The 72089-nt window shown below is 44.4% G+C and overlaps 2 protein-coding genes across 3 annotated transcripts in view; one reads left to right on the forward strand and one right to left on the reverse strand.

The window, feature by feature from the left end:
• The window catches only part of LOC133110341 (protein phosphatase 1 regulatory subunit 1A-like), a 29358-nt gene extending 24411 nt beyond the window's left edge, over positions 1 to 4947 (forward strand). Inside the window, exons 6-7 of one of the 2 annotated variants that reach the window (XM_061220358.1) lie at positions 1763 to 1897; positions 4236 to 4947. In XM_061220358.1, coding sequence (XP_061076342.1) covers positions 1763 to 1897; positions 4236 to 4288 — 188 coding nt within the window. In that variant the 3' untranslated portion in view covers positions 4289 to 4947. The remainder of the gene's footprint in view (positions 1 to 1762; positions 1898 to 4235) is intronic. The other variant, XM_061220359.1, reaches the window with a different exon arrangement.
• Positions 4948 to 22225: 17278 nt separating this feature from the next.
• Positions 22226 to 59800, reverse strand: LOC133109927 (dual specificity calcium/calmodulin-dependent 3',5'-cyclic nucleotide phosphodiesterase 1B-like). The gene is made up of 14 exons (XM_061219684.1): positions 59579 to 59800; positions 51960 to 52073; positions 50167 to 50349; positions 48793 to 48859; positions 47445 to 47561; positions 45087 to 45227; positions 39437 to 39537; positions 36097 to 36222; positions 32215 to 32316; positions 30662 to 30782; positions 27067 to 27148; positions 26041 to 26158; positions 25479 to 25615; positions 22226 to 22611 (listed from the first exon to the last, which is right to left on the reverse strand). The coding sequence occupies exons 1-14, from the start codon at positions 59629 to 59631 to the stop codon at positions 22508 to 22510; spliced, it is 1566 nt and encodes a 521-aa protein (XP_061075668.1). The 5' UTR covers positions 59632 to 59800; the 3' UTR covers positions 22226 to 22507.
• Between the last annotated feature and the right edge of the window lie 12289 nt (positions 59801 to 72089).

Genomic DNA, 72089 nt, shown 5'->3' on the forward strand with positions numbered 1-72089 from the left:
CCAGCATACATCGCAGGCCACACACACCATTCACTCACACACTCATACCTATGGGCAATTTAGACTCTCAAATCAGCCTAACCTGTATGTCTTTGGACTGTGGGAGGAAATCGGAGTACCCGGAGGAAATCCACGAGAACACGGGGAGAACATGCAAACTCCGCACAGAGAGGCCCCGGCCGACTGGGATTCAAACCCAGGATCGCCTTGCTGTGAGGTGGTAGTGCTACCCGCTACCCACTGCACCATCCATGCCGCCTCAGTGACGGAATCTGAGAGATAATAGTTTCACTCGCCGTGCAAATCATACGATTAGTGAACAGGGAATCTGATAGCTGATAGCTTCACTAACCATGCAAATCATACGATTAGTGAACAAGAAATCTCAGAGCTTATAGTTTCACTAAGCATACAAAACTATGTGACCACCTGCCTCTCTGCCAAGGCCCGTATCCAGATCCATGCAGATGAGGTGTGTGGCAGGAAGAAGGTAATATATAGGAGGTAATGAGCAGGACGTCAGGAAGTACGTGACACTCTGCATGATTATGCAGCATAGCTGCAGCCGAGCTGTGAGCACGGCAGGCTTATTATCGGCCCACTGTTTCTCACATTCTTATTTCCGCTCCTGCAATTCATCGGGATGCTGGGAAAGGAAAGCATCCCTGGGGAATTGTGTGGCAGAGTGGGGATTAAATCTTCCTGCTTGAGAAAGAGAGAGAAGAAACAATACAAAACCAAAACCCTGCCATAACCAGTGACTGACAGATCGGTCTCCATTTTACCATTGTCTTATTTAAAGTTCAGCTTCTGTTCCCCGATGATTTGTCTCCTGGACAAAGGTTCTGCCCACACAGTAATCGCAGGCAGATGAATGCCAGGATGGAGTGATTGACAGCTGAGGTGCAGCCCCCCCCCCCCCCCCCACTCTTCCTAGATTCAATGAAAAGAGAAAAAAGGAGTGGCGGGTGTCATTTGAATGGGGTGTACAGTAGTCTGCTTTACTGAATAGAGCTGAATAGTGACCCACAACAATGCCACAGTTTCTCATTTTAATGCGTTTTACATTTGTACCCGTTTTTACAGCTGAATACATACAGAACCAAATCAGGATAACTAGTATTATCCAGGTTCAGCAAGGAAAAGTAAAAAAAAATGCTCCAATCACCTGGATTTGCAAATTGGCACAATTCTTCAGCCAGGAGGTAGAAATAATGAGTGAAATCAGCTGGGTTAATGGGTAGAAGAAACACATGGCAGGACTTTTACTTTCTAACCCCTGGACCTTCCACTGCTGACCTGCACAAGGCTACTTGAACCTGATACCTTTAGGTAATTTCCCTCACAGTTATACTACACTGGCCCATTCCTCTATAGTCTCATGACTGCAGTAGCCAATTTGTGAGCTGAAAGACAGTGTGCCTGCAGTGTTGGCATGGGAATGGCTGCTTGTCTCTCTCGCCTTTTGAAGAGTTTTCCAGACAGAGCGGCCATTTTGTGAGCTGAAAGACATTACCGTGCATTGTTGGCATGATAATGCCTGCTTGTCTTTTTCACGTTTTGAAGAGTTTTACATAGAGAACGGCCATTTTGTGAGCTGAAAGACAGGCTATACCTGCAGGGTTGACATGGGAATGGCTGCTTGTCCTTCTCCCTTTTTGAAGAGTTTTCCAGACAGAGGGGCCATTTTGTGAGCTGAAAGACAGGGTGTACCTGCAGTGTTGGCATGGTAATGACTGTTTGTCCTTCTCCCTTTTTGAAGAGTTTTCCAGAGAGAGCTTATTAGAGGCAACTGGCGGAACGGAATGCCCCTCTCCGAAGGAGGAAGTGAGTGCCACCGCTGTTGCCGAGGCGATGCCGACGCAACACACAGAAGCAGATAAAGAAGACTCAGCAAGTAGGAACTCTATCCTCATTACACAATTAACTGAACTGAAACGATCCTCATTTAATTTACAGCATTTAATTCTCAGCAGTCATTTGCCATACAGCTTACATATATTCCTGATCTGAACTTCTGGAGAAATATTACCTGAGCTTAACAAAAATAATCTTTAACACTGTGGTTTTCGATTGCTGAAAGCTTTCTTTTCACAGACAGCTAAATTAGGTACATGACCCTAGTGGCTAAGGTACATGACCCTAATGGCTAAGGTACATGACCCTAGTTGCTGAAGTACATGACCCTAATGGCTAAAATACATGACCCTAGTGGCTAAAGTACATGACCCTAGTGGCTAAGGTACCATAACAAATTACAAATTATAATTATAGGATGTGAAGAGGAGATGCAAGGATGAGATAGGATGATGACGGAATCTAGTAGGCAACATGTATTAGGCAAATGGAACATCCTTGCCAGTCATGCATCAGTTTGAAGCAATGGCAGTTATGATGTGGAGAGCTGGGTCCACGGGGGGATCATTTATAGATTAGGTTCTGAGAAAAACCACTTCCACAAACAGTCCTTACTGAAGCGTCCTCAAAGGGCCTCCTCACACATCGATGTCCAGGTCACACGAGGATCAGGGAGATGAGGATGGATAAAATCATTCACTGGAATGAGTGACCCATAATCAGATTAATGACACAACCCAGAGGCCTAGCTGTATCACTCTCTTCATTTTCATATTTATCCACTGGACATGCGTTTGCTAACGTTCTGGTCTATAATCTAACAGGCACTATTATCAGTTGCTCAGATCCCCCATTGACCTCCCAATGACTCTTTAGCCTAACTTTTATAGGCAACATTAAACGGGTAACAGCGAGCCAACCAGCCAAACTGACCTACCCCTCAGGATTACCATCCTACTCAAACTGACCTACATACTCAAAATTACCCTCCTACTCAAACTGACCTACCTACTCAGAATTACCCTCTGACTGAAACTGACCTACCCCTCAGAATTACCCTCATACTCTAACTGACCTACCTACTCAGGATTACCATCCTACTCAAATTGACCTACCTACTCAGAATTACCCTTTGACTGAAACTGACCTACCCCTCAGGATTATTCTCCTACTCAAACTGACCTACCTACTCAGAATTACCTTCATACTCTAACTGACCTACCTACTCAAAATTACCCTCATACTCTAACTGACCTACCTACTCAGAATTACCTTCATACTCTAACCGACCTACCCCTCAGGATTACCATCCTACTCAAACTGACCTACCTACTCAAAATTACCCTCCTACTCAAACTGACCTACCTACTCAGGATTACCCTCATACTCTAACTGACCTACCTACTCAGGATTACCATCCTACTCAGCCTGCCCTGCCCCTCAGAATTACCCACCTAATCAAACTGCCCTGCCCAAACTGCCCTACCCTAGGAGGGTAATCCTGTGGGGTAGGCCAGTAGGAGGGTAATTGTTGAGGGGTAGGGCAGTAGGAGGTTAATCCTGTGGGGTAGGGTAGTAGGAGGGTAATCCTGTAGGTTAGGGCAGTAGGAGGGTAATCCTGTGGGTTAGGGCAGTAGGAGGGTAATCCTGTAGGTTAGGGCAGTAGGAGGGTAATCCTGTGGGTTAGGGCAGTAGGAGGGTAATCCTGTAGGTTAGGGCAGTAGGAGGGTAATCCTGTGGGTTAGGGCAGTCTCGTCTTCATACCTTGGTTCCTCCAGTGATTCTTTCTTTAAAGCAAGGTTTTTTACTCTGCTGTTTTTATTGGTAGTTTGAGACAGTTAATTCCCCCAATTCATCTGTTTCTTGGTTTGTGTGTGTTTGTGACAGCCCCCCTGTAAAAGAGCCGCACTGATAAAATGTAATTGCCTGTTAGAGAGAGCGAAGAACAGAGTGCTAACCTTTATTGCCCCCGATAGACAATGCGGTCTGCAGCACGTCACATAAAAATGAACACAGACATAGTGGAAAAAGGATTTACAAATCACATGCAGTAAAAACATCAGGATGAAACATGAAACATCAGTAACTGCTGAATAATAAATCAAGATGTAAATGACTCTACTTGTCACAACAGGTGCAGCACCTACACGGATATTTGCAATTAGCAATGTGCTACAAACTGTTGTTAAACTGCACGATGGACAATGAGAAAATCGAATTGGTTAAAAGGACACAACAAAGGTGGTATATATTTTTCTAGTGTCCCCAAACAGAGCCGTTCCTGTTCCCAGTGCCACATCACGGTTGGGCCATGCTGAAACAGACCCCATCCCCCTTTTTTTCCTGACCCCCCCCCCACCCCCTCTTGTTTTCCACAGCAGTATCCAGAGCAGCCCCCACTGAAAGCCCGTTGGCCGAGAAGAAGAACTGAGACCAACAGAGAGAGAAGAGATAGTGACGGTGTCCACAGACCACCCTTTCTTTTACATTCTCGGTTGATGGCAGTGACGTTTCGTGGATCATATATGCTCTCATTCCCCCACATTCTCAAAACTTGGGCACTCCATATCTCTCTGACCCAAAGGCATGCATCCCAGGTCCTGGAGGCCTAGAGGTGTTCCTGGATGTTGCATCGCACATGTATCACCATAGTTTGATGGATTTTTAACCCTTTAAAGAGTACTTTTTCTTATGTTTCAAATTCTGTTAGTCTTATAGAACTCTACTTCTTTCAGTCACCATTAGTGATTGTTACATCAGCAGTAGAATGTCCAGTTAAGAACAATCATATCTCACTCCTTAAAGAATACCTATGTATTCAGAGTCGTGTGCAGCTCCAACACAAGGTCATCTTTGTTTATTAAGCCTAATAATTAATACATTTATGCAGTTTTGGGTTTGGATGGAGCAGAAGCTAGGACCTGCCTACCCCTGCTCTGTGGAGAGGGCCACTGGCACCTCATTCATCACTCAGTTAATCTCCAGATAAAACACAACCTTTCATTTGATTCCAGGAGTACATTCTCACATTAACTGTCATTTTCCAACCTTGTACAGAAATGCCATTAAAGTGTAGCGTTGCAAGGTGAAGGTTGATTCTTTTTGTTTTTATCCGTTTTGGTCTTCACGGGCACAGTGTTAAACATTTAAACGGTGCACAGATACACAAATCAGAGCCAGCCTGAGGGTTCTGGTGGCCCTAAACAAGAACCTTGCCGTTGTTCTCCAACATCAGTCACACGCACCCGACTGCAGCCTGCATGGTGTGGCCCAGGGTTGGTTGTGGCCCTGAAGGATGGAGAGTTCATGCCTGCCCTCGGCTCTGAGGCAAATAGAGTACTTATGAGGCTCAAAGAAAAGATCCCACCTTCTAGAGAATTCCACACAATTCTGCTCCCTCAGGATTACCCTCCTACTTAAACTGCCCTACCCCTTAGCATTACCCTCCTACTCAAACTGCCCTACCCCTTAGCATTACTCTCCTACTCAAACTGCCCTACCCCTTAGCATTACCCTCCTACTCAAACTGCCCTACCCCTCAGCATTACCCTCCTACTCAAACTGCCCTACCCCTTAGCATTACCCTCCTACTCAAACCGCCCTACCCCTTAGCATTACCCTCCTACTCAAAATGCCCTACACCTTAGCATTACCCTCCTACTCAAACCGCCCTACCCCTTAGCATTAGCTACCTACTCAAACCGCCCCACCTAACAAACTGCCCTTCCCCTTGGTATTACCCTTCTGCTCTACCTACCCCCTATCTTTCTATATCCTTCTTCCCTATATTTACTGTATATGACAGAGCTCTTTAATTTCTCAATTGTCTAGAAAATGGACAAAAACAAACTAGCTGAATTTAATACAAAACTAGTCTTCTGATCTATCTATCTATCTATGTATCTATCTATCTATATATATATATATAGATGTCATGGATACAGTACATTGACCTTTAGCCATATTTGCGTTACCTTTTTTTCACTGTTGTTTACATTTAGCTTGTTTTTAAACAAAACTGTCAATATCCTGCCTTGCACATTTTCCCCAACAGGAACAATCTGGGGGGTAGTGTAGTTTCTGATGGCGTGAGCAGTGATAAGGACACCCTGACGGTTTAGAGTGTAGTTTCTGATGGCGTGAGCAGTGATAAGGACACCCTGACCGTTTAGATCAGAATACCAGGCCAAGCAATGACTCCTCTCTACAACAGATGAGTTTCACTGAAGTTAAGACCAATGCACCCACTGAGAATTCTTGCTTTATACTTGTTATTTTTGACGTTGTTGTTGCTGTTGTGTTATATACAAGTGAGGTCAGGCTTTATTACAATGCTTTGAGTTTCTTTTGAAGGTGCCTTTGTCTTTGAATGAGTAATGGCACCCAGTTTCTGTCCTTTTTTCTTCAATCTCTGCTGTGTTGTAAATGCTATCGGCTGCAGTGATGGCCGCACTATATAGGAGACCATCTTAAGATCCTCACTTTTACAAGGACTGTAAAAAGGCAAGAGTTGGCTCCTTTTTCTATCTGGAAAAAAAACAGAACTCACAAGTCTCATTTTGTAACACTGATCTTTCGTAGTAGACTAGCTGCATTTTAGTTGAAAAGAGACAGGGTCTTAGAATAGGGGATTTCTCATAGCACATTGTACAGGCAGATTGTTGTACCGATTTAGCTAGTGAACCATGACTGCATGATGCTGTTGGCGAAGACAAGTCACCCATACCCCGCTCCCACCACACCCACCCCTACCCACCCAGCTAAACCCTGCTCCTAAATGCAAGTAGGGGTGTTGGATACTCCTGCAGTGGTCCCTGTCAAAGGAAGACGATTGAACACTGTGTCCAGTCAGCAGGGCAGAGTCTCCAGGCTGTTCTCTCTTACATCCCTCTCTTAATCTTTCACTTTTAAGTCTTTTACATTCTTTTTCAGTCAGGGTTGGCTGCCCGCCGTTAAAATAGACTTGCAGCAGATAAACCGCATGCTAAGCTGTCTGCATGGGTAGTGTACACAACACTGGACCCTGTTATTTCTGCTTTTACCATAAACTGGGGAGTAGCCATACGTTCAAACTGGGAAATATACATACGTTTAAACTTGGAAATATCCATACATTTTGAACTGGGAAATATTCATACGTTTAAACTGGGAAATATCCATACATTTTAAACTGGGAAATATTCATACGTTTAAACTGGGAAATATCCTTACATTTAAACTGGGGGATATGCATATGTTTAAACTGGGGGATATGCATATGTTTAAACATCTTCTCATTGTACGTGTTTAGCGCTAGAGGACAAATAGACTCATCATTCTCCTGAAGGAGCTGTACTGTATGATTCTGGTAGAAATTTGTGAAATATACATTTGTATACACTGCTGTAAATGTACGATTGCAAAATGTATAGAATAATGTTTATATGACATCGCTTAAATAAAAAAAAGGAAGAAAAAGAGTGTCATCTGAGCCTTTCAATTTTAGCTCAGTCTTAGTTCATTTTACAGGAATCGACTGAAGTATTCAAAGCCCTGTAAATCCCTTTGGAGGTTACACATAGAGGTTAAAGGCAAGTGTGGGTATTACATTAGGTACTGTACATACAGTAGGGTTGGGGAAAAGTCCATTTCTAGCCGGCAAGCCCCTATAGGACCGCTGGACTTCCTCAGCCATTCTACACTGGACCTGAACTCACTCAGCCATTCTACACTGGATCTGAACTCACTCAGCCATTCTACACCGGATCTGAACTCCCTCAGCCATTCTACACTGGATATGAACTCATCAGCCATTCTACACTGGATATGAACTCACTCAGCCATTCTACACCGGATATGAACTCACTCAACCATTCTACACTGGATGTGAACTCACTCAAGCATTCTACACTGGATGTGAACTCAGCCATTCTACACTGGATATGAACTCATCAGCCATTCTACACCGGATCTGAACTCCCTCAGCCATTCTACACTGGATATGAACTCATCAGCTCGCTAGCAGACCACTGTAGTGGTATTAGTGAAACACTGGCTAGCAGACTACTGTAGAGGTATTAGTGAAACACTGGCTAGCAGACCACTGTAGTGGTATTAGTGAAACACTGGCTAGCAGACCACTGTAGAGGTATTAGTGAAACACTGGCTAGCAGACCACTGTAGAGGTATTAGTGAAACACTGGCTAGCAGACCTCTGTAGGGGAATTCGCACGGGACTCCAAATTATGTAGGGTCCTCGCACAGGCCGCCAAATAACACAGGGATTTTACTCTCTACGAAACCGGGGCGCTAGTTAAACGTTGTGTAGCAGTATAACTGCAAAAAGTAAACAGTCTCATAAAATTACTATTATCAGAAATATCTAACCACAAATTTAGTATTTTAATTAATAATTAAAATAACCAATATTAATGATTAAACATACCGATAACCTGAAGGTTGGAAGTTCTTCGAAAGACTGCTTTAACTCGGCTCTCATGTCTATGCGATTCCAAAACGGACACCGGGGTTTAATAAAATATATTTATTAAACAAACATACAAACACATAACAGATAAACTAACGGAAATTTAGTTGGGTAAATTAGTAGGTTAAGTTAGGGCGTGTATGTGTGTGTATGTGTGCGTGTGGGTACGCGCGAGCGCGCGTGTCGCTTGAACAAAGGAAAGGTGGGAGTAGCTACCTTGAGTAAGCTAGAGTCCTGGATATGGTAATGAGTTAGAGTTAGCTGTGAGATGGGACTACTTGAGTAGCTTTACTCTAAATATGCGCAAAAGACGGCAAATCAATTCACGTACATATATATGTAGCTAACCAAACACATTACAATAGTAGGATGGTAAATATTGAAACACAGATTCACAAAAACAGTTAAGACTAAACTAAACACTGGCTATGCCTGAATGTTTGTTCTCTTACTGAGTCCATATGCATTGGATCGAAAAGACGTGCTGTCCTTATAGGAGCCGCGATGGTGCTGTGAATGCGTGTCCTGGAGAGATGCGCAGGCTGGGGCGTCTTAGCCGCGCGCTGTCGTCTGGTCCACTCGGTTGCTGGAAGGATGTTCGCTTGTCCTTTTTCCGGTTGGAAAAGTTTGTTGCTGTTGTTCGATGGTGAGCTTTGCTGGAGTAAACTGATGTAGCGTTCCGCGTACACCAGTTTCCACTCGCTATAGGCCACGAAGTTACCGCGAGGTAACTGGGTGTGTCCGTAGGCCTGGTAGTGCGCTGTGCAGCATTCAGCCTCTGTCCGAGTCTTGGAGCAGATGGCCAAAAGGGTGTGTCGAAGAGAAGAAGCAGAAGAGGCAGAAAAAGCAGAAGAGAGAGATCCCAAGAACGTGTCTTGCTCTTATACAGGACCGTTTATTGCTCCCGCCATTACGGGATTGGCTGAACCAAGTTAGACGTCATTCGTGGTGGACGTCGCAGAATTTTCCTGTGGGAATGTGGAAGTTGTAGTCCCTACATCCCCCCTGTGGTCTCAGGATGCGGCTGAAGCCAGTTGAGAGCATAAAAGTCAGTTCACAGTCCACAGGTCAAGTACATTGGGTCGGTAACACAGTTCACAATTGACTGACAAACATCCAGGCATTTATCAACAATTAACTAAACTGGTCTAAAACACATGATACAAACAATGTGAAACACTAAGGTCGAACAGTGAATACATTGTCACAAAACATAAGAAACCTTGGTGAAAGGGTTAGTCGTTTTGTTAGTTCAGGTGTTTTGTTAGTTATTGGATGGTGTCCAGAAGGTGGAGCACCAACAGGAATGACCCAGCCATGAAAATGTTCAGATGATAAGGGGTCTAGGATGGAGAGGCTGTAGCCTTTTTGGAAGTCTTGTTCAGATTGACCAATTGTTCTAGTCCCTACAGTCAGGTTGCTGACGAGGGTTGTCATCTGAAATATGTGGAGGCATTTCCAAATTACGGCAGCTTTCTGTATCCAAGCTTAACCTTATGGCTGTGTCATCAGGAAGGAAATGGAGAGGTGGTCTCATTTCTAAATGATGTGGTAAGCTCACAAGTGGTCTTGTCTTGCTTGGGGAAGAGGTGGAGTAAGGCACACTGGGGTGTGGCAATATACTTGTAAAGATTACACTGTAGTTTCTACATGCAATACTTTACGATGGTTCAGTAGGTGTAGAAAGGAGCAATGAACGTTTACGAGTTATAGCAAGTGTCGGATTTAACTCTACAGTACCTACTTACGATCTGTGTTTGCTGCTGCTACATGCAAATCTAAGTGGCTGCTATAAATTACCAGTTTATTTTGCCTCCCCCCTTTGGTAGGAAAGGTGTGCAAAAGAAAGTGGTCAAAGCTTCAGCTGGGAGTCTGCCTGTGAGGAGACCACGGCTATAGATCAGTCTTATTCAACGTCTTTTGATGGAGGTTGAACAAGACCAGATAGCTCTTTGAAGTGGTTACTCAAGGCATACACACTACTGAACAAAGGTTAGAGGCTTTAGTTGTCCTCAGAGGAACTGAAGAAGCTCTCTTCAGACAAGGTATCTTCCCTATCAGAGTCATGCTGGAGACTCTGAGGCTTGGGCCTACCGGGTCGGTCTTCTCTCCAATTCCGGCTGGAATCAGAGTGTGAGAAGCGACCACGGTGGCTCTTAACCGGGAACTTACTCACATGCCGTTGTTTTGAGCCATTAGACTTTAATGGGGCAACTTGGGAAGTGCCGGCGGGCTTGGTTGGAACAACGTGCTTAGCTGTTTCCAATACCTTGTTCCTGGGCACAATCCTTAAAGTGTCCCAGACCATTTGGGCTTCATTTCTTAATTCAAGGGCTGAGTGTTGGCCCCTTGAAAACAGTGAAACATGAGTTCGGACACAGGGGTGCAGGTTGTGCACAAAAAGGGATTTGAAGGCTTGATCTTCATCTAAGCCTGGTCCGTTTCTGCCCTGGAAAAAAGCATGTTTAAGTCGTTGGTAAAAGTCTTTTAGTCATTCTGTACGGCTATATTTAACCTCCACAGATTTGATCATGGCTGTGGCCTGATCAAACCGTGGCAGGTACTCAGCTACCAACGCTTCACAAACCTTGGGATAGCTGGAACGAACCTGTGGTGGAAGTTGTTCCATAAATGTATGGATCTCTCTGGTAGAGGTTTTCCATACAAGTCGTACCTTTTCTCGATCGGTTGCCCTGGGCAGATCCGAGAGACAGTAGTCAACTTCTCTCAAGTAACTCTGAATGTTAAATTCGGAGTCCTTGGGGTCAAATGTGTGGACATACTTCGCCATGGCCTCTAGCTCCTCAAAGCGAAGACCATGTGAAGTTGCACTAGTCTGCCTGTTTGGAGAAGGAGAGACTGAAATCACATTTGAATGTGAATGCGTTTCATGCGGAGCTCGACGTCCTCGGTTTGGTTTAGGGGGCAGAGCTACAAAACAGTCATTCTCACAATGGTTGGCAGAAGATGATTTGTCGCTGTCAGAGTACTGTACAGAGCTGTCACCTATCCTCTCAGTTATAAAGGGAAAGCTAGCGGGATTAGCGTTGCTTTTTGTGTGCCCAATTAATAACGCAGAATCTCCTCTACCGTGTCCACGGGAGGGTTCCCTGACCTCCTCACGAGAGGGGTGGGCATGGAAGGTGCAGTCCTGTACTTGCCTGACTGTTTCTCCCTTGCGGAGATGGACCACCGTTGGGATGGCCCTTTCCCTCTCCAGGGAAGAGATGGGCAAACCATTGCATGGGTGGTCAACAGCACTGCAATCTGAGGAGACTGACGAGTCTCCATCAGAGCAAGCTGTGGAACCGGGATCTGACAAACCCGAATCAATTTGTGACCCCCCTTCCCCTGCCTTGTGGTGTAAGGAGGAAGCAGGAGAAGCTGGAGTTGGGCAAGCCTGAGAAAGCAGGCTTACAGAAGAGAGTGGATGTGGTAGCTTGTGGCATCCACTCTTCAACTGAAATAATTCCTCTCTGTAGGAACAAAGATCTGATTCGGCTGAATGCAGATCATGCAAGTATTGTACTGCTTTCTTGCCAACAGTTTGAAGCTCAAGTAAAACACTAATGTGTTGTCCTTTGAGGTATGCCATCTCTGATTCCAGGTTTCTGTTGCTCTGAAGAGCAAGACTAATCTGTCTGGCAAAGTTCGAGACCAGACAACTGAGAATTGGGTCTTTTGACTGGGTGGGGGAGTGACCTTTCTCGTTAATAAGTGAGAACATTTCTTTCCTACAATCAGTGAGGTTCATCTGATTCAGGAAAGCTATGTAGCCAGGTGCTAAACCATGGGCTAAAAAGGAAAGGTACTCATCAATAGATATGGGTTCCATATCTCAAGCCAAATAAAGCTAAAAGCTGAATCAGTAACTGAAGAGGGTACTCTTGAAGTTAAAAATTTGACAAGGGCCTTGAGCTCCTAACAGTTGGCAATGAATTGTTTCCCAATATCACAATCCAACATACAAGTTGTGATGAAGGATAAAGAATTTAAAACGCTCTTTGAATATTCTCTATAACTATAGTACAAGGTAGCTATAGCATCACACAGGGACTCAAGTTGCACTAGCGGTACTGCAATGCAACAACAGCAAAATGACCGAACATATTTAGACCGTAATATAGGAACTGTGATGCTCATCACATTAATCCTAAATACCAGAAATTGAAATTACAATGAAATTACAATTTAAAAGTAACATTCAATTCATTATTAAAATTACTTTGATAGAGTAATTATAATGAATAAAGTACGGCTAATAATACTATTATTGATAATACGTATTATACCGGAAAATAAATGCAAATCAACAAACTACCTTGTAAGAATGTAATGCCACAATGTTACACGAGGGGGCAGTGTATTGAGAAAGTGGCTCATGCAGGCTTTCAAAAATGATACAAGGGTGACATCTAGTGGTCTTTTCAGAAAATTGCACTTGTGGCTATTTAGCTGAGAAAGCCAAAGAATGCCGAGAATTCGTTCTGGAGTCACGTGACATGATATGAGCCAAAGCTCGTCTTTCTCATGCAGAGCTCCAAATTAGGATGGAGAATTCGTTATGAAGTCACAAGACATGAAATTTGAGCCAAAGCTAGTCTTCCTCACACGGGGCACCAAAATATGTAGGGGAATTCGCACAGGACTCCAAATTATGTAGGGTCCTCACACGGGCTGCCAAATAACGCAGGGATTTTACTCTCTACGAAACCGGGGCGCTAGTTAAACGTTGTGTAGCAGTATAACTGCAAAAAGTAAACAGTCTCATAAAATTACTATTATCAGAAATATCTAACCACAAATGGTTAAAAACGGAAATTTAGTTGGGTAAATTAGTAGGTTAAGTTAGGGCGTGTATGTGTGTGTGTGGGCGCGCGCAAGCGCGCGTGTCGCTTGAACAAAGGAAAGGTGGGAGTAGCTACCTTGAGTAAGCTAGAGTCCTGGGTATGGTAATGAGTTAGAGTTAGCTGTGAGATGGGACTACTTGAGTAGTTTTACTCTATATATGCGCAAAAGACGGCAAATCAATTCACGTACATATATATGTAGCTAACCAAACACATTACAATAGTAGGATGGTAAATATTGAAACACAGATTCACAAAAACAGTTAAGACTAAACTAAACACTGGCTATGCCTGAATGTTTGTTCTCTTACTGAGTCCATATGCATTGGATCCAAAAGACGTGCTGTCCTTATAGGAGCCGCGATGGTGCTGTGAATGCGTGTCCTGGCGAGATGCGCAGGCTGGGGCGTCTTAGCCGCGCGCTGTCGTCTGGTCCACTCGGTTGCTGGAAGGATGTTCGCTTGTCCTTTTTCCGGGTGGAAAAGTTTGTTGCTGTTGTTCAATGGTGAGCTTTGCAGGAGTAAACTGATGTAGCGTTCCACGTACACCAGTTTCCACTCGCTATAGGCCACGAAGTTACCGCAAGGTAACTGGGTGTGTCCGTAGGCCTGGTAGTGCACTGTGCAGCATTCAGCCTCTGTCCGAGTCTCGGAGCAGATGAGCTGAAGCGAATGGCCAAAAAGGGTGCGTTGAAGAGAAGAAGCAGAAGAGGCAGAAAAAGCAGAAGAGAGAGATCCCAAGAACGTGTCTTGCTCTTATACGGGACCGTTTATTGCTCCCGCCATTACGGGATTGGCTGAACCAAGTTAGACGTCATTCGTGGTGGACGTCGCGGAATTTTCCTGTGGGAATGTGGAAGTTGTAGTCCCTACACCTCTGTAGTGGTATTAGTGAAACACTGACTAGCAGACCACTGTAGAGGTATTAGTGAAACACTGGCTAGCAGACCACTGTAGAGGTATTAGTGAAACACTGGCTAGCAGACCTCTGTAGTGGTATTAGTGAAACACTGGCTAGCAGACCACTGTAGAGGTATTAGTGAAACACTGGCTAGCAGACCACTGTAGAGGTATTAGTGAAACACTGGCTAGCAGACCACTGTAGTGGTATTAGTGAAACACTCGCTAGCAGACCACTGTAGTGGTATTAGTGAAACACTCGCTAGCAGACCACTGTAGTGGTATTAGTGAAACACTCGCTAGCAGACCACTGTAGTGGTATTAGTGAAACACTCGCTAGCAGACCACTGTAGTGGTATTAGTGAAACACTCGCTAGCAGACCACTGTAGTGGTATTAGTGAAACACTCGCTAGCAGACCACTGTAGTGGTATTAGTGAAACACTCGCTAGCAGACCACTGTAGTGGTATTAGTGAAACACTCGCTAGCAGACCACTGTAGTGGTATTAGTGAAACACTCGCTAGCAGACCACTGTAGTGGTATTAGTGAAACACTCGCTAGCAGACCACTGTAGTGGTATTAGTGAAACACTCGCTAGCAGACCACTGTAGTGGTATTAGTGAAACACTCGCTAGCAGACCACTGTAGTGGTATTAGTGAAACACTGGCTAGCAGACCACTGTAGAGGTATTAGTGAAACACTGGCTAGCAGACCACTGTAGAGGTATTAGTGAAACACTCGCTAGCAGACCACTGTAGTGGTATTAGTGAAACACTCGCTAGCAGACCACTGTAGAGGTATTAGTGAAACACTCGCTAGCAGACCACTGTAGTGGTATTAGTGAAACACTCGCTAGCAGACCACTGTAGTGGTATTAGTGAAACACTCACTAGCAGACCTCTGTAGTGGTATTAGTGAAACACTCGCTAGCAGACCACTGTAGTGGTATTAGTGAAGCACTGGCTAGCAGACCACTGTAGAGGTATTAGTGAAACACTCGCTAGCAGACCACTGTAGTGGTATTAGTGAAACACTGGTGGGCTGACAGCTGTGTCGATGCCAGCCCCATTAGAGCCACGGATAGCTCACTGGCACTGTTTCATTCCAGTCAATGCCATCTCTTAATTACAGTTGAGTAAATGAACTGTGAAATGCTCTATGAGGGTTCCGCTTCATTTCCTTAGCTGATGTGGACATAAATGAAGCTGGTGCTGTATAAATCCAAACCGTAGTGGGGAGTCTGTGGATGGGTGGCCGATGCAGACTCTGACATCACTCAACAAATGGAAAAGGGGAAAATGTAGTGATGAAGTCGACTTAACCCACAGCTTAACCCACACCCACACCCACACCCACAGCTTAACCTACACCCACAGCTTAACCCACACCCACAGCAGCGTTAGATGTTGGCGTTTTGATTGTTATATGCACACACATCCATATTTGTGGAATACGGACAGCTGCTTTTTTAATAAATTCTCTGAGGCAAGTTCTGGAATTTGCAGCCATGTGACTGTAAGTGAAGACTATAAGCAGACCAATGTAAAGTTCTATCTTTTATTGTACAGCTGTAATAGTGGTGTTGGTAAGCAAAGTAAATATTTATAAATGCTCCTGATTGTGTATGGGTTTATTCAACAGGGAAACATTTCCCATTCCATTCTTACACCCTATACTCCCCAGCCCTGGAGTACCATGGCCACACTACACACCCCAGCCCTGGAGTACCATGGCCACACTATACTCCCCAGCCCTGGAGTACCATGGCCACACTATACACCCCAGCCCTGGAGTACCATGGTCACACTACACACCCCAGCCCTGGAGTACCATGGCCACACTACACACCCCAGCCCTGGGGTACCATGGTCACACTACACACCCCAGCCCTGGAGTACCATGGCCACACTACACTCCCCAGCCCTGGGGTACCATGGCCACACTATACACCCCAGCCCTGGAGTACCATGGCCACACTACACACCCCAGCCCTGGAGTACCATGGCCACACTACACTCCCCAGCCCTGGGGTACCATGGTCACACTACACACCCCAGCCCTGGAGTACCATGGCCACACTACTGGTGCTGTGTACTCCCAGGCATACTGACAGGTCTGCTAAAAATAGAAAAGGGATATTAATTATGTAACAGACAATGAGCAGTGAGCATAATATAACATCATCTTCATCAATATTTCAAAACCCTGTGGGTCTACAGTCTTGGTTTGAAGTTACACTCAGTGCCTAAGGGCACCATGAAAAATATGATTTATTTGCGCCATAGTCGGGTAAATTCAGTCGACTTAACACGGAAACGACAAAAGACTTTACAAGAGGCTCCTGGACACTGGAGAGGAAAGTGAATCTATTCAACATGGTGGCATGGTTCATGTTTTCAGATCCCCAGCAAAAAGAAAACATGTCCAAAAGACATGTCCCTGCTGTAAAATCCAGCTATGCCAGCTTGACCACCTTGAAAATTCAGCAGGTCAAGCTGGTCAAAAGGTGGTCTAGCTGGGTATGAGCTGGGCAACCAGCATGGCCATGCTGGTCATAAAGTTGACCTAGGGTATGGTCAACCAGCTACCAGCTGCTTCAAAACCCAGCTTGTTTTTCTCAGCAGGAGCGGAACATTTTTACTGTATTTCACCTTATTATTTATGCGATTATCTAAACAGCCAATTGTGTGGCAGCAGTGCAATGCATACAGTCATGTAGATACGGGTCAGGGGCTTCAGTTGATGTTCACATTGACCTTACCGTGGAATGATTGGTGGTGGCAGACAAACTAGTTTCAGTATCTCAGAACCTGCTGATCTGCTGGGATTTTCACACACACTACTCTCTGAGGTTTGCATAAAATGGTGCAAAAAACTAAAAATCCAGTGAGCAGCAGTTCTGCAGACAGAAACGCTTTGTTAACAAGAGACGTCAGAGAGAGATGGCCAGACTGGTCAAAGCTGACAGGAAGGTCACAGTAAAGCAAATAACCATACATACCAACAGTGGTATGCAGAAGAGAACACACAACACATCACCAAGTGGATAGGCCACAGCAGTAGAAGTGCAAAAAAAAAGTCTAATAAATACCTAATAAAGTGCTTGTGACCGTAAGCCCGATTCGCTGTGCTGTAATTAGCTTTGTTTTATTTTACCTGTGGAAAGCTAGAGCAGGGACCTCAGTGGTTTGTTAGAGCAGTAGCTGATTTGGCCTCCCCAGGCTGGAGACTGACGTCACTGACCTCGGGCAGGCAGCAGTGATGAAGCCACGGAGCATAGTCTCTGTGGACTGAGCGGTATGGGATGGGAAGTCTGGCTCAATGAATTTTTAACCTAGCAATCCCCTAGCTTCCCTGTCTCACAGAGGGGAAAGGGCATTTATTTTCCAGTGTGATGCGGAGTGACTTCAGGGATCTGAAAACCTTCCATTCGACCTGAACCCTGGGATCAAACCTGCGCTCTACTGCCTCCTGCTGGGTGAGAACAGAAACACAACATCTGTGTAATGCACACACAGATGCATGTACCCGCCCTCCTGGCCTATGGCTCAATACAAACATCCAGGCCATCCGCAGGCCCAGATCAGGGCAGGGAAGCCCTGGAAGGCTATTGGAATGGGGTCTCACATGCATGGTGTAGATTCAGCTACATGCAATAATTATTTTGTTATTAATTTTGTTCATCTATGCAAAAGGAAATTTTCTGAGCTGGAAGCAAGTACTACTACTACTACTACTACAACTACTAATAATAATAATAATAATAATAATAATAATAATAATAATTGTCTCATGAAATTTATGTATTTAAAGTTGAACAGATGCCAATAATGTATAACATGTGCATTAGCTGAATATTACGATAAATCTTGACTGTAAATGTAAAATAATTTTGAAGAATGCTGCTATGGTAACCCTAGGTATGTGGTCATGGGGGGAAAAAAATGCCTAGTTACATATACAGTGTTCTATGTTCCTGCTATACTTAAATAAAACCTTCTCGTTGTTAAGCACTTTTGAGACCATGACTCACCTTAAATGTGCAGAGTTCAGGGTACAGTCTGCATCCCTTCCTGTGGTTGGTTAAATCACTTCATTACCCCTTCCTTAACAACAGCACACTGATGCACACAGGAGAGGCAGGGTGCCGTTCAGTGATTTATGGGAAGGGAGGCTGGAGGAGTGTGATATCAGCAAACCGGGACTAGGACAGAAATGCGGCAATGACAGAAACATCTGCCGGCTATAGATTACAGCAATACTTCAGCTGGAAAAGCAAGACAAGTTGCTGGGCTTTAGCACTGAATCAGCAAAGTCCATTAAGCCCCCCAGACCTGCCACACGTTTAGCTAATATCTAGAATCGGTTTCAGCAAGGTCAGGCTACATAATGAGTTCCTAATGTTGTAGCAGTGTTCTGTGGCTTTTTTCCAATGGTATTTCATCCACACATGCTTGTTACAACTATAGATCTGAATAACAGCTATTAGCAAGAAAGTACTGTATGCATTCACTGGTATCACGTTGTTAAATTAAATAAGCATATGTTTTCATGCTTTGGTCGTAAGCAAACAACTTCATTCAGATATCTATTCTCCATTTCCCAGCTTGCACTCTGATTTGTTTTTTCATTTGAACCAACTTTATTAGCTCCTCAGTTCTGAAACTCAGCCTGAGCATAGAGCTATATGAGAACTTTCAATATGTGTTAAATAAAACAAAATACAACAACAACAAAAACCAAAAAAACATTCTTCAATGTGCAAGATTATGACAATATCAGAATAGAAAATACTTCTGACCCATCAATAGTTATAGTCATAACTACAGTACAGTTTCACGCCAAAATACAAAACAAAACAACTGCATCCATTACATACTTTATTCTCGTAGTATTGCATAACAAGGTATAAAATAACATTTCTCAATTAATTCCATTATTTGCACTTATTTAAGCATTATTAAATTATTATTAGTAAATTAAATTACAGTAAAAGGTTTAGACAGTAGAGGAGCGTTTACAGACAGTTTAAAAAACCCACTGTTCCACTGTGGCTCTAGCTCCCATTTGGAAGATTTCTAACCCATACAAGCAGAAGGCAGTTTTTCTGTTTCATATTGCTTTTTTTCTTAAGAAGGCACAGCTGCTTTGACTGCAGAAAGAAATGAAAAGGAAATCACTTGTTACATACAGTATTTCATTTCTTCTTTTACATAATGTGCATAGAAGCCAAGGCCTCTGCACAGGCCGGAGGCCAGCCGTCAGTGAGTGTGCGTGTGAGGCTGACACTCTGAAGACTTTCAGTACAGTATGACATTCATCAGGTAGTGGGGCTGTACCAACAGAGGACACGTGTGCAGCTCTGAGAGATAATGGACCCTGTGCAGCATTTCAGTTTGGACGCACTTAAAAAACAACCTTCAAATACCAAGTATCAAGTCTAGCTAGCTTGAATTGAATCTGGAATATAACATATCCTACATGTGAGGGGAAACGGCAACACAGAGGCTGAAATACATTGAAGTGCGGTTATCCTAATCAGATCCAAACTGAGCATTCCACAGACCTTTATAATATCCTTTCAAAAATGTCTGAATTAGAATATTAGGATTGTTATCATATTGTATACATAATGCATTTGCCCGAGATTTAAAACGACACGATGTTCAATTCTCTCATGACCTGTCATACTCAGTTAATCGTAGGAACAAATAAAAAACAGTGTCTATCCAAAAAATAAGATGGCACACGGCGGATTACCTTTGTTACTCAATAATAAACCGCAAATTCTGATCAGAAGTGGGTCCTACCCAGAAGTTGCAATAAACGTACAGAGTAACATGCCAGCATGTTCAGTCATTTCAAATATCATTCACCATTAAGACTTGGCGAAAGCTAAATCAGTAACCTACATTAGTGCTTGTGTGCTTTCAAAGGCCTGTCAGAAAAATCACTCCGCTTTTGATCTTGACCTGCGATTCTCTCACGAGGCGATAAAATCAAAGCCAATCCCACTCAATCCCGGGACTGAGGGTGCCCTGTGAGGAGTTTGTGACCCAGGGAAAACTGTCTGAAGTTTGGGGAGCAGAGTTAGCATTGCACTAGGGGAGGTTACCCCCCTCTCACAGCCCTGCTTCAACTGGGAGCATCCTCAGGCTTCTGAGGGGTTCAGCCATTTCAATTTGTGATGGAGGAGTTCTAGCCAGGAGATTACCACCTCTCTCTCTCTCTCACTCGGAGGTGCTGGGTGGCTCAGGGCCCTGTCCCGGTCGCCCCTGGGGCAGGAACCCCCTTCACCCCCTGTAGGGTGATGCATAATAGGGTCGCCCCTGGGGCAGGAACCCCCTTCACCCCCTGTAGGGTGATGCATAATAGGGTCGCCCCTGGGGCAGGAACCCCCTTCACCCCCTGTAGGGTGATGCATAATAGGGTCGCCCCTGGGGCAGGAACCCCCTTCACCCCCTGTAGGGTGATGCATAATAGGGTCGCCCCTGGGGCAGGAACCCCCTTCACCCCCTGTAGGGTGATGCATAATAGGGTCGCCCCTGGGGCAGGAACCCCCTTCACCCCCTGTAGGGTGATGCATAATAGGGTCGCCCCTGGGGCAGGAACCCCCTTCACCCCCTGTAGGGTGATGCATAATAGGGTCGCCCCTGGGGCAGGAACCCCCTTCAGCCCCCTCACTGAGCATGATGAGTCCTCCTCTGGCTCGTGTCTGTGCAGCGGTGGAAAACATACACCTGTATATGCTCTCCCCCCATTGGCTGAGGTTGCAGCAGTGTACACGGCTGAAGAATAAGATATAGGGCCGGTTTCACAGATACAGATTAAAGGTACAATAGCTAAGATTTTTGTGTTAAAACATTGTTACAAGACCATTGTAAATCCCTTCCTATCATTGACGTTGACTCAGCCTGTGTTTGCCTGTGTTTACGGTCCTTAAATTCGGCTTTCAATGCATACAGTTGACGCACCGACACTCTGTACCAAAACATTGTACAGCTGGACAATAATTCAAGCTCACTGGTTGAAAATTGGTCCTAATTGCCACAGCCAATGGCGTTTCAACATCATCGTGTTCACAGAGAAAGGGGGAGGGATAAACAGTGTTTGAAGGTGTTTGTTGCTGCTATTCCTCTCTTGACCGTTAGAAGTCCAAAATTACCTATTGTACCTTTAAGCTTAGTCCTGGACTAAATTGAGTTTGGCATGAAAACAAAATTAAGTCCAGGATTAAGCTCAATCTGTGTCTGTGACTCAGGCCCATAGTGTGCTGAATTTGAAGAAAGACAAAATAAAGTGTGAGACAGGACACAGGCTCTGAGGGGTGCAGTTTACGGAGGCTACGTTCGGGCATTAGGGGTCTTCATGCAGCTGCAGTGCGGTGAGTGGGGTTCGGGCATTAGAGGTCTTCATGCAGCTGCAGTGCGGTGTGTGGGGTTCGGGCATTAGGGGTCTTCATGCAGCTGCAGTGCGGTGAGTGGGGTTCGGGCATTAGAGGTCTTCATGCAGCTGCAGTGCGGTGTGTGGGGTTCGGGCATTAGGGGTCTTCATGCAGCTGCAGTGCGGTGTGTGGGGTTCGGGCATTAGGGGTCTTCATGCAGCTGCAGTGCGGTGAGTGGGGTTCGGGCATTAGGGGTCTTCATGCAGCTGCAGTGCGGTGAGTGGGGTTCGGGCATTAGGGGTCTTCATGCAGCTGCAGTGCGGTGTGTGGGGTTCGGGCGTTAGGGGTCTTCATGCAGCTGCAGTGCGGTGAGTGGGGTTCGGGCATTAGGGGTCTTCATGCAGCTGCAGTGCGGTGTGTGGGGTTCGGGCATTAGGGGTCTTCATGCAGCTGCAGTGCGGTGTGTGGGGTTCGGGCATTAGGGGTCTTCATGCAGCTGCAGTGCGGTGTGTGGGGTTCGGGCATTAGAGGTCTTCATGCAGCTGCAGTGCGGTGTGTGGGGTTCGGGCATTAGGGGTCTTCATGCAGCTGCAGTGCGGTGAGTGGGGTTCGGGCATTAGGGGTCTTCATGCAGCTGCAGTGCGGTGTGTGGGGTTCGGGCATTAGGGGTCTTCATGCAGCTGCAGTGCGGTGTGTGGGGTTCGGGCATTAGGGGTCTTCATGCAGCTGCAGTGCGGTGTGTGGGGTTCGGGCATTAGGGGTCTTCATGCAGCTGCAGTGCGGTGTGTGGGGTTCGGGCATTAGGGGTCTTCATGCAGCTGCAGTGCGGTGTGTGGGGTTCGGGCATTAGAGGTCTTCATGCAGCTGCAGTGCGGTGTGTGGGGTTCGGGCATTAGGGGTCTTCATGCAGCTGCAGTGCGGTGTGTGGGGTTCGGGCATTAGGGGTCTTCATGCAGCTGCAGTGCGGTGTGTGGGGTTCGGGCATTAGGGGTCTTCATGCAGCTGCAGTGCGGTGTGTGGGGTTCAGCCCCCATCCCGTCTGTCAGCCATCACTGCTGCTGAGTGCTCCCTTCCGGAAACTTCTGTGGGAGCTCCTCCGAGCCAGCGTCAGGGCTGGATGACAGCTCCGCTGTGGAGCTCTGATCCACCGAACCTTCCAGGAACAAACAGGCGGGAAGTTTACTGCTATATTCAGTTATTCAGCTCTCTTAACCAGAGCAACTTCAAACAAAATCACAAACATGAAGGTTGAGCCCAGGGATTCAAGACCCTGTCTGAGCCAAAGACCCCAGGGGCTTATATTTACAAAAGGTTTTTATATTTTTGATTAAAATTGATTAAAAGTAAGAAAATAAAAATAGGCCCACAGTCAAATTTAAACAAAGGGCTTATCTTTGTGGCTGCTGCTACTGTCCCTGTGCTATGGAATGTCATCTGGCTCCTGACATTACCCACACGCAATAATGTTGCTGAACGTAACAGTCCGTTTCGAACTTAGCATCATTCATGTTAGCATTATGCCTTGCCATGTTACGTCTATGACCAGTTCATTGTCAAAATACAGAATTTTGAGGTCTAATTCAAATTTACAGCAAAATAACTGCCTCCCGGTTGTATGCCTCCACCAACCAGTCAAGCTGCAGTTTACATCCCTGCTTGTCCAGCAACAACTAACTTCTAAACTTGATGAATCCACAACAGGTAGAGCTTAATGTACTATTTTTTTTCTATGCTGATTATTCGTCATAGGTGTTACCTATAATGTAAACTACATTAAATGTTGAATACAATACATTTTCTCCTTACAAACTGAATATTTAGTTAAAGGCAGAGAAGTGCAATGATAAGACCAAGAAAAATATTTGATTATTTACATTTTCTTCAAAAAAATTGCATGTTTAAACATTGTATTAATTTATTTGATTTGCACCATAATTTTGCCTACTGAACATCAAACCAACTATTGAAGAACATTGAAACAAAAAGTGTTTTGATACTCACTCTAAAATATCAACTAATCAACCAATCAACAAACAAAATAACCAAAGATCGTTTTCTCAGCTGCATTCGATATAAAATGTCATCACTTCATCATTTTATCCAATTAGACATTTGTGTGAAATTTTTTCATAATTAGCGCATGACTTCTCGCGTTATGTCCAAAAACGTATTTTCGGACGTCACAACGACCTTGACCTTTGACCACCACATTATAATTGGTTCATCCTTCTGTCCAAGTGGACATATCTTCCACATTTGAAGAAATTCCATGAATAAGTCCCTGAGATATTGTGCTCATTAAAATTGGACGGACACACAACAAACCGAAAGCATAATGCTTCTGGCGCGGGAGCGTAATAAGTTTTAGCACATGCTTGGTGACTTTTATCAAAATCCGTTTCCTACTTCCAGCTGCCTGGCTAATTAGCTCTTACAAACATAGCAGGTACTGTATACCGCAAAATATAATTGGTTTCTGATCAATTCAGTATAATTTTATTCTTGTGAATGAAAGACCAAGTATCACACTGTCACATTTTTTTAGTTGAGCTTATTTGGATTAAATGCTTAAAGGTACAACAGGTAATTTTGGATTTCTAACAGTCAAGAGAGGAATAGCAGCAACAAACACCTTCAAACCACAACACTGTTTATCCCACCCCCTTCTCTGTAAACGCGCTGATGTTGAAACACCAATGGCTGTGGCAATTAGAACCAATTTTAAACCAATAACCTTGAATTATTGTACAGTTGTACAATGTTTTGGTACAGAGTGTCGGGTCGTCAACTGTATTTTTTGAAACCCGAATTTAAGGACTATAAACACAGGCAGAGGGCGAGTCAACATGTCAGTCAGCCTTTTGCAATGATAGGAATAATGGTCTTGTAACAATGTTTTAAAACAAAAATCTTACCTTACCGTTTAATTATGTTTGTAGGCATTTGTAAAATCACTGTTTCCTAAATATGGGGCAAAACTTGTGTTTCTCAGAAAGTTACAGGCGCTCAAACTCATGAATGCAGAGACTGGTTTATGGACGGCTACCCATCCAGGCGATCACATGACACTCCCAGGAAAATACGGTATCGTTAGCATACAAATATCACGGAACCTACCTTGGCTAGCCTGAGCGATATGATGGACAGCTATGACTTCACCGAGATAGAAAAGCTTTTTGATTTTGAAAAACTTTCTTTTGAACCAGAATTTACAGAGGAAGAATTGCGTGAGTGAGAAAAGAAGGGCTTCATTTCTCGATGGTTGACGCGCACGTTCATTCCCATATAGTAAATTGATTTTAAAGAGAAATTTCGTCATTTTGCTTGTCTTTTCTTATTTAACTGTAATTTAACTAGCTATCTAGCTAGGTAGCTAGCCCTGGTCTCTCATAATAATTATTAGAGACTAGGGCTAGCTAGCTAGCTAGCTAAATTAGCTGGTTACAACTGAACCAGATCATCGTTGCTTAATCTAATGAGTGAAAACATCATAGCTGTCGACATCCAATGTAAAGTGAGCTAGAAAAACACAACAGTAGGCTACCGGATTTATTGATGATAGCAATGGAGCTGGTAGAATATCAAAATGATGGCTGATTGCTGGTGTGGATGAGGAGCAGTGCCGTAACCTGGCGAAGTCAGCGCTGTCCTCATATGGCTCAGGCTAGCCAAGGTAAGTGCCGATATCTGTATGCTAACGTTACCGTATTTTCACTGGAATGTCATGTGACCACCTGGATGGGTGGCCAAGGGTGGAGTTTGAGATATATCTCGATGAATTTGAGTGCCCGTTACCTTCTGGGTAACACAGCCTGAAGACTCAAGCCAAACACGTTTAGTGACGTCACTCGACATGTTTGCTTTGAGAAGCTTTGCCCCATATTTAGGACATGGCTATAATGATTGTGATTTTAAAAATGCCTACATGCATAATTTAATTTAGCATTTAATCCAAATAAGCTGAACAGTGCTGCTTTAACAGCGAAGGCTGGTGTTGACGCTGGTACGGGCCATACGCACCGTTAACCGCTCGCTCCTTCCATTTGAACTTGTTGTCCTCGGTGTGACGGGTCCACGCAGACCTGAAGCTGACCAGCTCGGCCGTCATGTGGGCGAGACTCCACTGCAGACCCCTTGAGCTCTCTTTCCACAGCAAACTGGAGGGGAAAGGTGAGAAAGAAACATGAAAAAAAAACCATTTACTTAATTTAGAAACCAGTAGGTTTCTGTTACTGCAGATGTTTGTTTGCTCAGATTCGGCAATAAATCGGTGTGCGTAAAATAGTTTTAATATTTTATTTGAAAATGTAGCCTAGGCATATATTGCACAAGTTCAGGCAAGAGATTCATTCATTTAATTGATTTAGCAGCTCTTATCCATAGTGACAGTGTGGAATAACAAACACAAGTACATTCTCCTTACTTGGACCCCTATCTACAAGAGCAATATGCCAGACCCGTGACTGTCACTACAGTACTAATGCAAATGTACTCTGCTCATCAAGGTACAAATCCTGAATAGATCGACATATAACAAGCCCTAAGAAAATAAAATTAAATCCACAAAGTGTTCTCAGGACACCTGTTTCGATTGCCGGGGTCCGGTGGGTTTGGATTCTCCTGAACCAGAGGGATGACGATCCTCTCAGCCATGTCCGTCAGCAGGGAGAAGGTAGGGTCCACAATGAAATCAATGAAGCCTGCAGAGGCAAAATGCCTTGTCATTTAGTGATGGGAGAGTGAGAATTAATACATGGGTGAAGTTACAGTCAGCTGTCAATCATTCAGTTGTTTGTACCAATTCAGAAGATAACTTGGCAGAACACAATGAATACATCAGATAAGTCACTGAGACGTGGTAGCTCTGGTCGCGTGGTAGACGTTTTTCACTTATTGAAGTTTCCCGTTAGTGCTGTTATTCAGTAACATGCTCTCATGTGCCTTTGTTAAATAGTGATTTACTGATGCCAAACATATGTGCATGCCTAAATCTGAAACTTAATTTCAGGTTAATTACAGTCATGAATATAATTACATTTTGCCACTCAAAACATTGATGCGGATCGTTGGGAGTCTGGGAGTCACTGTTTTTTTTTTTTTTTGGCTTCACTCCTTTTTCAGACAAAGGCCTGAAATAAGATTAAAGACGTAAAAATCTTTAATCTGAAACTCTGGTGTCATAGCCTACTGAACATTTACAGTACAATACAGTGGCTATGCGGTATATCAGCCTACTGAACATTTGCAGTAGAATACAGTCGTGATGTGGTGTGTCATAGCCTACAGAACATTTACAGTACAATACAGTAGTTATGTGGTATTATAGCATCCTGAACATTTACAGTACAATACAGTAGTTATGTGGTATTATAGCATACTGAACATTTACAGTACAATACAGTAGTTATGTGGTATTATAGCATACTGAACATTTACGGTACAATACAGTAGTTATGTGGTATTATAGCATACTGAACATTTACAGTACAATACAGTAGTTATGTGGTATTATAGCATACTGAACATTTACAGTACAATACAGTAGTTATGTGGTATTATAGCATACTGAACATTTACGGTAGAATACAGTAGCAATGTGCTGCATTACCTATCTGGGATTGGGCCACTAAGGTGTTATTTCGGTCGCACAGGGGAGAGAATGGGAGTCCCAGCTCTGCCTCTCTATCCCCCTGAAAAAATAAGAGAATCCATTTAACTTCATTGTGGGGTCCATTAGCCTGCTCATGTAGATCTGCAGACAGGGAGTCCTAGCCTACGTCACCTTTTACATTAATGGCAGAGCAACATACAGTTGATTTTAGACTAAGCAGGAGACAATCCTCCCCTGGAGCAATGCAGGGTTAAGGGATCTTATTGTGGCTACACCGGGGATTGAACCAGCAACCTTGCGGGTCCCAATCATGTACCTTAACCACTACGCTACAGGCCGCCCCACATACTGTGCCCTCCATAAAGTTTGGGACAAAGGCCCATTATGTATTTGCCTCTGATTTGCCACGATTTTAGATTTGGAATCACAAGTCACATGTGGTTAAAGTGCACATTCTCAGATTTTATTAAATGGTATTTTCATATATTAACGTTAGCTAGCTAGCTAGCTTGCTTTCATAAGGTGATGTTATCAATAACGTTAGCTAGCTAGTTTGCTTACATAAGGACGTTATATATTTACTTGGCTAGCTAGCTAGCAAAACATATTATTGGATAAGTCAGCATCCTTACCTTAGCTATCGATAGTTGATATAAGTTAGCTAGCTTGTGAAAAGTTTCCCAAGATGATCGTGTGTCATAGTGGTAGCTATGGTAACAAACAACCATGGAGAAAGTGGAGGCATGGTCTTACAATTCTCAATACATACAAAGAAAATTATGCACATTTGTTTTATTGTTGCCTAAAGACAACTGGCAAATATCACATTCAACCACCATGCAGATATAAGCTCTCAGCACCTCGTCTTTCCTGCAGTGTTTCCATCACCTTTGGAACACCATTGCTGTTTATCAACAATGTTGTGCCAATGAAAGTCAAAGTAAAAGAATAAGACTGAGAAAGTATACAATATTTAAAGACATCAGCCAAACCTTACCAAAATCAACACTTTGGAACATAATTAAGAAAAAAGAGAGCGCTGGTGATCGCAAAGGGACTAATCGCATGACCTGGGCATGTATGGCTGCCGAAGGCACTGCCTCACTTATCTTCATTGAAGATGTAACTGCTGATGGTAGCAGCAAAATGAATTATAAAGTGTGTAGACAAAATCTGCTCAAGCGAATGACTCAGAACTCATGGGCCGGTGGTTCATTCTACACCACAACAATGATCCCAAATCCACTGCTAATGCAACAAAGGAGTTTTTCGAAGCTAAAGAAGTGGTCAATCTTGAGTGGCCGAGTTAATCACCCATTCTGAACGTAATTCAGCATGCCTTTTATATGCTGGGGAGAAAACTTAAGGGGACGAGCCCCAGAAACAACCATGAGCTAAAGATGGCTGCAATACAGGCCTGGCAGAGCATCACCAGAGAAGACACCCAGCAACTGAGTGATGTCCATGAACCGCAGACTTCAAGCAATTGCATACAAAATGGTTTACATGACTACTTTAATTTACATAACATTATGGTACCCTGAAATTGGGGGACTATGTATAAACACTGCTGTAATTTCTACACAGTGAAACCAAAATGTAATTAAATCTCAAATCGTGGAGTACAGAGGCAAATGAATAAATGATGGGTATTTGTCCCCAACATTATAAAGGGTGCTGCAGATTAGGCACATCTGAGACTGACTAACCTATAGGAACTGGATGATCAAAGTGATCTTCACTTTAAAAATGACAGACAGTGTAACAATTTATTCACACAATAACTGTTTAATGAAGTCTCACAATCTGTTTAAATATTTTCTGTACTCACCCATCCAATAAAAGTAAGGACAGATAAAAACAGCATTATGCCTTAAGTACAAAATTGCCATAGATCTAGCTTAGAAGACTGTACATAAGCTACTGAAAAGATGTTGAATGAGAACATGAACAACACCAATTTCAGCAGTAACCAAACATGCTGCTTTTTTTTTTTTAACAAAACCAGTGATTGTCTTTTTTCTTTCAGGCATGATGGAACTGTAAAAAGTGCAGATATAACAGGGAAAATTAGGAGGTAGGCACATTTGATTCCTTAATGCATTTCTCTTTGGGTCTACTACCAGTATATTGCCAATATTTATGCAAACATTATTTTGAATGATAGCCAACTAAAGCAGTACCGCAACCTGGATTATTTCCCTCATGCGTACACACATTTTCTGCTGCCAGCACATAGCCCCATTTATTTTCTATAAAGGCCGCATAATTGATGAAAACATTGAGACAGAACAGGGGGGGGGAAGTGGGACTTTTCTCTACTTACTCAAATTTCAAGTGGAATTCTGCTCTGACATCAGCAGCAAGTTTGAGCTAGACAGCGGTGTGACAGCAGTGTGACAGCAGTGTGACAGCAGTGTGACAGCGGTGTGACAGCACAGCAGTGTGACAGTGTGACAGCAGTGTGACAGCAGTGTGACAGCACAGCAGTGTGACAGCACAGCAGTGTGACAGCAGTGTGACTGCAGTGTGACAGCACAGCAGTGTGACAGCAGTGTGACAGCAGTGTGACAGACAGTGTGACAGCACAGTGGTGTGACAGACAGTGTGACAGCAGTGTGACTGCAGTGTGACAGCAGTGTGACTGCAGTGTGACAGACAGTGTGACAGCACAGCGGTGTGACAGCAGTGTGACAGCGGTGTGACAGCAGTGTGACAGCAGTGTGACAGACAGTGTGACAGCACAGTGGTGTGACAGACAGTGTGACAGCACAGCGGTGTGACTGCAGTGTGACAGCAGTGTGACAGCAGTGTGACAGCACAGTGGTGTGACTGCAGTGTGACAGCAGTGTGACAGCAGTGTGACAGACAGTGTGACAGCACAGCGGTGTGACAGCAGTGTGACTGCAGTGTGACAGACAGTGTGACAGCACAGTGGTGTGACAGCAGTGTGACAGCGGTGTGACAGCAGTGTGACAGCAGTGTGACAGCAGTGTGACAGACAGTGTGACAGCACAGTGGTGTGACAGACAGTGTGACAGCACAGCGGTGTGACAGCAGTGTGACAGCGGTGTGACAGCGGGGAATGGTATACGTGAGCCAGGCTGTCGGCAATGTCATTTTCATTCGACTAATCATGCTTCAAACAGCGGTAAGTAGACAAAAAGCTACAAGCTAAATGATCTAATAGAGACAATAGGTAGGCTACTAAGGCAAACGGTTGGAAGAACAAGGTGTTTATCTTTCTAACTTCAAAAATCTAATTAAACTTAACCTACCCCCAAAAGCAGACTCAAGAGGCAAGTGTGTCTCAGTGACTTAAACAAAGGGTGGGTTCGTTCATTAGCTGATAAACGAACACACCCAACAGCTTTGAGCATGCTGCACTTTGTGTTTGTTTTAACTGACTGATAGGACTGGAGTAAAAATAATGTTACTGACAGCATTAGAGGAACAATATCTGGAGGTTACTTTACAGAGTCTACTGCGGTCCCCAATTTAAACATTTTGGCAGTTATATTTCTGTAGGTGAGAGGGGACATGCTCACAGGGCCCTAGGTGAGAGGGAACCTGCTCACAGGTGAGCGTTTACCTGTCTGAAGAACTCCTCCATCAGTGCCTGGGTCCATCGGGAGTGTAGGGTCCAGGGTTTGGTGGGGTGGCTGATGTCGGCAGTGTGGAGCAGCAGAGACATGGCTTTGGGTTTATCTACCCTACAAAGGCACACAAGCAAGCCCAGTTTCTTATGTGTCTGCAATCTACCAGCTCCCAGCTTGACATGGTTTGTCCAGCTCAAGCTGTGTTTTTGAAACTGATGGTAGACTCTCCTACTGAAGAGACCCGACCACATGATGTCATATGTCACATGTCAGAAGATGGGAAAATGTATGCCTAATTATACAGCCATCTCTACCAACAGGGCTATGGTACAACCCTGCTGATCAGATACAGTAAACTATAGGCCTAGTTCTTTTTTTTAATAAAGTAAAAAAGGCATTGGCCCCCTGTCTGATTGGTTATGACGAGACATTATTGCCACAAGATGTCAATGGGCGGAGCCAGACATTAGGGTGTTATCCGTGCTCTTTCAAACATACTAATGTACATTCTCAGAACAAATAGTTGTTGTGAGAATGTACTTTATAGTGTTTATACATGCCAAAAATAACAATTTTACAATTAAGGACCAACTGAAGGCTGCCAGCCTCGAACCCAGTGGGTCTTGTGAAGAGGGCTGTGGTCAGGGGGGGCCTGGGCTCAGTCCAATCGCTTATTTTATGTCTTTGTCTCATCCCGGAAATCTTCCAACAACATTTACAACCCGTTAAATGCTCCTTGAAGGAGCCGCGGTGGAGCAACAGGCTAAGACGCAGCATCCTTGCGGTTGCAGTTGCTGCAGTTGCACACCGGGGAAGTTTGCTGCAGTTGCTTGGCCGGCAAAAAGCCAAGTTTGGCCGGCTCACGTGGGGCAGCAATAATTGGCTCGCTGCTCCAGAGGGAGGGACTTGGCAGGGTTATTAGATCGCCGCACAATAAGCACCTCGGGCGCCTCGGAATCACGGCAACGGGCACGAGACGAGACGGCTTGAAGAAGGCGTGTCGCTCTCATTCGGGCCGCCGAGGGACGGGGTACGGGCGGTACATCTAATACGACTACCTCCAATTGAATCAGACGAGGTACAATTGGCTACCAAATTGGGAGAAAAAGGGAAAAATCTGAAAAAAAAAAAAAAAAAAAAAAAAATGCTCCTTGAAGGAGTGAGGAGGATTCTTGAGCGAGGGAACACAAGTGCGTCCTTTGAAGATGTATTCGTTTGGAAAGTGTGATGTATGAATGATCGACCTGTGGATCCACCTCTCCCCTTCTGTCATGTCTGTAATTGACATGGCTTAAATCTGAAGCTTGAAAGAGCAAGGACATTTAATTAGCCTAATACACGTTTCCTCTCGTTTCCTTGTGTCCTCCGATGGGTTGAGTGAGGATCAAGGAGAAGAAGTGAGGAAAGGAAGTAAGGAGGAAAAAATAAGCGATTGGAAAAAGCCTGTGAGGTACCCAAGACTGCTTACAGTACATCCCTGTATCGCCCTCTTGGTGTTGGAATATGTAACTGCAGGTTAGACAAAGCGGGTGAAATGGTTATTTACCCTTCCTGCTGCTGCAGACAGGCCCTCATGGCTTTGACCTGCAGGAGGTGGGAGGACATGTCTGTGGCCAGAACCATCTCTATCACCAACGAGCGCAGCTCCCTACAGCACAGAATACAAGAGTCACATACACACACACACACACACACACACACACACACACACATTACATTACATTATTGGCATTTGGCAGATGCTCTTATCCAGAGCGACATACAGTTGATTAGACTAAGCAGGAGACAATCCTCCCCTGGAGCAACGCAGGATTAAAGGCCTTGTTCAAGGGCCCAACAGCTGTGCGGATCTTATTGTGGCTACACCGGGATTCGAACCCCCGACCTTGCGTGTCCCAGTCATTTACCTTAACCACTACGCTACGGGCCGCCCCACACACACACACACACACACACACACACACACACACACACACACACACACACACACACACACACACACACACACACACACACACACACACACACACACACACACACACACACACACACACACACACACACACACACACACACACACACACACACTCACACATACACACACACACATATACTCACACACATATACACACACAAACACACTCACACACACACACATACACGCACACATATATACACACATACACGCACACATATACACGCACACACACACAGCAAAGTGTGAGTCACATTCTCAGCAGAGAATACATACACACTCATACCAGAGTATACATACAGTGGGGGGGATTCACACACACACACACACACACACATACACGCACACACACACACAGCACATAATAAATGCGCTGTTGGATTCACACACACGCACACACACACACACAGCACATAATAAATGCACTGTTGGAGTCACACACACATACAGGGCATCACTCTACAGCACTGCAAAAACGTAGAGTTACAAACTCAACCGTCAGCCATACAGTGAACCTGGAAATAGCACACACACAGTTAGGTCTTCTGACAGGGGCTCCCACATGCTGGCCAGGAGAGGGGTTGAGTTGGACCACAGTATCGGCATAATACAAATACATGCATGTGACCGTTTCCATTCCTCATTGACAATTCATTGGCAGAAGGTATCCAGTATACACACACAATACAGACTGCAGTGGCAAGCTATTTTGACGTATGTTATGAATGTGCATATTTATGTGTTGGACTCCAGTTTCAGAAGAGAAGGGTGAGGGCTCAAAAATACACTGCAGTATTGACCTTCCTATCACAAACACTGAAAATAAATGAGTCACACTTTCCATAAATACAAAAAAAATCTGAATGTCAGAATTACCATTTCTCTTCCATTAAAGGGTATCGTCAGTAGTGCTCACCACTTAGCAACAATCTAGATGGTATCTAGTGCTTGGTTCTGAGAACCCCATGAGTTTCTGCCTCTACCACTCAATATAGCAGGCTGTTGCACACAGACTATTCTCTAATTCTCTTGCTAATTTAAATTTATGCCCACTCTTTCTACTGACAACTCAACCTGAATAATGTTTTGTAATTTTGTTAGTTAATTTTGTTAATCCCTTTAATGAATTGAAAAGCCTCTCTTTATTTTAATAGCCTTTTTCTGAGCTTGAAAAATATTAAGAGTCCAATTACTTCCGGTTTGGCTATGGTTTATTAAGGTTTATAGCAACAAAACCAAAATAACCTGTTTAAAGGAAATGCTGTGTGTTTAAAGCTATCCGGAACTGCTCAATTACTGTCAATGTCTGCAGCTCTCTATCATACTCGTGCCTCCCTTCTAGTTTAGGATTTAGCATGACTTCGACTTAGCCTATGCATCCTGTGTGAACTAGACTTGATGTACATGGCTATGGATAACTGATTCTTTGTGAGAATTGTACCTTACCTGACCTGTGTTCTGTAGTTCAGGATGAACTTATTTGGATAAAAGCATCTGGCAAATAAAATATAATGTACTGCAGTTCACCGAAAGGCCTCATTTTCTGATGACCTTATTTTACAAAGTAAATTACTTCTGCAGTGTAATGTAGTAAACTACATCTGTCACTGTCAGAACAGGACTGAATGTGGTAATTTCAAAATGGTTTCCTGATTTGACGAAAGATAAAGGTGGCAACACATCGAAGTAAACCTAACCAAAGTACTTTCCAGTAGGGTAGAATTCATTTCAAATGCGAAGGAGAATTTGTTAGTGGAAGCGGTGCTTTTAGGCTTGTTCAAAGCCCTGGCCTAGATTCAGATTTAAAGCCTTTGAAACGCAGTAATGAAAATGTGCTTCGGCTGGAACGCTGTCAGCCTGACCCAGCTCAGCAAACTGCGCTTGGAAAGCTTGTTGAGTCATCTCGACAAAACACTGCCGTAAAAACCTGAACAGCCATGAGCAACATGGAGGAGAGTAGTAACCGTCTGATTGGAACTGCAATTCAGCTATGATCGCATAACCAAAATAATATAATTATACATATAATAAAATTGTCAGATACGCTTATATGGAGAAGTATACTAATAAGCAATAATTGGTGCCTTTTAATTAGTGTATGGCAGTAGTATAGATTGCCTTATAAGAGGACTGTAGGATAGCCCCCTTTCAACTAGTGCATTGAACCAAGCTAGACCTGTGTTCAAATGTGACCTGAGCTGGTGAAACCCTATCCAGAAATGGCCTGGGAGCTGCTAGCAGTTATGGAACAACAGTCACTTCAGAAATTTACCAAGAGGACATGGCAGTTAAATGCAGAACAGATGAATGTATACGGTCCAGACAACATATATAAACAATAAATTAAAGCGGTTTAGCTAACAGTACCATGACAAAGAGAAGCCATTGAAAAACTGGTCCCAACTGCGTTATTAAAATCGACCATTTTTTAATGCCTGTACTTATCCCCAATCGATCTTGACTGAACTGGGCTGTGTTTCCCGGAGTTATACCTTAAGCTCTAACATGTCTGCGTGTTTCCCAAAACATTCTTAGCTAAGTTTGTTGGACACCGTTGTCCTAAAACTGGAAAATAATGTTTCTTTATTCAGCGCCACGTCTAACATTATCTCCATTTTGTTTGCTGTGAAGCTGTGAGACCGCTTCTTTCTTTGTTTGGCAAATCAACCCTGATTGCAAAGTCATTTAAGGCACCATGACAAAGATATTAAAATAATGTAAATAAAAGAACATGACATGCCAAAGTATTGCCAGGTGGCGTAGCGGAACCAGGTGTGATACCAGAATCAGAGGCGCCGTGTTCTTGCACCCATTTGGCAAAAATTATATATACAGTTGGATAATTCAGTTTGTAAGTTCCCACCAGTTGTGATAAATGCAATATTTTAAAGTATTCCTGCACTGTTTTATTCATAAATAACACTACAGTCTCTCATAACGCAGTCAAACAGTCGCTGCATGGAGTGAATAATCGATCGTAGAGCCGTCGATGGGCCTAGTAATGTTGCATGTAGAAACTGTGCCTTAAAGCAAGGAAACAGGAAACAGGCCAAGAAAAGTAAACAACTTTAGTAAGGTATATCATTCAAGTCTTCGTAAAACGCTAAGAGACACCGTTATCAGGAAACGTGGCCCTGATAATTTATTCTCAGAGATTAGGGTGTATTTACAGAGGAGAGGGCTCTATCAGACAGGGAAGGGGATACAGTAGGGAACAGGAAACAGACGAGAGGGCTCTATCAGACAGGAAAGTGGATAAAGTAAGGAACAGGAGACAGAGGAGAGGGCTCTATCAGACAGGGAAGGGGATAAAGTAAGGAACAGGAGACAGAGGAGAGGGCTCTATCAGACAAGGAAGGGGGTACAGTAGGGAACAGAAACAGAGGAGAGGGCTCTATCAGACAGGAAAGGGGATACAGTAGGGAACAGGGAATAGGATATGGCGGTTCTTACGCCCACTCCTGGCGTGACAGGTTGGTGAAGATGTTCATCTGTTCCTCCTGCAGCAGGCGGTAGGTGGCGCTGACGTGGTGGCTCTCCTGGACCGAGCGGTCGTTGTACATCAGGGCAAACTCAGACCTTCCAGATCACAGGGAACACAGAAGAACCATGTGCTCACAAGCACAATTTCAATTTCATGTGTTTGTTTTCACGTGTGAAAATAATTGTTTTCAAATTCAGCGATTGGAAAAATGTGAACATGCAAATGACTCAATGACTTTTTTAGGAAAATGTATTCACATGTGAATGTGGTTTCTGGCCTGCGCGAGATAATGCTAGAGCAGACCAGTGTCTCAGCGAAATTCAGAGTCTTTGGGCAAAATGGGGAAATCAGTTTGAAAGTCTTCAGCAACTGGTAGTAAGCAAAAGTATCTGGTAGATAATTATCATACGCATCGGTGATGAGAGAGATAACATTGTACCGGTTGTGTAATTTGCAGGTTCAAACCTGCCCTGTCTTTGGAGGTGTGAACAATGTTACAAAATGCAGGAATCAGTGTTATAGATGTGCTACAGCTACACCCCATCTCCAGCTGCCCCGCCCTGCCCGGCACTCGCTGTGTTAATGTGAAACTGAAAAACAGAAGATGGGAAAGAGGTGGAGATGGCACCAGCAGGAGGGGTGTCTGCTGCACAGTAATCTCAGGAGGCCTCCTTCTTCAGTTATTACACATTACAGGAAAATGGCACGTTTGAGAACGGAAAGTTAAAAGTAAAAAATACTCAAATCCGTAATGTGAAAAGGGTGAGGGTTTTGTTTTGAGTTCTATATGAGAACGCATTCACACGCGCACACACACACACACGCACACACAAGCAAGTGCAATTTTTATCAAATACATAGTAGTGTTTTGTTTCCTGACACACAGTACTAGTTAAGATCTCACCTTTCCTGGTTATTGGGTGGTAATAAATGCAAAAAAAGAAATATAAAACAAAATCCATTACTGATCTCATCATATGATTCTAAATGAAAATACATAAATTAAATTTGCTGAAAATAACATTTTAGAAATAACTATCATTCTCATGAAGGTAACTGCTTTTACTTGCATCTTTAACCAATTTATATTTTCTTAACTGGAATCCCTTATTTGTCACTGACCTATATATAGAAACTGATGTTCACAAACACACACGCACACACACACACAGGTTATAATACATTATGGTACCTCCAAAAGCAACTAGTTAATGCCACCTCAAAACATATGGGGACACAGAACAGAAATAATTTAATCTTTTTTTTTAATGCGGATTCTCGAGGATACATCTAACAGTCTGTTGTCTTTCGGTGTTAAAAAATATATTTCTGATTAATTGAAATATTGTTTTCTGCCTACAGGCCATAAATGGGAAATGAATGATTTTGTCGGGGGACATGACACAGTCACTTGCACTGGATGTTTTATATCTGTTCTTGTATATTTGCGTGAGTGATTCCAGCGTATCAAGTACTGTGGAGCAGATATGGCTCCCCAAAGGATGATGTGTTTGGCTTGGAAAGTCCTTTTATGCCCTTTTAAAGGACTCAAAGCTCCAGAGAGATTTGTTGTTGTTGAAGCAGTAGATGCTATTGAAGTGGAAACTAAATATAATTAGCCTACTTGGAGTCACAATGGAGCAACAGTCGACATTAAGTCAGACGACATTAGAGCACGACATTAAAGCATGAGTCAGTCAACATTAAAGCACAACATTAAAGCATGAGTCAGTCAACATTAAAGCACAACATTAAAGCATGAGTCAGTCAACATTAAAGCATAACATTAAAGCATGAGTCAGTCAACATTAAAGCATGAGTCAGTCAACATTAAAGCACAACATTAAAGCATGAGTCAGTCAACAAAAATTTTACTCAATAAAATTATGTGGTTACACACAGTATTACTAGTACTTGGACTACAACTGATTAAGTTCATGTACCAACTGCCAAATTAGCTGAAGTCACACATACTTATGAATATACTTATACTGCTAATTACAGTATATATTATACTATATGTGTTAATATCATTGTGTATACACATAACAATACTGCATGCAGCCACTGTCTATAGTTGTTTTTTTAAAGTAAATACCCTTATCACCTGCAGCACCTCTCTTTTTAGTTTCCCAAAATAAAACTTGAGAAAACATGCCAAGAGACAGCACTCTTTCAGTCCCTCAGGGGCCGGACAGACTGCTATAAATATGCCGGGTGACAGTGCTCGTTCCAGCCACTGTGGGATCTCGGACGTTTGCGTTAGTGTCAGAGAAGCAGCAGGTTCCTGTAGCCCTAGAGGAGGTTCCTTCAGCTCTAGAGCAGGTTCCTGCAGCCCTGGGGCAGGTTTCTGCAGCTGTAGTGCAGGGTTCTGCAGCCCTGGGGCAGGTTTCTGCAGCTGTTGTGCAGGGTTCTGCAGCCCTGGGGCAGGTTTCTGCAGCTGTAGTGCAGGGTTCTGCAGCCCTGGGGCAGGTTTCTGCAGCTGTTGTGCAGGGTTCTGCAGCCCTGGGGCAGGTTTCTGCAGCTGTTGTGCAGGGTTCTGCAGCCCTGGGGCAGGTTTCTGCAGCTGTAGTGCAGGGTTCTGCAGCCCTGGGGCAGGTTTCTGCAGCTGTTGTGCAGGGTTCTGCAGCCCTGGGGCAGGTTTCTGCAGCTGTTGTGCAGGGTTCTGCAGCCCTGGGGCAGGATTCTGCAGCGTAGTGCAGGGTTCTGCAGCTCTGGGGCAGGGTTCTGCAGCCCTGGGGCAGGGTTCTGCAGCCCTGGGGCAGGATTCTGCAGCGTAGTGCAGGGTTCTGCAGCCCTGGGGCAGGATTCTGCAGCGTAGTGCAGGGTTCTGCAGCTCTGGGGCAGGGTTCTGCAGCCCTGGGGCAGGATTCTGCAGCTGTAGTGCAGGGTCTTGCAGCTCTGGGGCAGGGTGTTCTTCTGGGGCAGCCTGTAGGCCCTGTGAGAATCTTGTGGTGTTTCTGTGGTCAGGCTACTGCTGCACTTGCAAGCATTTGCGTTTCCCATCGCAAGTCTTGTCCTCTTAAGTGGGCCACCATCAAAGCTACAACTCCCAGGCAATCGCTGTGTATTTTGTTTATGCTGCTTAATGTGAAAGCAAAACTCCTTGAGATGTGACAGGGTTTGTAATGACCCCTTCAGTGACCCAAGCAGTACTGCTGATTGGCAGAAAGTTAGTCACTGCCAGGGTTGTTTACGGCCAGTAAAAAGGCTGCCAGTTTGCTTCATGGAGGGGATTTATGTGCACTAAAGTGTACCCTGACTGCGGCTGGATTTCCAGGTTTTCAGGGTATGAGAAGCTCACTGTACCTGGTGTGTATGTGGAAGCTGTTGGTGGTTCCTGTGTGCTCGTAGTCGTGGATGGCAGCAGCAAAGAGAGCTGCTAAGACCTCCAGTTCAGTCAGCCAGTGCTGCGTTCCAAAACACAGAGTCATGGTATTTCAGCAGGAATGTCTCCTCTTTCACAAGTGCCAATTCAATTACACATATTCACTCAGTGAGCAATTTATTAGGGAGACCTGTACACCAGCTCATTAATGCAAATATTTAATCAGCCAGTCATGGGGCAGCAACTAAATGCATGAAAGCATGCAGACGTGGTCAAGAGGTTCAGCTGTTTTTCAGACAAAATTTCCAGAATGGGGAAGAAATGTGATCTCAGAGACTTTGTGGAATGATTGCTGTTGCCATGCAAGGTGGTTTAAGTATCTGAGAAACTTGAGTTTTTAGAGTCTGCAGGCAACAACTTGGTTGAAGCTGAAAGGAAGTTGGCAGTAATGCAAATAACCACATGCTATAACAGTGGTATACAGAAGAGCATCTCTGAACACACAACATGTCGAACCTCTGAGAGGATAAGCTATAGCAGTAGAAGACCAATAAGTTAAAAAAAGGAAATAAATACAGAATAAAGTGATCACTGAGTGTATATATATCATTCAAAGGGTAAAGGGGTATAGGAGGTTTGGGGCGGTAGTGTGGCTGTGTTTGGTAGGTGGGGTACAGGAGGTTTGGGGGGGTGTGACTGTGTTTGGTACGTGGGGGTATAGGAGTTTTGGGGGGGTATTGTGACTGTGTTTGGTACGTGGGGTATAGGAGGTTTGGGGGACAATGTGACTGTTTGGTACGTGGGGTATAGGAGGTTTGGGGGTATTGTGACTGTGTTTGGTACGTGGGGTATAGGAGGTTTGGGGGGTATTGTGACTGTGTTTGGTACGTGGGGTATAGGAGGTTTGGGGGTATTGTGAGTGTTTGGTACGTGGGGTATAGGAGGTTTGGGGGGGTGTGACTGTGTTTGGTGCGTGGGGTATAGGAGGTTTGGGGGTGTGTGACAGTGTTTGGTAGGTGGGGTACCGGAGGTTTGGGGGTAATGTGACTGTGTTTGGTACGTGGGGTATAGGAGGTTTGGGTTGTCTGACAGTGTTTGGTAGGTGGGGTACAGGAGGTTTGGGGGGTAATGTGACTGTTTGGTACGTGGGGTATAGGAGGTTTGGGGGGGTGTGACTGTGTTTGGTGCGTGGGGTATAGGAGGTTTGGGGATATTGTGACTGTGTTTGGTATGTGGGATATAGGATGTTTGGGGGGTATTGTGACTGTGTTTGGTACGTGGGGTATACGAGGTTTGGGGGGTAATGTGACTGTGTTTGGTCCGTGGGGTACAGGAGGTTTGGTGGGTGTGACTGTGTTTGGTCCATGGGTTATAGGAGGTTTTGGGGGGTAATGTGACTGTGTTTGGTATGTGGGGTATAGGATGCTTGGGGGGTATTATGACTGTGTTTGGTACGTGGGGTACAGGAGGTTTGGGGGTAATGTGACTGTGTTTGGTTACGTGGGTATAGGAGGTTTGGGGGTGTGTGACTGTGTTTGGTACGTGGGGTATCGGAGGTTTGGGGGGTGTGACTGTGTTTGGTGCGTGGGGTATAGGAGGTTTGGGGGGTAATGTGACTGTTTGGTACATGGGGTATAGGATGTTTGGGGGGTATTATGACTGTGTTTGGTACGTGGGGTATAGGAGGTTTGGTCGGTGTGACTGTGTTTGGTCCATGGGTTATAGGAGGTTTTGGGGGGTAATGTGACTGTGTTTGGTATGTGGGGTATAGGATGCTTGGGGGGTATTATGACTGTGTTTGGTACGTGGGGTATAGGAGATTTGGGGGGTATTGTGACTGTGTTTGGTACGTGGGGTACAGGAGGTTTGGGGGTAATGTGACTGTGTTTGGTTACGTGGGTATAGGAGGTTTGGGGGTGTGTGACTGTGTTTGATACGTGGGGTATCGGAGGTTTGGTGGGTGTGACTGTGTTTGGTCCATGGGTTATAGGAGGTTTTGGGGGGTAATGTGACTGTGTTTGGTACGTGGGGTATAGGAGGTTTGGGTTGTCTGACAGTGTTTGGTAGGTGGGGTACAGGAGGTTTGGGGGGTAATGTGACTGTTTGGTACGTGGGGTATAGGAGGTTTGGGGGTATTGTGAGTGTTTGGTACGTGGGGTATAGGAGGTTTGGGGGGGTGTGACTGTGTTTGGTGCGTGGGGTATAGGAGGTTTGGGGATATTGTGACTGTGTTTGGTATGTGGGATATAGGATGTTTGGGGGGTATTGTGACTGTGTTTGGTACGTGGGGTATAGGAGGTTTGGGGGGTAATGTGACTGTGTTTGGTCCGTGGGGTATAGGAGGTTTGGTGGGTGTGACTGTGTTTGGTCCATGGGTTATAGGAGGTTTTGGGGGGTAATGTGACTGTGTTTGGTATGTGGGGTATAGGATGCTTGGGGGGTATTATGACTGTGTTTGGTACGTGGGGTATAGGAGATTTGGGGGGTATTGTGACTGTGTTTGGTACGTGGGGTACAGGAGGTTTGGGGGTAATGTGACTGTGTTTGGTTACGTGGGTATAGGAGGTTTGGGGGTGTGTGACTGTGTTTGGTACGTGGGGTATCGGAGGTTTGGGGGGTGTGACTGTGTTTGGTGCGTGGGGTATAGGAGGTTTGGGGGGTAATGTGACTGTTTGGTACATGGGGTATAGGATGTTTGGGGGGTATTATGACTGTGTTTGGTACGTGGGGTATAGGAGGTTTGGTGGGTGTGACTGTGTTTGGTCCATGGGTTATAGGAGGTTTTGGGGGGTAATGTGACTGTGTTTGGTATGTGGGGTATAGGATGCTTGGGGGGTATTATGACTGTGTTTGGTACGTGGGGTATAGGAGATTTGGGGGGTATTGTGACTGTGTTTGGTACGTGGGGTACAGGAGGTTTGGGGGTAATGTGACTGTGTTTGGTTACGTGGGTATAGGAGGTTTGGGGGTGTGTGACTGTGTTTGATACGTGGGGTATCGGAGGTTTGGTGGGTGTGACTGTGTTTGGTCCATGGGTTATAGGAGGTTTTGGGGGGTAATGTGACTGTGTTTGGTATGTGGGGTATAGGATGCTTGGGGGGTATTATGACTGTGTTTGGTACATGGGGTATAGGAGATTTGGGGGGTATTGTGACTGTGTTTGGTACGTGGGGTACAGGAGGTTTGGGGGTAATGTGACTGTTTGGCTACGTGGGTATAGGAGGTTTGGGGGTGTGTGACTGTGTTTGGTACGTGGGGTATCAGAGGTTTGGGGGGTGTGACTGTTTGGTGTGTGGGGTATAGGAGGTTTGGGGGGGTATTGTGACTGTGTTTGGTACGTGGGGTATAGGAGGTTTGGGGGGTGTGACTGTGTTTGGTACGTGGGGTATAGGAGGTTTGGGGGGTACTGTGACTGTGTTTGGTACATGGGGTATAGGAGGTCTGGGGGTGTGTGACTGTGTTTGGTACGTGGGGTATCGGAGGTTTGGGGGGTGTGACTGTGTTTGGTGCGTGGGGTATAGGAGGTTTGGAGGGTGTGACTGTGTTTGGTAGGTGGGGTATAGGAGGTTTGGGGGGTGTGACTGTGTTTGGTAGGTGGGGTACAGGAGGTTTGGGGGAGTAATGTGACTGTGTTTGGTACATGGGGTATAGGAGGTTTGGGGGTGTGTGACAGTGTTTGGTATGGGGGGTATTGGAGGTTTGGGGGGGTGACTGTGTTTGGTAGATGGGGTACAGGAGGTTTGGGGGTAATGTGACTGTGTTTGGTACGTGGGGTATAGGAGGTTTGGGGTGTGTGACTGTGTTTGGTACGTGGGGTATAGGAGGTTTGGGGGGTGTGACTGTGTTTGGTGCGTGGGGTATAGGAGGTTTGGGGGTGTGTGACAGTGTTTGGTAGGTGGGGTACAGGAGGTTTGGGGGGTAATGTGACTGTGTTTGGTACGTGGGGTTTAGGAGGTTTGGGGGTGTGTGACTGGGTTTGGTACGTGGGGTATAGGAGGTTTGGGGGGTATTGTGACTGGTACGTGGGGTACAGGAGGTTTGGGGGTAATGTGACTGTGTTTGGTACTTGTGGTATCGGAGGTTTGGGGGGTGTGACTGTGTTTGGTATCTGGGGTATAGGAGGTTTGGGGGGGTGTGACTGCGTTTGGTACGTGGGGTATAGGAGGTTTGGGGGGATGTGACTGTGTTTGGTATCTGGGGTATAGGAGGTTTGGGGTGTGTGACTGTGTTTGGTACATGGGGTATAGGAGGTTTGGGGGGGTGTGACTGTGTTTGGTATCTGGGGTATAGGAGGTTTGGGGGGTGTGACTGTGTTTGGTAGGTGGGGTACAGGAGGTTTGGGGGTAATGTGACTGTGTTTGGTACGTGGGGTATAGGAGGTTTGGGGGTATTGTGAGTGTTTGGTACGTGGGGTATAGGAGGTTTGGGGGTGTGTGACAGTGTTTGGTAGGTGGGGTACAGGAGGTTTGGGGGGTAATGTGACTGTGTTTGGTACGTGGGGTATAGGAGGTTTGGGGGTGTGTGACTGGGTTTGGTACGTGGGGTATAGGAGGTTTGGGGGGTATTGTGACTGGTACGTGGGGTACAGGAGGTTTGGGGGTAATGTGACTGTGTTTGGTACTTGTGGTATAAGAGGTTTGGGGGGTGTGACTGTGTTTGGTACGTGGGGTATCGGAGGTTTGGGGGGTGTGACTGTGTTTGGTATCTGGGGTATAGGAGGTTTGGGGGGGTGTGACTGTGTTTGGTACGTGGGGTATAGGAGGTTTGGGGGGATGTGACTGTGTTTGGTATCTGGGGTATAGGAGGTTTGGGGGGTGTGACTGTGTTTGGTAGGTGGGGTACAGGAGGTTTGGGGGTGTGTGACTGTGTTTGGTACATGGGGTATAGGAGGTTTGGGGGGGTGTGACTGTGTTTGGTATCTGGGGTATAGGAGGTTTGGGGGGTGTGACTGTGTTTGGTAGGTGGGGTACAGGAGGTTTGGGGGTAATGTGACTGTGTTTGGTAGGTGGGGTACAGGAGGTTTGGGGGTGTGTGACTGTGTTTGGTACGTGGGGTATAGGAGGTTTGGGGGTGTGTGACTGGGTTTGGTAAGTGGGGTATAGGAGGTTTGGGGGGTATTGTGACTGGTACGTGGGGTACAGGAGGTTTGGGGGTAATGTGACTGTGTTTGGTAGGTGGGGTATAGGAGGTTTGGGGGTGTGTGACTGTTTGGTACGTGGGGTATAGGAGGTTTGGGGGGGTGTGACTGTGTTTGGTATCTGGGGTATAGGAGGTTTGGGGGGTGTGACTGTGTTTGGTAGGTGGGGTACAGGAGGTTTGGGGGTAATGTGACTGTGTTTGGTATCTGTGGTATAGGAGGTTTGGGGGGTGTGACTGTGTTTGGTATCTGTGGTATAGGAGGTTTGGGGGGTGTGACTGTGTTTGGTACGTGGGGTATAGGAGGTTTGGGGGGGGTGTGACTGTGTTTGGTATCTGGGGTATAGGAGGTTTGGGGGTAATGTGACTGTGTTTGGTGCGTGGGGTATAGGAGGTTTGGGGGTGTGTGACTGTGTTTGGTACGTGGGGTATAGGAGGTTTGGGGGTGTGTGACTGTGTTTGGTACGTGGGGTATAGGAGGTTTGGGGTTTTTACCACGAGGCCGGTCCGGAGCAGAAGGCAGTGCAGCGTTTGCGTGACGTCAGCCGCATGTGTGAGTGAGTGGTATGGGTTCCTATGTTTGGAGTATCCCTTCTCCAGCGTGGCCAGGAACGACATGAGGAACGTGATGGGGATCTGAAAAACAAAACTGCAGCAGGTAAAAGGTTGTTCCGCTCCATTTCAGCTCCGATGATGAAGGGCAATAGGTTGGCCGTATTTCCTGAATTAACTTCGCATGCCGCATTAGCTCAGTCACAGGTGAGGAACGTGGCGCACTTGGAGTGGCTTTTCAATGTTTTCGGCGAAGTGAAGGCGCACACATGAAGGCGTGGGGCGCAGGTGTTAAATGGGCTGGATTGTGCGGTACTGAGCACCTTGCTTCCTTCATATCCAATCAAATAAACTCTTCATTACCTTTAAGACCCATGCATATTGCGCAGGTTGTATTAGCAATTTCCGTAGTCTCACTGAATATTATGGAAGACAATGATAAGGCAGATGTTTCTCCCAAAAAGTTATTTTGCGGCAGGTGCCGACTTGCACTGACCTTTCTCAAAAATTTTGCTCAAATGAATCTCATAAATTAGATAAATCCGTTTGAATATGCATACATTTTCATCTGTCAGGCCTTCTCTGATCATGGCTCAATAGTTTAAATATGCTATTCTATAACTAAGAAAAAACCAAGTAAAATAAGATCCTGACAACCAGGGAAGATCATAACACAAGTGGTTTGCAGCAGTGAATATGAACTTGACGAGAGAAAGAAAGAAAAGTACAATTAAATTATTAATTAATATGAAGGATATGGCTTACTATATGGAACTGAGCTATTTTTTTTCAAGTGTAAAATGGGCGTTTGAGGTCAGCACAAGTTGCGGATGTGACTTTCTCCTTGGAAAAAATATATTATATAATATAAACTTATTCAAATTAGGCTACCTATCGACATAGCCTGCTTTCCAGACAATGAATAATAACACGTCTTGTTGTTTATTGCTCTCTTTGAAATTGGGCACAACGAAATTATATTGTGTTAGTGAGGAAGATATGCTAGGAGAAAACGAATGCACTTAATGCAGCTTGCATATACGATGATGTTGGTTGTAACCAACAGACTACGTCATTTTATAATTATTATTGCTTGTTTAAAATGATGTCTTCACATGTGCATTAATATTGCATTTATTCCTTAGGGAAGACCAGGGTGGAAACTAACACAGGGCATGTTGAAACATGGGGATTTTGCATAGTTGCATGCAGGACTATTCGAAAACTCCATGTATGCCACCCACTTATTGGGTCCTATTCAGCTCTTTACCTCCTCTTATCCCTTTCTCTTATCCCTTTCTTCTCAGACATTCATGACATCTTCTCATATGCGGTTCGTACCTACCTTTGACTTAATAAACCAAAGCAATTTCCAGTCTGTTTTCCGACATTTTGGTTCAATGTGCCCCAGAGCTGTATAAACTTGCCCCGTAGTCACGGCATATTAAACCGTTTCTCTCTCGCTGCTTTCGACTGAACTGTAATCTCTAGGAATGTCCTAGAACTGTACAGACTGTTTATAGACATAGCAAAGACATGTATCTTCTTTCTGTATGGAAAATATTTTCTCTAATATGTGTATATGTATTTACTTAATCGTGTTTGGTTGTTCCCCGGTTTCCCCTATTGCATGTATTATGGCAAAAGAGAGCTTAGTATCTACAGCATATCTGGCAGCAGCAGGATGGTTTGAGGCTCATCTGATACCTTGGTTGCTTGATGACATAAAGCCATTTAGCCAACAAATGTGTTCCATATTGTATCAGCATAATTTACAGCCGAATTCCCACCCCCCAATTCCCATAGAGATCCATTCAAATGCGAAGAGTTATAGTATCGCTTGTAGGACAACCTGAGAACAAGATATCCAGACTCTGGTGATGTTGATAGGTCACAGACATCAGGAAGTCATGCTATGCAATGGATATGCAACAAAATACAAAACATGACTTTTTTATTTGACATTGTTAAATTGTCTCAAACATTGAAATGGGGGGCTGTGTATAAAAAGTGCTATAATTACTACATGGCGCAACCAAAATGTATAAAAACATGGTTTAATAAAATATGAGAATCTGCACTTTGACCACATATGAATTGATTGATTACAAACAAACATAAAACATTAATCAAAAAATCCAGAAAAGGGCAAGGTGTGTCCAAACTTTTGACTGGTGCTGTAATTTGTGTCAGACTTTTGGAATGTGGGAAACTGAATGTTGAAAACTATGCTGCAGCAGTCATAAGCTTTTAATCCAGCTTCGCAGTCTGTGTGCGTGGGTTTGGGGAGAGAGAGCTGACCTTAAATCGGCTGTTGAGCTCGTATCTGGTAATCAGTTCCAGGAAAAGCGTCTGCAGTGCATGGTCAGAGCTGGCTGAGTTCAGCGCGAACACGTCGAAGTTCCACCGGTCCACATCCTGAGGGAGGGACCACAGGCACTTCAGAAGGGTGCTCAGTGCTGAGGAAACTAATCTGAGGCTGGAGTTGTCATTGTCAACTGCCAATTACTTCACATGGCAAGTTTTTTTAAAGGCCCACACGCATCAGCGTTCTCTTCCTGGTTTTAGTTTGTAAAATTGTCCGGCGGGTGAACGGAGAAACCAAGTGCAACCAGGAAGTAGGCCAAACAGATGTTTTATTTTGTGGCCCAGACAAGCAGAGTTCCATCGCCAGAAAACAATCACAGTGGAGACAGGCAACGGCGTGGTTATGGTCACAGGCAAACAGTCTACATATCCAGATACAGGTTGAGGTTCAGAGTAGATAACCAGGTAAAGCATGAAAGAATGCAGATGACACATAACAAACCAGCAAAGTAATGGTGCAGACATTCAAGTATATATACATAAGTAGCTAAACTGAAATGACAACCAGGTGTGAGAACGAAGATGAGAAAATGACACACAGGTGAAATGAATGAATGGAGTGAGAGGTATGGAGCGGGAGTCAGGGAGTCCTGAAACAGAAAACGCCAAACAGGACACAACACGGGGTGTGACAACGGGAATGAAACACAGGTGAGACTATTGAATGAGGTGAGAACTACGAAACTGACCAAACGTAGAAGTGTATGACATGAAACAGAAAACGCTAAAAGGAGCAACACAGGATGTGACATGAAATTTCCACAAAATTATCACAAAGAGCACTGACGTAGGTTTTCTAAGAAGTCCCTAACCCTGTCCCCAGAGCGAAATCCCCCCTCCCCACCTCCGCCTCCTGTGGTCAGCTTTGTAAAAAATCATTTTACAAATAGTTCTGAAAAATTGCAGTTAGACCTTAACATGTGCATACTATTACCATAATTGGGTGTGGGGTATAGGAGCATGTGGGCCTTTAACTACACGAAAGCTACCCTAATGAGAAATGGCTGCAGTTACTCAAAACACAATACCAAATTATCAGGATGGTTAATAGATTTACAGCCTAAAGTAATTGGGAGACAAAACTAAAACTACACAACTACTACACAAATGTGAAGGTAGTAGTTTGCTTAGTTTAACTATGTGTACACTGACCTACTGTACTGCCCAGCACTCAAGGTCATGTTGGATTCAGTGTGCGGGGGTGAGATTGTCAGTCTTGAGAGCGGGGGGATGGTGCAGTGGGACTCGATCGCTCGTTAGCACGTTAGCACGTTAGCCTTACCCTCAGGCAGTGAATGACAGCTGGGGGCTGGTCGGGCTTCGCTGCTGTGTAGGCCCTTTTAAACATCCTGAAATGCCGGTAAACAGAAACGAATGACAATGACCCCTGCAGATAATGCTGTAAAAAGCATAGGGTGGGAGCCTTTACAGGTAAACCATCTGACAGTCTGGATTTGGTTGACATTTACCCTCAACTTTGAATTACAAATACATGTAAAAATATGTTGTTTTTTCCTTGAAGACCATTTTTTTTTACATTTATCAAATTGAACTCACCAAAAGAAAAAAGGAAAAAAGAAAGAAACAAGAAAACTTAAGCATTCACAACTTTTTTGCATTCATCCCTTTTGCAATTTTCAGTCACTATGCTAACAGGATATACTGTTTGAAACTGTTCGATCTGATTAACCTATTTTAAGATGCTCTAGCAACAACAGTTCCTTATCTTGTGGGTAGCAACACAAGCTTGGGAGGACCTCTCCTCTGCATTTTGAAAATCCACAAACAACATAAATCAAGTTTGTAGAGTAGTGTCATTTTCATAGCAATGGTCCATATATTAGCATACAAGATATTGTAATTTTTGTGATTTTCTGGACCTGTTACTGCCAGAGGGGAGTGCAAGGAGAGGGAGAGGCAGGGGAGGGTGACAGACAGGGGGGAAGTGAGAACCTTTTTTTCTCACTTCCTTTTTTATAAAAATGTTGCTTAATTTAGTATGCAATATACAGTATTTTACAGCTCTTATGACGCATAATATCATTTAGTTTCCATGTGTCCTTTTTAGAAACCTGCCTAGACATAGGTAAAAAAAACAAACAATGCAGAATGCTATTGTGATATTGTCATCAAATCCGAAAGGGGATTTGTCCACTGTATCTATCATGTGTATCAACTCAAAAACAGAAAATCTTTTCTGTGAGAGAAAAAAGTTTCAACTTACACTGTGTCTGAGCTTCTGTAACTTTGCTTTAGTAAACAATAATTATGACTCTTGGAAAACAGACCCCAAGGGGTTACCTTTCAGAAGAGACCACGATTATGCTTGTAGTCAAAAGAGTTCAAGAATAGTAACCATTTTAATTTGAGCATGTCATTGTCAACCTTGTGTTCTGAAAAGGGGGCGATGCTTAAGGGGTTAATGACACATTGATCCATTCCTGGCCAGTGAAGACCAGATTCTGTGAGCATTCATTTATGCAGAGCTCCATGCCCATGGATGGGCTGCAGTTACATACATTTAAAACACACATATGAATATAATGCTGGTTTCTCCCCTCTCGCAGTATTGGCAAACCCCTCCACCGTTGTGATTGCAGTTCATGGATACATTTTCTGTGAGTTATTTTGTATTTTGACATGTTTGCGTGCTTACCTTTCGACGAATATCCCAGCCTGCACTGCGTGCACGATGCTGCGGAACTTTGGCTTCTCGTAGGACTGCCTCCCCGGAGGGCGGGCCTTCTGGGTGAAGGTGGAGGCCAGCCAATCACGGACCTCGGAGGGCACGGTGTCAGAGCGCATCTGCTGGAGGTCGTCTTCGGGGTCGAGGCTCTGCCTGCACAGACACCGCAGGGGAACGTCCTAGATCAGGGGTCCCCAGCACACCACGGGGGAACGTCCTAGATCAGGGGTCCCCAGCACACCACGGGGGAACGCTCTAGATCAGGGGTCCCCAGCACACCGTGAAGGGATCGTTCTAGATCAGGGGTCCCCAGCACACCGTGAAGGGATTATTCTAGATCAGGGGTCCCCAGTACACCACGGGGGAACGCTCTAGATCAGGGGTCCCCAGTACACCGCAGGGGAACGCTCTAGATCAGGGGTCCCCAGTACACCTCAGGGGAACGCTCTAGATCAGGGGTCCCCAGTATACCGCAGGGGAACGCTCTAGATCAGGGGTCCCCAGTACACCTCAGGGGAACGCTCTAGATCAGGGGTCCCCAGCATGCAGTGAGGGTTTAATGGTTAATTAACTGAATTCTGTATTTCAGCTGAACTAGGACACAAGTGAAGACCCACCCTGCTCATTGAGTATAAGATCTGAGACCCCCTGTGTCAGGCTCATCAGATCCGGCCCTCAAATCCAAATCCAGCCCTCCTTTCCTTTTCTCCCCGGTAATGAACTGAACTGATTGGCCAGACTGTCGTCACACCTGGCTCCCAGATTCAGGGAGGGTGGAAAACCAACAGTTCCCAACTGATGGTGATCCCTGCCCTACTTAGTGAGAGGCACACTAAAGACACACTATACACACCCTGGGTTTTATTAGCAGTTGTCACTTAACTTTAACTTGCACATAAATCCAAGTATTTTTACTGTTCTACAAACAGTTTAGCAAGCTGAGGGATTGTGAAAAATATACTTGCCAAAGTGTTTGTGGAAAAAAAGGAACTGGTGCATTTATTTTAGAGTAAAAGCTAAGGGAAGATCGTTGATTGAACCCAGGCCCAACTGGCCCCGTCGCAGGATAGAAAGATTGGACAACCCCAGCTAGATAAACCAGAGCAGCGGGCTGAACCACACTTGGGCCTCGCTTGTTTTGAAGGATGGTCCCTGCCGCTGCTTCTTTGAGCCAAAAAGTGTTTTTTTTTTCACCCAAGACGACCCTTAAACTAAATGATTCAACAGCACACATTTGTGGAAATGAAATGTTTGTTTTGGCACCTGGAGGCCCGGTAGTTTTGTGAGTTAGCCAGCGAAGCAGCCGTATTTTGAGGCAAAACTCAGAGATGTCAGCCAAGGGTTTCGTGTGCTTTCGGATAGCTTATTTTGGGTCTCATGACCATGATTATCAAGTGCCTTGGGAGCAGATTGTTATCCCAACAGCAGCTTCATTTTAAACCAAATTTACTGTCACGATTTCAGTTTTTCGTGGTAATTTTTCAGTTTGTTTTGGCCATTTTTAATACTTTCCTTGGTAATGTACCTGTTTGCTGATCAAAATTCACTGATCCTTTAAGCATTGCTGGTAGATTTTTAAAGAGCAGCAAACATTAACATTCTATTCACTTTCACGTTATAATGGAAATTCCATTATACATTTCCAATTACAAATACATGTGAATAACAGTTTTTTTTTCCAGAGTGCACTATCACTTGGCAGACAGGTACTCTGGTAGATAATCTTTTGAATACAGATAAAAAGCATTTTGCCAGCAGTTTACCTCGTCTCATCAATGTACAGTGCCTCCAGCAGAGACGCGGTGTAGTCCAGGTTCTTTTTGAGCTCTTCAAAGTCCACATCTCTCTCCTCGAGCTGCTTCAGCATGCACCGTAACCTGCGGGAAAACCGAGGAGAGTCAGGCAGGCATTTTCTCATATCAGAACATGCATAACTTACTTTACGTAAAATCATCAACTCCCGATAGCATGGAGGCAGCAACACTCTTAGAGCCATCAGCCTGCAGCCTAACCTGCAGTACAGAGGGAGAACAGAGTCAGCGGCCATCTTTGAGCCTGAATTAGACGCAAAGGCCAACACTAAAATGGAGTCCATATAATAAAGATTTCCATATTTAGCACTGTAGCCTTGTAAGGAGGTTCTGGGTTTGATTCCCGGCTGGCTGTAACCTCGCTGCGTCGAGGTTGCTTGATCCTCCCGTGTTCACATATGTTTCCTCTGGGTACTCCACTTTCGTCCCTCATCAAAGGTGTGTATGTCAGGTTAGGTATGGTCCTGCCATTGCCCTTGGACCAACCGGCCCCTGGGCGCTGCACTGTGGCTGCCCACTGCTCCTATGTAACTAGGATGGGTTAAATGTAGTGACAAACTACCCTATGAGTATCTTATCTTAAAAACATACCAAGCGTCCATGGTCTAATCAGGGCAGAGTTCATCCTGGGACCCCAGGTGAGTGTTGTGGGAGCCACTGGAATGGCCTCCCACAGGATCTGAGGGCAGCTGAGAATATTGATTTTTTAAACGCAAACTGAAAACATACCCTTTTTAGCCTGGCTTTTAACTAGGGTGTTATTAGTTTCTTTTAGGCCTAGATTTTTAAATTTCTCTTTGTTTTTCTTTGTCTTTTATTTATTATCTATTTTTATCTTAGTTCTTAATTGCTATCTTTTTATTCAAACATTCAATATTATTTTATTTGACTGTGTGTGTGCTGTTTCTTGCTGTGTACATTGAGCTGTGCGTTTGGTCTCTGGTTATTTTATTTGACTGTGTGTGCTGTTTCTTGCTGTATACATTGAGCTGTGCGTTTGGTCTCTGCGGTTATTCTATTTGACTGTGTGTGCTGTTTCTTGCTGTGTACATTGAGCTGTGCGTTTGGTCTCGGCAGTCTCCTCGTTTCCTCATTGTTTGTGTTCTTGATCTCTCTGTTCTTGATTACTTTAATTATTTTATATGTTCTATTGTGTGAAGCACTTTGTGCTGCATTCAATTATATGAGAAGTGCTATATAAATGTGATTGATTGATATCTCTGACCAATCAGCATCAATCCATCAAGTAAGTATACAGTAGGAAAGAACCCAGCAGTGCTAATGGCCTGAGTATCCATGGTCTCCCGGCTGTCACAAGTAAGGGAAACAACTTTCTTTTGAGCACTGGTCCTTTGCTTATACTTGGGGGCCTGTAGGGTGAAAGCCATTTGATGGCTTGTGGAGGGGTGCATTGTGGGAGCACTTCAGCTTCTGAGTGTCCCTGCATATGCCGCACTGAGATCCCCAGCCCCAGCGAGAGATCCACAACTCTATCAGCTCCAAGGAGAGATCCACAACTCCATCAGCTCCAGGGAGAGATCCACAACTCCATCAGCTCCAGGGAGAGATCCACAACTCCATCAGCTCCAAGGAGAGATCGATAACTCCATCAGCTCCAAGGAGAGATCAACAACTCTATCAGCTTCAGGGAGAGATCCACAACTCCATCAGCTCCAAGGAGAGATCCACAACTCCATCAGCTCCAAGGAGAGATTGACAACTCCATCAGCTCCAAGGAGAGATCCTCAGCTCCATCAGCTCCAAGGAGAGATCCTCAGCTCCATCAGGGAGAGATCCTCAGCCCCAGCGAGAGATCCACAACTCCATCAGCTCCAAGGAGAGATCCTCACCCCCAGCTAGAGATCTACAACTCCATCAGCTCCAAGGAGAGATCCACAACTCCATCAGCTCCAAGGAGAGATCCACAACTCCATCAGCTCCAAGGAGAGATTGACAACTCCATCAGCTCCAAGGAGAGATCCTCAGCTCCATCAGCTCCAAGGAGAGATCCTCAGCTCCATCAGGGAGAGATCCTCAGCCCCAGCGAGAGATCCACAACTCCATCAGCTCCAAGGAGAGATCCTCACCCCCAGCTAGAGATCTACAACTCCATCAGCTCCAAGGAGAGATCCACAACTCCATCAGCTCCAAGGAGAGATCCACAACTCCATCAGCTCCAAGGAGAGATCCTCAGCTCCATCAGCTCCAAGGAGAGATCCTCAGCTCCATCAGCTCCAAGGAGAGATCCTCAGCTACATCAGCTCCAAGGAGAGATCCTCAGCTCCATCAGGGAGAGATCCTCAGCCCCAGCGAGAGATCCACAACTCCATCAGCTCCATCAGGGAGAGATCCTCAGCCCCAGTGAGAGATCCACAACTCCATCAGCTCCAAGGAGAGATCCTCAGCTCCATCAGGGAGAGATCCTCAGCCCCAGTGAGAGATCCACAACTCCATCAGCTCCAAGGAGAGATACTCAGCTCCATCAGGGAGAGATCCTCAGCCCCAGTGAGAGATCCACAACTCCATCAGGGAGAGATCCACAGCTCTTTAGCTCCGGCAGGGAGAGATCCTCAGCTCCAGGGAGAGATCATCAGCTCCAGGGAGAGATCCACAGCTCCAGCAGGGAGAGATACTCAGCTCCTGCAGGGAGTGAGGTCCTCAGCTTCCGTGGACATTGAAACGTAAATTCTCAGCCACCGTAAGCACTGAAGTGGAATTGGGCCAGTCTAAAGGGACTTGCATTCCTGTATGCTTAAGTGTTTAAATATTGTCGTGCTGCTTGTCCTTTTCATGCATTTTTAGGGTTTAGCACTACGTGATAAGCGCTTCTGAGGGCTAAAGAGTATAAAGAGTAAAGCCTTCCCTCTTTATCTTTTCCTGTTAAGAAGAAAGCATCAGCGTTTCGAGCGGGTTTCTGAGAACGCTGTCAAAGCCTGACTGCCAACAGGCTGAAACAATTTGCTGCTCTGCTTACGACCAATTGGGTTCGAGAGGCACGGTTTGAGATCGAGAAAGCGATAATTTGGAAGTGATTTTACACCAAATACCACTCCCAGGAAAGGCCTGGAGCATTTGCGCACCATTAATGCCCAATTTCTCATGGCAGGGAAAGGAACTCCCAGTAGATTATACAGGATCTCTTTATTTTGGAAGGGTCTAATGTGACAAAAAAAACCTAGATTTCATGGTAGATTGTGAGTTGAAATCTAATTTCTGTCATATGCGAGCAGTCAACGCCACACATTGAATGTGCTGTGTATCCTGAATTCATCCTGGATTGACTCGGCCCAGCAAAGATGCACAGACAGAAACGTTAAGTTCTTAATTTCATAGAAACCGATGAATTATCTTTATCCAGGCATCATGGATGCCACTTTCACATTCAGTCTCCATGCCTTCAACACGGGGGTCTGCAACCCTGGTCCAGCAGAGACACACATCCTGCTCTTCTTTAAAATCAGCACCCGATTCAGACCCTGTTAGGTGAAGTGAGTTATAAGTGTAATCACCTGTTTTAATGAATGAAATAAGTGCGGAGTACCAACTGAAACTGAGGCTCTACCGGACCAGCACAGGCCTGTCTTCACATCAAGCAGCATGAGTCTGTTATTCTGAGTGTCTGTGCCTGTAGGAAGATATCTCCCCTTCCACCTCTACCTTGATTAACTGCTTCAACACAGACCACAGGAAACACACACCAGTTTGGGCCGGGAGCCTTACGGCCAGCTGTGTCTGAAGCTCGCTCACGGACAAATCAGGTGAGTATGTTCCGTTCTGCGTGTTTCGCTTACACTGGTGTTTTTTTATCACAACAACCACAAAGTGCTGAACGAATGCACACCAAATACATGCATGCTTTCTGCCACATTTAACATCCTCATTAACAATTCAACAATATCACTGTCATGATTCTTACATGACATCCACATACACGCTACATGACACCTGACATGAACATAAATAACCATTAAATAGTTCCACTTGGTGTCAACTGTCATAAAGGGTCATTATGTTTGAGAGTTTGACATTGAACGTAACATAATAACCCTTTGACAGTTGAAACCAAGTGGAACAGACATTTATGAATGGTTATGTACACTTTATCAGGTATACCTGTACACCAGCTTGTTGATGAAAATATTTAATTAGATATTTAGCTGTTTTTCAGACCAAATAATCTGATAATGTGATCTAAGTGACTTTGGATGGATGGATGGATGGAACAGTCTCTACAGTTTGCAGAGAATGGTGCGGAAAACAAAAAACTGCAGTTCTGCAGATAGAAATGCCTTGTTAATGAGAAAGGTCAGAGAAGGGTCAGAGAGCCAGACTGCTTGAAGCTGATAGGAAGGTGTCAGTAATGCATTGCAACAGTGGTTTGCAGAAAAGCATCTCTGAACACACAACGTCTCAAACCTCTAAGTGGGTAGGCTACATAGGCTACAGTCTAAAAAATGAGTCTAATAAATACCTAATAAACTGCTTAGTAAGTGTATGTGCATGTCAGTTGTCATATAAGCATTATGCATAAAGCCTTTGAATAGTGTGATACCACATACAATACTGAGCTGAATCGGCACAGGAAGCATTCATGACTCTATTACATGACGCTACGCACGGATGTGCAGATTACATCGGAAAGCAGATGTGCATTTTTCCTGCGCTTTTATTTTGAAAGAGAAGTCCTGAGCGGGGGAGAGTCCGTTAGCGGTGTCTGACAGGTTTTTGGCAGCAGTGTCACAAATGGAGTCAGCCTGGCTGTCTGTGGCCCTGAGAGTCTAACTGAGAGTCTAAATGAGAGTCTGACTGAGAGTCTAACTGAGAGTCTAAAAGAGAGTCTAACAGAGAGTCTAACTGAGAGTCTAACTGAGAGTCTAAAAGAGAGTCTAAAAGAGTCGAACAAAGAGTCTAACTGAGAGTCTAAAAGATAATCTAACTCTAACTGAGAGTTGAACTGGGGGTCTAACTCAGAGTATAACAGAGAGTCTAATAGAGAATCTAACAGATAATCTAACTCGAACTGAGAGTCTGACTGAGAGTCTAAATGAGAGTCGGACTGACAGTCTAACAGAGAGTCTAACTGAGACCCTAATAGAGAGTCTAACTGAGAGTCTAAAAGATAATCTAACTGAGGGTCTAACTCAGAGTCTAACAGATTCTAAAAGAGAATCTAACTCTAACTGAGTCTAACTGAGGGTCTAACTCAGAGTCTAAAAGAGAGTCTAACAGAGAGTCTAACTGAGAGTCTAACTGAGAGTCTAACTGAGAGTCTAAAAGAGAGTCTAAAAGAGTCGAACAAAGAGTCTAACTGAGAGTCTAAAAGATAATCTAACTCTAACTGAGAGTTGAACTGGGGGTCTAACTCAGAGTATAACAGAGAGTCTAATAGAGAATCTAACAGATAATCTAACTCGAACTGAGAGTCTGACTGAGAGTCTAAATGAGAGTCTGACTGACAGTCTAACAGAGAGTCTAACTGAGACCCTAACAGAGAGTCTAACTGAGAGTCTAAAAGATAATCTAACTGAGGGTCTAACTCAGAGTCTAACAGATTCTAAAAGAGAATCTAACTCTAACTGAGTCTAACTGAGGGTCTAACTCAGAGTCTAACAGAGATTCTAAAAGAGAATCTAACTCTAACTGAGTCTAACTGAGGGTCTAACTCAGAGTCTAACAGAGATTCTAAAAGAGAATCTAACTCGAACAGAGAATCTAACTCGAACAGAGAGTCTAGCTGAGAGCCTAACTGAGAGCCTAACTGAGAAACTAACAGCCTCTGTAGTCCACAGGGCGTTGGACCATAAAGCGCTGATGTCACTGCCCTGGCACGCCAGCTGAGCTCCTTTAGCTACCTATCAGCATTCACCATATCATCTCACCCGCTAGCACCCGCCATGCTTTTCCCCAACTGCTTAACAACGTGGGGGAAAGCCAGTTTACCTTACTATAAAGGGTCCTGCAGTTACACCCACCAAATGTGTATTACTGACCATGAACATGCATGCTGAACAACATAAGGGAATAGATCATTTTACCCTCCTTTTATGTTTGGGGTCAACTTGACAGTGTTTGACATCTCTTAAAAAACAGTTAACATTCTGTTTCATCTTGATACAGTATAATTTTTATAATTTTCTATTTCGGTGGGATTAAATAGTAAACATGCAATTAACATAATGCTTTGTTTTCAGAAGTCCTCTGCCAACTTTACATGTGTTGTATGGGCTTATTTTGACTCTCTGTAACTGTATAAAATGTCACAACCAAACTTTCACTAACTGTACCTCAGGCTCTAAAATTCGATGTTTCTCACAGATTATTCATATTTATGGATAAAAGTCTAGTCATTTGGGACTCAATAAGCAGGCGACACACAAAGTGTCAAAACCTTTCTTTTGCAATAATTTTGTGTTTGACCCCAAACATAAAAGCGCCATACACTCTTAACATAATAGGAGCGGAAGAAATCAGTTTAGCAGCTGTTTTTTTGTGGTTTTTCAAATATGTTTATATTCATATGAAAAGTGACAGTTCTTAGACCGCATACATCTAGCTTTGAAGTAACCACCCCAACAACAAACAAACAGGTGACCCTCACATCAAAACCCCTCTCATCTCCGTACACTACATCATTCATAAAAAGAAGATAATGATAAAAGATTTCTTTGTGTCCTGGAATGGCAGATGGTGTAAGTAACGCTACGGTGCTTGCTTGTGTGTGATACCGTGTGTTTATTTATCTAGCAGACGCAGCCGTTGCCTGGCTGGTTTACACAAAACAAAAGCACATGCCTTGCACCTTTTAAACCGGTATGATCGTGACATACAGGTCTGTCACTCTTTAAGGTCTCTCCTCAGCTTGGACCTCTCCCAGCAGAATGGCGTCTGGGAACCCGAGAGGCAGGCTTTCCCCAGTCTGTGAAAAACACTTTGTCTTGTGCCTGGAAGCAGTGCCTATTGTATTCAGTGACAAGCCCACAACTCACTGACAGAAAAAGTGAAATCTAAAAGCACAAAGCACCTTCGCGAACATGACTTTAATGAACTTCAGTTAGCTATAGCCAGTTTGTGATCAATCTGTCTGCCTTAAAAGCTAAATGACGAAGTTAATCACTTTTTTTTAATTTTTTTACATTATTACCAGTGTTAATCTGTGCATCATTACTGTAGCTAAGATACTGCTATAAGTAAAGAAAATCCACAGTATCAAACAAGGTTTCAATCCAAAAAGTGACCTAATACATAGAAGCTGAATGAACACTACGGTTAGAATGTAAACTGCAGCCTTCAGTGTCACACTTTCTCTTGGTTACTCGCTCTCTGAGTTGGAAAAACGCTCACGCAAAACCTCCCATAATGTCCCAGCGCCCAGAGAAAGAAAACAGCTTCCAGAGCCAGGCGGTGAGAGGGGGGGTCTTCACACCGTGCGCAGTGTGTTGTTTGGGTGGCGAGTGTACACAGGGCGCAGGCAGGCGGAGGAAGAGAGGAGGAAAGAGAGGGAGAGAGCGACTCCTTAACATGCAGCCCAGGTCCTGCCCCAGCCTGCAGTCCGGCACGCAGAGCTCTCTTACCTGCAGATGGGCGTCTGGAGATGTTTCTTTCGGATTCTCACGAGCTCCGCCATCCAGCCGAGGGAGCCAGGACTGTCACAAACTTCCTCAGCACTTAACTGAGTCTCACAGAGGAAGGAGAGAGAGCGGGAGAGAGCGAGAGAGAGCGAGAGAGAGCGGGAGGACGGCACTCTGCTCTGAGGGCAGCAGAAAGTTATCAGCCCTGTGACACAACAAGCACAGAGCGGATCAGCCAACTTTACCCCACAGACCTCCTGCTCTCTGATTGGCTGGGCCAGTGTGCCGTGTACGCACCACAGACAGACAGAAGCTGCAGTTGGTGGTTAACCAGAGCTGGTGATGAAATGTTCACTACCACACGTTAGAAAGGAAAATACACCACTCCATGTTTCCACTGCAGAGATTGGAGTCTTCTGTGAGTCTAATGAAGAGGACAACAAAACTATCAGAATGCAAGCGGAAAACAAGATGCAATTCTTTTTTGCCTTTCTCCCCTGGGATCTATGGTATTTTGTGGGTATTTAAAGAAGAACCCTTGTGCAAAATGCAAAAGTTGAACTGTTTTCAGAGTCTCCAGGTTCTTTCATAATTCCGTTTCTAGAAATGCAAATACATGCATTATGAATACTTTCCATCAAATATTTCTAAAAGTGAAGAGGAGAATTGGCAGAATCCTTTTTTTTTCTTATTTATGGGAAACTGTACTCCAATTCCCTGAACTGTGTTAAAAAAGTGAATTTTTTGGATTACCCTGTAACCTACATGCAATTTTTACATCAAAATGATTTGTGATAATTATAACTGCGGTAAATAACTTGCCAAATTCTAATAAAACCATGCATCTTTGTCATCACTATTTTCCATATATTTGGCTGTCTGTAACCTGTGCTGTGGTGTATTTGGGGTATTTCTGGCCTTGGTCTTGGCTTGGCTCTGGTGTATTTGTGGTATTTCTGGCCTTGGTCTTGGCCTGGCTCTGGTGTATTTGGGGTATTTCTGGCCTTGGTCTTGGCCTGGCTCTGGTGTATTTGGGGGTATTTCTGGCCTTGGTCTTGGCTTGGCTCTGGTGTATTTGGGGTATTTCTGGCCTGGCTCTGGTGTATTTGGGGGTATTTCTGGCCTTGGTCTTGGCCTGGCTCTGGTGTATTTGGGGTATTTCTGGCCTTGGTCTTGGCCTGGCTCTGGTGTATTTGGGGGTATTTCTGGCCTTGGTCTTGGCTTGGCTCTGGTGTATTTGGGGTATTTCTGGCCTGGCTCTGGTGTATTTGGGGGTATTTCTGGCCTTGGTCTTGGCCTGGCTCTGGTGTATTTGGGGTATTTCTGGCCTTGGTCTTGGCTTGGCTCTGGTGTATTTGGGGTATTTCTGGCCTTGGTCTTGGCCTGGCTCTGGTGTATTTGGGGGTATTTCTGGCCTTGGTCTTGGCCTGGCTCTGGTGTATTTGGGGGTATTTCTGGCCTGGCTCTGGTGTATTTGGGGTATTTCTGGCCTTGGTCTTGGCTTGGCTCTGGTGTATTTGGGGTATTTCTGGCCTTGGTCTTGGCTTGGCTCTGGTGTATTTGGGGTATTTCTGGCCTTGGTCTTGGCTTGGCTCTGGTGTATTTGGGGTATTTCTGGCCTTGGTCTTGGCTTGGCTCTGGTGTATTTGGGGTATTTCTGGCCTGGCTCTGGTGTATTTGGGGGTATTTCTGGCCTTGGTCTGGCTTGGCTCGGGGCTCAGACTGACCAGCGTGCTCCCAGCCTCTTTCACCTACAGTGTTTAAACCAGGGATTTTTTTGTAGGAGTGCTTCTCAGAGTAATTGACAGTGTTTAAACCAGGGATTTTTTTGTAGGAGTGCTTCTCAGAGTAATTGACAGTGTTTAAACCAGGGATTTTATTTAGGAGTGCTTCTCAGAGTAATTGACAGTGTTTAAACCGGGGAGTTTATTTAGGGGTGCTTCTCAGAGTAATTGACAGTGTTTAAACCAGGGAGTTTATTTTGGAGTGTTCTTCAGAGCGAGGGACAGTGTTTAAACCAGAGATTTTATTGAGGTGAGCTTCTCAGAGTCAGGGACAGTGTTCTGGCATTAGTAGAGGAGGAGCATTGAAGACAAACACCAGTTTCTGAAACTGTTGGTTTTGGCTGGCACAAGTGGCACGGTGCCAGGTTTCAGATACAATCTGTACAGCTGTGTTACCTCTGATAACAGCTGTGTTACCACTGATAACAGCTGTGTTACTGCTGATAACAGCTGTGTTACCACTGATAACAGCTGTGTTACCACTGATAACAGCTGTGTTACCACTGATAACAGCTGTGTTACCACTGATAACAGATGTGTTACCACTGATAACAGCTGTGTTACCTCTGATAACAGCTGTGTTACCTCTGATAACAGCTGTGTTACCTCTGATAACAGCTGTGTTACCACTGATAACAGCTGTGTTACCGCTGATAACAGCTGTGTTACCACTGATAACAGCTGTGTTACCTGTGATAACAGCTGTGTTACCACTGATAACAGCTGTGTTACCACTGATAACAGCTGTGTTACCTCTGATAACAGCTGTGTTACCTCTGATAACAGCTGTGTTACCTCTGATAACAGCTGTGTTACCGCTGATAACAGCTGTGTTACCACTGATAACAGCTGTGTTACCTCTGATAACAGCTGTGTTACCTCTGATAACAGCTGTGTTACCTCTGATAACAGCTGTGTTACCACTGATAACAGCTGTGTTACCGCTGATAACAGCTGTGTTACCACTGATAACAGCTGTGTTACCTGTGATAACAGCTGTGTTACCACTGATAACAGCTGTGTTACCACTGATAACAGCTGTGTTACCTCTGATAACAGCTGTGTTACCTCTGATAACAGCTGTGTTACCTCTGATAACAGCTGTGTTACCGCTGATAACAGCTGTGTTACCACTGATAACAGCTGTGTTACCTCTGATAACAGCTGTGTTACTGCTGATAACAGCTGTGTTACCTCTGATAACAGCTGTGTTACTGCTGATAACAGCTGTGTTACCTCTGAGTTTCCTTTAAACAGACATCTGCACTCTGTCCCTCTGCCAGGAAGGACAGTCTGTGGGACGTCTCATAATTCCAGCTCTGAACTCTGAACATGCATCCTGTCTGCCATAGTGTCACCACTTTACCCTATACTATATTGCAATCCTGCACCGGGAGTGGAGGTGCTCCTGGTTTTTTCGCCATCCAACCCTTTCACCAAACTTGTGATCAGGCTCAGATGGATCAAAAACTAGGGTTAACCGGGGTTAATACTTCAGCTCTGACCTCCTTTAAGATGTCATCATGTTCACCCTCTTTTCACAAAACCATGTTATCCACCCTAACCCTAACCCTAACTTTATCCTGTGCTGTGAATTCTGCAGGAGTAAGTGGGAATGGGGTTTTGGAATCCGGTCTTCCGGCCGTACGGGTCCTGATGGGAACGCCGTGTGCGTAAGCAAAGGTTCCCATTGACTGAGAGGCTATATTTAATCCTCCTCACGATGGGACGGTCCTCCCCCGACCCAGAGAACATGGCGTCTCGTTGCCTTGGTCTCCTGCGTCTGCTCTGGAGGAGGCCCCAGCCTCAGACTCCACCCCGTGGCTGACCCCTGTCACTCACTCATTCGCTCATTTCATTCCTCACATGTGGCCTCTGTGGCCCCCTGTCATTTGCGCCTGTCCTGATGATGTTTTACATGAGTCTGGATTTTTCCCCAAGTTTAAATTTAGCATTAGATCTATGAAAAGAGCTATTTGTACATTTTATTTTGAAATAAGGCCAATCTGAATACATTATCATCAAACTCGATGAAGTATTTACTCATGATGCTATTAACAATTTACTCAGTTACTGTATCTGGTTGAGTAATTGTATTGCTGCCTATTGTATTGACTGGTCTTGTTCATCGGCTAGCAAAACAGATATGGTTTTCAGTATTTTATTGAGCTATAGTAAGTGTAGAACTGGTGTGAAGACACAACAAGATGTTTTAAGCTGTCAGTCAGTTATAAAGACATTTTGCTAAAATCTATATTTCTAAACGATTGTACTAATGTATATACAATGCTACAAAAGCAACAAATATAATCAAGATAACTATGAAGCCGGGCATCATGTAGAATTATTATTATTATTATTATTATTATTTACAATTATGGGATCGAATTTCTTGCTTATATTGGCGAGCACTGACTGCTACCTAAACTTATTGACGATGGTAATCAATTATTAATGCATTCATTAACTATAGTTATATTATGATAATTATCTCAAATTATCATCATAATTGTAGACAAAATTAAGGTAAAGGTACAATGTGAGAAGTTTAAGTCCCAAAATGGGACCAAAATACCATTTTCCGGAAAAAGATGAACTATACTGATGTATTAATGTGGTACTGTAGGTTGGGCTGTGTTGATTAGTTTGGCTGCTATGTTATATAAAGGTGCATTCAGACTCATGCGCACACACACACACACATACACACACACACACACACATACACACAGAGCACACACACACACACACGCATACACACACACACACACACATACACACATGCACCCTGACACACAGACATGCAGAGGCAGATAAAGAACTACAGTTATAATATATATAACAATATAATAATACATGTTACACATGCAGTAGTGTTCTCCAGTGGGTTGGTACCATTTTCTCCTGGATTTGTTAAGTATTTTATAACAACACTTCATGTATATTTTACTAGCTATGGATGTGATGCTTTAACTTGTAGAAGAACCTATGCACTTGTCAGTCGCTTTGGATTAAAAGCGTCTGCCAAATGACAAAACTAAATGTAAAATGTAAAATGTTATACAACGGATAGGGCCAGTCCATTGTCTCGATTGGCCAGTTTTCATTCTAGCCGTGCCAATGTCCACAATATATGAAACAAAATCAGTGATTTTTAAAGTGTCCACCAAACACCACCAAAAGCCCGGCGAAGCAAATGATGACTCATAATGACGGTATTTCAATAACTGCACGTTATCTGACAGTGTCCACAACAAAGACAAATGACTCGTGTGTCAGTGTCGTCAGGTGTAACGTAAACTAGCAAGCTAGCTAACGTTAGTGCAGTGGGGACACATTATTGCTAGCTAACATTAGTGTAGTGGGGATACATTATTGCTAGCTAACATTAGTGCAGTGGGGACACATTATTGCTAGCTAACATTAGTGTAGTGGGGACACATTATTGCTAGCTAACATTAGTGTAGTGGGGATACATTATTGCTAGCTAACGTTAGTGCAGTGGGGACACATTATTGCCAGCTAACATTAGTGTAGTGGGGATACATTATTGCTAGCTAACATTAGTGTAGTGGGGATACATTATTGCTAGCTAACATTAGTGTAGTGGGGATACATTATTGCTAGCTAACATTAGTGTAGTGGGGATACATTATTGCTAGCTAACATTAGTGCAGTGGGGACACATTATTGCTAGCTAACATTAGTGCAGTGGGGACACATTATTGCTAGCTAACATTAGTGCAGTGGGGACTCATTATTGCCAGCTAACATTAGTGTAGTGGGGATACATTATTGCCAGCTAACATTAGTGTAGTGGGGATACATTATTGCTAGCTAACATTAGTGCAGTGGGGACACATTATTGCTAGCTAACATTAGTGTAGTGGGGATACATTATTGCTAGCTAACATTAGTGCAGTGGGGACACATTATTGCTAGCTAACATTAGTGTAGTGGGGACACATTATTGCTAGCTAACATTAGTGTAGTGGGGATACATTATTGCTAGCTAACATTAGTGTAGTGGGGACACATTATTGCTAGCTAACATTAGTGTAGTGGGGATACATTATTGCTAGCTAACATTAGTGTAGTGGGGACACATTATTGCTAGCTAACATTAGTGTAGTGGGGACACATTATTGCTAGCTAACATTAGTGTAGTGGGGATACATTATTGCTAGCTAACATTAGTGTAGTGGGGATACATTATTGCTAGCTAACATTAGTGTAGTGGGGATACATTATTGCTAGCTAACATTAGTGCAGTGGGGACACATTATTGCTAGCTAACATTAGTGCAGTGGGGACACATTATTGCTAGCTAACATTAGTGTAGTGGGGATACATTATTGCTAGCTAACATTAGTGTAGTGGGGACACATTATTGCTAGCTAACATTAGTGTAGTGGGGATACATTATTGCTAGCTAACATTAGTGTAGTGGGGACACATTATTGCTAGCTAACATTAGTGTAGTGGGGATACATTATTGCTAGCTAACATTAGTGTAGTGGGGACACATTATTGCTAGCTAACATTAGTGTAGTGGGGACACATTATTGCTAGCTAACATTAGTGTAGTGGGGACACATTATTGCTAGCTAACATTAGTGTAGTGGGGACACATTATTGCTAGCTAACATTAGTGTAGTGGGGATACATTATTGCTAGCTAACATTAGTGTAGTGGGGATACATTATTGCTAGCTAACATTAGTGTAGTGGGGATACATTATTGCTAGCTAACATTAGTGCAGTGGGGACACATTATTGCTAGCTAACATTAGTGCAGTGGGGACACATTATTGCTAGCTAACATTAGTGTAGTGGGGATACATTATTGCTAGCTAACATTAGTGTAGTGGGGACACATTATTGCTAGCTAACATTAGTGTAGTGGGGATACATTATTGCTAGCTAACATTAGTGTAGTGGGGACACATTATTGCTAGCTAACATTAGTGTAGTGGGGATACATTATTGCTAGCTAACATTAGTGTAGTGGGGACACATTATTGCTAGCTAACATTAGTGTAGTGGGGACACATTATTGCTAGCTAACATTAGTGTAGTGGGGATACATTATTGCTAGCTAACATTAGTGTAGTGGGGATACATTATTGCTAGCTAACATTAGTGTAGTGGGGATACATTATTGCTAGCTAACATTAGTGCAGTGGGGACACATTATTGCTAGCTAACATTAGTGCAGTGGGGACACATTATTGCTAGCTAACATTAGTGTAGTGGGGATACATTATTGCTAGCTAACATTAGTGTAGTGGGGATACATTATTGCTAGCTAACATTAGTGTAGTGGGGATACATTATTGCTAGCTAACATTAGTGTAGTGGGGACACATTATTGCTAGCTAACATTAGTGCAGTGGGGACACATTATTGCTAGCTAACATTAGTGTAGTGGGGACACATTATTGCTAGCTAACATTAGTGTAGTGGGGATACATTATTGCTAGCTAACATTAGTGTAGTGGGGACACATTATTGCTAGCTAACATTAGTGTAGTGGGGACACATTATTGCTAGCTAACATTAGTGTAGTGGGGATACATTATTGCTAGCTAACATTAGTGTAGTGGGGATACATTATTGCTAGCTAACATTAGTGTAGTGGGGATACATTATTGCTAGCTAACATTAGTGCAGTGGGGACACATTATTGCTAGCTAACATTAGTGCAGTGGGGACACATTATTGCTAGCTAACATTAGTGTAGTGGGGACACATTATTGCTAGCTAACATTAGTGTAGTGGGGATACATTATTGCTAGCTAACATTAGTGTAGTGGGGACACATTATTGCTAGCTAACATTAGTGTAGTGGGGATACATTATTGCTAGCTAACATTAGTGTAGTGGGGACACATTATTGCTAGCTAACATTAGTGTAGTGGGGACACATTATTGCTAGCTAACATTAGTGTAGTGGGGATACATTATTGCTAGCTAACATTAGTGTAGTGGGGATACATTATTGCTAGCTAACATTAGTGTAGTGGGGATACATTATTGCTAGCTAACATTAGTGCAGTGGGGACACATTATTGCTAGCTAACATTAGTGCAGTGGGGACACATTATTGCTAGCTAACATTAGTGTAGTGGGGATACATTATTGCTAGCTAACATTAGTGTAGTGGGGATACATTATTGCTAGCTAACATTAGTGTAGTGGGGATACATTATTGCTAGCTAACATTAGTGTAGTGGGGACACATTATTGCTAGCTAACATTAGTGCAGTGGGGACACATTATTGCTAGCTAACATTAGTGCAGTGGGGACACATTATTGCTAGCTAACATTAGTGTAGTGGGGACACATTATTGCTAGCTAACATTAGTGTAGTGGGGACACATTATTGCTAGCTAACATTAGTGCATTGGGGATACATTATTGCTAGCTAACGTTAGCAATACCATTGCTGAGCAACCAATAAACTACTCTTCAGCGGAAGAATACATTTACCATAAAACATAGTTCCATTAAACATACATTTATTTAAAGTTTGTTTGAATTTTCAAGATAAATTTTCAAGATAAATGTGGTAACCGTTGCATAAAAGCATTATGGTACTCGATCCTGTGGTATGTTGTGGATATTGGCACAGCTAGGGGGTGTACTACTACCTGTGTGCCAATATATACCACGGGTTCTCGATCCATATCGCTTAAATAACATATTATCCAGAGCGATGTACAAAAGTGCAGTACAAACACAGTAACAAGTGTGAACAGGACCCTAGAGGAGAGTACGGTCCTAGCATGACCATAAAGATACAATTGGAACCCTTGAAGAATACATCAACTTACTAACTAGCATACCACGGTTGGCAGCTAGAATACCCTGGGTACAACAATACAATATCTAATACAATACAACACAACACAACAATATCTATATATAACTCTATGTGATTATACAAGGCTGATCGAGGTGGTGAGGTGGGGGGAAAGGTGCAGCCTGAAGAGATGAGTCTTCAGTCTGCGTTTGAATGTGGTCAGAGACTCTATTCTGAAATCCACAGGATGGTCATTCCACCATCATGGACACATTCATACAGTGTACACTGCATGCAAGGTTCTCACGTGGTGTAAATTAAATTGAGACATTAGAATAAACTACATATAATCACATCTCACTATATGGAGTACATTACTGTTCCTCTCAAGAAGACAAAAAATCAGCATCACCAAGAAGACCCATTCATAAAGAATAACGACAACGGTAACATATTAACCTAACAGTAACAGCATGATGCACCACTAGACACAGAACCATGAGAACCACACAGCTATGCCTATAATCCAAAAGGACATCCAAGGAAACCAAGAGGAAAAGCCTGTCTGAAGGGGATCAAGGGAGTAATGGAGCGGTCTTAATGTTTCCATTAACAGCACCACTGTACCAATGAGCATGCAGGAATCATGTAGGTTGGGGTCGTAGTTCAGGAACCTCAGGCTCCAGGGGGCTGCACTGTCTGCAGGTTTTTGTTTTCCTTCCAATTACCAGCACATTTAGACCTTGAAAACAACTTGTGCACTCGAGGCAGTAATTAATTAAGAATTTAAGTGCTCAATCACAATGAGAAACAGAAAATGCTGTGGCCATCCACATTTCCGTTTGATCCCTGGTTTCATCCTAATGAGACTGCCATTCCATATGATACGTTTTATTTTCAGAAATGGTTTTCTGCAGCTCCAAAACCGAATGCAGTGGCAGCTGAAATCACTCAGCCCACTTGACAATCAGCATTGTCCTCACAATTAACAAGCAAGCATTACATCTCTTTTTATTTGTATTAAGTTATTCACCACAATCTCAGTTTACTGGTTTTCTGATTGTCGATCTTGCCACACTGCGTTGGTGGAGAAGACAATGTAACTCCTGCTTTTAATTGGCAGTCATAGGACAAAATGCGGCTTTGCCCTCAGCCTGGGTGTGGGTAAAAGACGGGCTCTTACAGTATGGTCGTGGTCCTCCGCGTCTCGGGGCCGGTGTCCGGGCTTTGGCTCGGCGCTCTGCAGGGGGTTGCCGCCTTCACTCCGGCGCGCTCCCGGGGCCAGGGCGTCAGCGGGCGCGTTCGGGAGGCCATGCTGCGGGACGCTGGGCTCCGGCGGTGCTGCTGCCGCGCCCGTCCTCTCCACTGCCTGAAATAGAGCCGCGTTCGGCCCGAGTGGCAGCTCACCGCCGTCACCGCCTCCCCTGGAGGGACGAGCCACAGCGGACGCTCGGCTGTCTGACGAACGCCACCGCGCAATTACACCGCCCGCCGCATCATCACTCAAACCTTCCGGAAAAAAAAATACACGTGCTGTATTGGAAGATTAACTGTGTTCAGGTTGGTTTTTACTGGTGCATCTTGGGAAACATATTCAGGGGAAGTGTTTGGGAAAGAAATGTTTTGTCCCAGATATCTGAGCTACTTTACAAATGCAAGGTTTTATTGTTAGTTTAAATAATGCTGATGTTGCCCCTTTAGTCTAGTTTCCGTGTGAATTCATTCTCTATGGACAGCCTTCCCCATACAGACTTCATACGCAAATAAATACTCAGGAAATGGGTCACAGAAATGCTCAAAGCGCTGTGCGGTTGTCTGTTGTGCTTCTTCTTCAGGTCTGTCTGTCACAGTATCGTGGTTATGTTAACCACAGGGGGTTGCATCCTGGTCCATACTGTGAGTGTGCAGAGCCGCTCTGTGTTCACTCCGCTGGACCGCATGCAGGTGAGAATGGACACCGGGGCAGAGCTGCAGATACAGGAACCACATGCAGGTGAGAATAGACACCGGGGCAGAGCTGCAGATACGGGAGCACAGCGTTCTCAGGACGAGGCGGAGAGACAGTCGCGGGAATCGGGTCGCGACCTTGTGCGCCTGCGCGGCCGGGGGTCCCCCGTGGCCCCTGCCCCCCTCCTGCGTCACGGCTGTGGAGCTCCGGCCCCGGGGGGAGGGGGCAGAGATGCTGTTTTAATCCCATCCAACGCTCAGGAAAGCAGGCTGCTTCCTCTCCCGGCAGGCCCTAGGGCCCTCACCAGCACCTCCGGGCCCCTGGGAGGATGAGAGCACTGCCGATGGCAGAATGAGGGAGAAAACTCACATTCACACCCAGCGCTTCCCTCCGGCTGGGCTCACACAGAACCAAACTGTCTCTGCTAATAAGCAAGGTCTGGTTCTTCCTCTTAACCCTGGACAGCCGACTGCTTGGAATGTTATTTCAGCATTCTAAAGTCACTGTTCTAGAACTGTGCTGCTTTAGGTTACCATTAGTGATGGCTACATCAGCATTAGAATGTTCATTTTAGAACACTCTAATCGCATGTCTGTGACCACACATCTTGAAGGGTTAAGTGCACCCTCGTTCTGTTCTGTTTCCCTTTAGGACATGAAGCTGCACTTGAATTCTGGTCACTGAAAACAGTGAATGGTGAAAAGGCTTGGTCTTTGTTTTCCATGTCTGTGGTCAGTGCATGTTGACTGTACACTGAGTTGGCATTTTAGCCTACTGCATGTGCAACAGGAACTCTTTTAAAAGTGACATATCAAATAGATTAGTATTGAATTTAAATCTTGTTGTGTCTTTTAAATTCTCAAATATCATATGAGGAAGATTGTGACTGTATGAGGGTCATGAGAAGGACACGTGACGTGTGGAGAAAAACAGGAATGTACAATATCTGGTACTGCACACAGGTGTAGGGCAACATTTGTGCAGGATTCAGGTTCACTCTGATTTAACCAACCAGAACATTTGGTCTTCTGCAGTCTTGAACGGAAAATCCACAGCATCTCACGAGACGGTGTGGTTAGACAGGGGAGTGGCTGCTGATGGCTACAGGTTATTCAGACACTTTCTGTAAAACAGGTTGGGACTGTGGGGAAAATCATTCTGTATGTTGGTCCTCACCTTGATATAATAATTATGTGACTCATTTCTAATCTGCCACACATAATACTTTAGCCCTCAGCAAAGTGAATGTGCAGAGCCCCGCCCCCAAATGTCACCTGGGTATAACCTCTCCCCCCCATTGCAGAGAATGGAGTCACTACTTTTAGCCCAAGCTGCAGTTCACATGAAACTAAAACAAGACTCCTGGCCTTCAGCTTAAATATAGTCAATATTACTTCAGAAATATAGATAGAACAGTAGATTTGTTGTCATTAAACAATATTCGGCAAATCAGAGAGCACCACCATTCACTTTACAAGTTATGTCCTAACACTTCAAATTGTCCTTTTGACATGAGTTGTTTGCTGTTGACACACAAAGTACCGGCAGTTATTCTGAGGGCACAGCAGGATAAAGCAAATAATTATATTTTGAGTAGATTTTTGGATCTCCTTCAAAGGGTTAGATTTAGGTTCATGAGTCAATGAACCCCTACCATCCACATTGTGCCCCCCCACCCCCCCCCCCCCCACCCCCCCCCATCCCAATTATGCCCCCTGGCCCGCCCCTGTATGCCCCTCCCCCTTTTCAGTATATACCTCCCCAATGAATAACACTACTTTATGACTGTGGTATATACCTCCTCAATGAATAACACTACTTTATGACTGTGGTATATACCTCCCCAATGAATAACACTACTTTATGACTGTGGTATATACCTCCTCAATGAATAACACTACTTTATGACTGTGGTATATACCTCCCCAATGAATAACACTACTTTATGACTGTGGTATATACCTCCCCAATGAATAA

The sequence above is a fragment of the Conger conger genome, chromosome 14 (assembly GCF_963514075.1).
Source record: "Conger conger chromosome 14, fConCon1.1, whole genome shotgun sequence".
NCBI classification, from domain to species: domain Eukaryota; kingdom Metazoa; phylum Chordata; class Actinopteri; order Anguilliformes; family Congridae; genus Conger; species Conger conger.

Excerpts from the sequence above, each read along its gene's own strand:
- LOC133109927 (XM_061219684.1), bottom strand. The coding sequence starts at position 59,631 with ATGGCGGAGCTCGTGAGAATCCGAAAGAAACATCTCCAGACGCCCATC. Across the intron at positions 39,538-45,086 it reads TGCTCCGGACCGGCCTCGTG|CACTGGCTGACTGAACTGGA; the intron begins GTAAAAACCCCA and ends TTTGGAACGCAG. Across the intron at positions 27,149-30,661 it reads TGGAGGAGTTCTTCAGACAG|GGGGATAGAGAGGCAGAGCT; the intron begins GTAAACGCTCAC and ends TTATTTTTTCAG.